Source organism: Lathyrus oleraceus, chromosome 4 (assembly GCF_024323335.1).
Source record: "Lathyrus oleraceus cultivar Zhongwan6 chromosome 4, CAAS_Psat_ZW6_1.0, whole genome shotgun sequence".
NCBI classification, from domain to species: Eukaryota; Viridiplantae; Streptophyta; class Magnoliopsida; order Fabales; family Fabaceae; genus Lathyrus; species Lathyrus oleraceus.
Window position 1 is genome coordinate 58,998,787 of NC_066582.1, and position 72,089 is coordinate 59,070,875.

The following is a 72,089-nucleotide window of genomic DNA, read 5'->3' on the forward strand; positions in this document are numbered from 1 at the left end:
AATGTTGGTGTGGAAGAAGTGTTGAAGGAGTGGATGTATTTATAGGCAAATGGAAGAGAGCATGAAAATTTGTGTTTGCATGGTGTCTCCATATGAATTGGCGACCATGTACAATCCTAAAGAGGGGTCGCCATTCAAATTGGAGCCTCCATAGGGACATGCATGCAAGGCTAGGTCTGAATGCTTGGTTTCGAAGTCTGAATGCATGGTGTCTCCACTTGAATTGGCGACCATGTACAAGGATTAAGTGGAGGCGCCAATCCATTTGGCAACACCATCTGTATGTCTGACACATGGCTGTCTTGTCTCCTGCATGCTGAACAAGTCACTTGTTGATGGCTTGCATGACTGACACATCATCTCTGACTATCTTACATGTCCGACACGTGGCTGTCTTGTCTCCTGCATGCTGATGACTAACTTCTTGATAGCTTGCATGGTTGACACATCATCTCAGACTGTCTTGCATGACTGACACATCATCTCTGACTATCTTACATGTTCGACACGTGGTTGTCTTGCCTCCTGCATGCTGATGACTAACTTCTTGATAGCTTGCATGGTTGACACATCAACTCAGACTGTCTTGCATGACTGACACATCATCTCAGAACTATCTTACATGTCCGACACGTGGCTATCTTGTCTCCTACATGCTGAAGAGTCACTTCTTGATAGCTTGCATGGTTGACACATCAACTCAGACTGTCTTGCATGACTGATACATCATCTCAGAACTAGCTTACATGTCCGACACATCATCTCAGACTAGCTTGCATGTTCGACACATCATCTCAGAACTAGCTAGCATATGAGACACTGATACCATCTATTTAAGTGTCTTACTATCAACATCCAAGACACTTCACTCACATTCATCTGCAGTAGGAAAATAGTTTTCATCTCCACAATGTCATCTTCATCATTATACAGTGTCAATGTTCACTGCAACGGTGAAACTTTTGAGTCTGAGCGTCATGGTTTTTGTTTTTGAAACACTGATACCATTAGAATCACGATCAAGATAAATGCAACCTTTTTGCATTTGAAAAAAAGAATACAATCCTTTATAGGATCGGGTATTGTGTCAAAGATTACATATCAAAATCCAATATTTTTTGAGAATGGTCAATGCAAGTTTTTCCCCCTTAAGGTACGAGACGATGAAGATGTTGAATACATGTTTGTTAGTCATGAACATTCAGGCAACAATTGTATCGAGTTGTACATTACTCTACAACCATGTATACCATCTCAACAGTCTCAACTAACCGATCAGGATGAAGATGATGCAGATGATGCACAATGGTCAAATGAACTCAACCCAAAAGCAGAAGTAGAAGTCGACGTTGTTGATGAAGAAGAAGAGGAGACCGAGATACAGGTTGATCACATGCTGAACAACGACGATGAAGATGATGATCAACCACCACCAATACCTCCTAGTCATGTCTACAATCCGCCTCAACATATGACAAATATGGATCTTCACGACGATGAAACATCCGACAGTGTCTTCTATAATCCGTATCCGAGACCAGTAGGCGAATTAAAGGTGGGAGACATGTTTCGTACCAAAGAAGAATGTGTTTTGGCGATCAAAAAATTCCACATGAACAACTTTGCTGACTTTACAGTGAAACGCACTGATTCTAGAAGGTATGTTATCGAATGTCGTAACATGCTTTGTAAGTTTCGTTTGGCTGCGTCTTACAAGAAGAAAAATGACTCTTGGGAGATCGCTTCAATAGACCCACCGCACAGTTGCGTTGCAACTAACGTTGAACAAGATCACCGTAAACTGAGTACAGCTTTGATATGTCAAGACATTCTGCCATTGGTAAATAAAGACCCATCAGTGAAGGTGAGTATAATTATATCCCATATCCGAACAACATATAATTATACTCCATCTTACAAGAAAGCATGGATTGCGAGGACAAAGGCTGTTGAACAGGTTTTCGGCAACTGGGAGGATTCATTCAAGGAATTGCCACAGTTTCTATGGGCACTAAAAACATATGTCCCAGGAACTGTGGCAATTATGGAGACAGTGCCAACAATGATGCCAGACGGAACCTGTGCTACAGGTAATAGAATATTTCACCGTCCCATTTGGGCATTTGACCCGTGCATCAAAGGTTTCGCTTTCTGCAAACCTATTATTCAAATTGATGGCACTTGGTTATACGGAAAATACAAGGGTACTTTGCTCATGGCGGTTGCACAAGACGATAACAACAATGTCTTTCCCATTGCCTTTGCTCTTGTTGAAGGTGAAACGGCTGGTGGATGGGGTTTCTTTCTTCGACATCTCAGAACGCATGTGGCTCCACAAGCCAATCTATGTTTGATTTCTGATAGACATGATGCCATTGAGAGTGCCTACAACAACCATGACAACGGATGGCATGATCCTCCTTCTACACATGTCTACTGTATCAGACACATTGCACAAAACTTCATGCGTGCTATAAAAGATAAGAATCTTCGCAAGAAGGTGGTGAATGTTGGGTATGCTTTAACTCAACCGTCATTTCAATATTATCGTGATGAAATTAGACTGTCTAATGAAGACGCAGGGAGATGGATAAATAACATACCAGTAGAGCAGTGGACAAGAGCATTTGACGGTGGTTGTCGATGGGGCCACATGACAACAAACATTGTGGAATGCATGAACGGGGTTTTCAAAGGAATTCGAAATCTGCCAATAACCGCCTTGGTAAGATCAACCTATTATACGTTGGCTTCTATGTTCGCAACCAGAGGTGAAAGATGGAGTGCAGTGTTAATGTCCGGGCAAGTATTCAGTGAGTGTTGCATGAAGGTCATGAAAGAGGAGAGCATCAAAGCTACGACACACGCTGTAACAGTCTTTGACCGTCATAGACAAAATTTCAGCGTCCAGGAAACAATGGGCAACAACGAGGGGAGACCAAATTTAGCCTACGATGTTAGACTACACAGAAGTTGGTGCGATTGTGGAAAATTCCAGGCCTTCCGCATACCTTGCTTCCATGTCATTGCAGCATGCGCTTATACTCGTCAAGACGCTTACAACCATTTATCTGATGTGTACAAGGCCAACACCATCATGAATGTATATACTCAAAGCTTCTCAGTACTACCAATGGAGGATTACTGGCCTCCATATGAAGGAGATATTGTTTGGCACAATGAAGAGATCCGTAGAAAGAAGAAAGGAAGGCTAAACAGCACACGTATCAGAACAGAGATGGATTCCACAGATAAAATGATAAGATTATGTAGTATCTGTCGTTAACCAGGACACAACAAAAACAATTGTCCCAATTAAGGAGCATCATCTAGATCTTAAGCTTTTTGTAACATTGTATTTCTGTAACAATCAATCATTATATATCATTAAGTTCTTGTTACAACGAGTTTCATAGCAAACATCAGTACAAAACATCTGAAAACATAAATAATTCTAACTGATTACAACAATCAAATTAATGTCGTCTCGACCGAACATCATTTCCCTAGCATCCTTATCAGTCTTCATTCGCACCCAACCTAAGATACTGTCAAGTCTCTCAATACTTATGATTTTTCCCCTTCTGGTATTTTCCCATCTAACCATCGAACCAGCTCCCTCTTCAGTTGATCGAACGTGGTGATGTTCCAAAATAGCATCAACATTTGAGGTTTGTCTCTCGCATAAATCACCTTACCGTATCGGCGACGAACACCAAACATGATAGCCAAATGATTATATGAGCTGTGAAACAATTGGTCACACAACGCATCTATTTATAAGACAAAAAAGGCATTTTATGAGGGAGTCGCCAATTGAATTGGCGACTCCTCTTAAAACCTACACATAGGCGCCAATTGGATTGGCTAGGGCACCTGCCCTAGCCAATCCAATTGGCGCCTCCATTCAAGTTTTAAGAAGAGTCTCCATATGAACAACTTTCATGTTCATCAAAAATCCATTTGAAACTTGGAAGCTCATCATTCATTTCAAAACATTATAGGTCATTTTGACAGAAACCCTAATTTTAGGTCAACTTCGCAAGGACCTAACTCACTCATTTTTAATTATTTTGAGGTGGGACCAAGTGCATTGGAAACTTTAAGATGTCTACTTCAATTGTTATGTTGGACAAAATTTCATAATTCTAAAAGAAACACATGCGATAATACAAAACATTATAGGTCAGATAATAGTTGAAAAAATCAGAAGTCCAACTTCAACTGCCCATAACTTTCTCATAAAAAATCCAAATGATGCAAACTTTATGTCCAAATTCATTGTCTTAAAAATATCTACAACTTTCATGTTGGAGGGTTTGTCATTTGAGGCTTTTTTAAGGGTGTCACCAATTGAATTGGCGCCTCCATTCAATTTTTAAGAGGAGTCGCCAATTCATTTGGCGACACCTCCTAAAAGTGGGGTACTTTGGGAATTTTTCTGAAACCTAGGGTATTTTGGGAATTTTTTTGAAAAACTGGGTTATCTCGGTAGAAAAACCAATACATTAATTCTTTAAATTTGATCAGTGGAAAAAATATTAAATACTTTATTGTAGTAATATATATATATATATATATATATTTTAAAAAAATATTTTATTGTTTCATTTTTTATTTTTGGTTTTGTTTGGATTAGAAAATTCAATCTTTCTACGTATCTTAGAAATATTAAAGGTGAACATGTGGTAAATTATTAATAATTAATAATTTTGAGTGTTTTCTAAAATGAAGGTAAAATATTGAAGTGAAGATTAATTTTTGAATTTAGAAATAGACAACACTTGTGAAGTGTTGTAGTATCTTTGAATTTGAAAATAGGCAACACTTCATGAAGTGTTGCAGAATACAAAACGGTACAAGTTTTAAAAGCTCTTGTTGTAGGCGAAACAATAAAACATTTGGTAAAAGTGTTGATGTAGGCGAAACAACGCAACATTTGATAAAAATGTTGTTGTAGGCGAAACGGTGCAACGTTTGAAAAGTGTTGTTGTAGGCGAAACAATGCAACACTTAGCAAAAGTGTTGCTAAAAGTGTGTGTTTCATCAAGGGTCGCAGCCTTATATAACAACATTAGTTTGGCCTCTAAATTGAGCATTTCTGATTCAGAAAAGCATATATTCTTCCCACAAAATTCGGGATTTCATCTCCCCTACATTCGAGTTTTCATCGGTCTTGTGCAAACTCGAGTATATGTTGAATTATCTTAGGTATTCATGTGTTCCAACTCTAAGATATTTGAGAGTGCTTGAAATACTTATAAGGAAAGTGGTTCGTTCACGATTCTAGCCTCGGTCCATTCGATTCAAATGAATTTTCTAACAATCTTATAAGTATAACAAATAATGACAAACGAGACTTTCGTTTCAAGTATCAAAGTGACAAATCAAGAATACTAGGAGAAAGAGTACAAGGAAAAATCGTCATTATCGATCTGAGTACCATTTATTATTTTTTTATTAAAAATTAAATTAAATTAGAGTAATGTGAAAAATTATAATACCAAAATTATAAATGACACTTTCACTAATAATTGATATGAGGGTCAGATTACCTATATTGTTTCCGATTAAAAATAATAATTGATACAAACCTTAATTTAAATTGGACAATGCATCTTTTCTTGTAAGTTTCCGATTGCGAATTTTTTACTCAAATAACCAATTTTTTCAAAAAAATTCTCAACATAAACCACTTTTCAAATTAATTCTCAAACAACCCCACTTTGAAGAACTGGTGTCAGATGAATTGGCGTCTGCTCTCTAAGTTAAAGAGGTGGCGCCAATTGGATTGGCTTATGCACCTAGTGCTGCCAATCCAATTGGCGTCTGTGTGTTAGGTTTAAGAGGATGCTCCAATTGGTCTGACATGTATGTGTGTGTGTTGCGTATTTTTTTGAAAAACAATGTACATTTTATGTAAAAGTTGAAATCGGACCAATTGGTATTAATGTTAATATGTGTTTACATACGAATACCAAAAAGACTAATGTCGTTGACCGGGATGACCTAACCGACCTCCGGTACCATAGCCCCTAGCTACCCGAACGCGTGGCCCTAACCCATGTTGATGATTCACCCCAGATGTTTGAGGATTTGAGGGCCCAGAAACATCACCACCACCTACAGGAGATTCCCTAAGATATTCAAACAAATTCGCGTAGTCGTGCGTATGCAATGAAGCGATATCGCCATAGCTGAGTTTGTGACCCATGCCAGAGTAGTTGGGTTGTGTTTGAGTTATTGGAGGGCGACCAGGACGATTGAAGGGCGACATTGATGTGAATGATGCATCGAGGAAAGCTTGAAATGATTTTTATGGTGTTTGGTAGCCATATGATTATTGCATGTTTGGGTTTTTGATGTTTGGGCTTCTTGGCTATAGTATGAGGAGGGACGGTTGGTGTTAAATGATCGCTGAGTGTTTTGGCTAAGGCGACTATGGTAGGGTGATGTGTTGGGTGCATAGCTATGTTGGGTGTCTTGATGATGATCTACTTGTTGGTGGTGGTACGGGGTATGCTCTTGGTATTATGGTTAGGTGTTTGGCATGTTAAGGCCGTAGGTTGTCTGTTTGTGGACCGAAAATTTTGATGGATAGGGGGTTGTGAGTAACGGTCTGGCAATGTTGTTGGGGGTTAGATGTTGAACCTTCTTGTGCATAAGTTACCTAAAATGGGTTGTATAGGTACATATCATCGGCGAGGAACTCAAATCCAACCGATATGTACCAAGCCATATAATTACGAGTTGGTTTTTCTTCAGTTGGCATTACAACGTCAGTTAAGACATGGTCGGTGCTTCCATTTTTAACACTCAGATCTAGCGAAGCTTTGCCAATGGTTAAAGTTTCATTGGTCGTTAACTTTTCGTTGATGTCATTCTCCGAGGTTTGTCGGGGGATCTGGGATGTGTTGAAGTATACCAAACTGCAATTTAACACGATTATTATGGTGCAACTCCACATTGGTGAATCATATTATCAGTGTGCATGCAGTCCAAACGACTGCATCTTATTCGTTGATTTCATGGTCATGACCCAAGTTTAGATATGGACGCCAAATGAACTGAAATGTGAAAATATATTAGATTATAAAATGGATGATATTAAAAAACAAATTATTACGAATTAATTCGGTTAATGGTAATACATCTGCTGGTTGAAGGTGATCCAAGAGATTGCGATACTGGGTAATATAGTGTCTAGAACATATGTTGTAACTCATACCACGATCCGACCATTTGCACCAAGAAAGTAAATATATTATTTAGAGATAATAATCGATAAAGTAAGTAAATATAGTCCATTATTAAGAACTTACTTTTGTGCGTACGGGAATGTGAATGGGTTGTGGTTGACGGGCGCTAGGGACGGTAGTCTGGACCAACCTCATGCTTGGAGCAAAACAACATATCCAGAAAATGTAGATGTGTCTTTGTGTGCATTTTTACACAAAGAGCTATAAAGATAAATCAAACAAGCAGACCCCTTACTGTAACTTCTTATTCTATCTACATGTCTTAATAAAGGTAAATACATAACATGCATACTAGAACCACTACCTTTGGAAAATCAAAATAAATAAATTAAAATCATAATATAACACCTAGTTTTTATTATTCAAGTGTCTTCGGTAGAATTTTCATCTAACTGTAAGTTATTGTAATATGTCTTAAGGCATGAAAGGAGTATATCTTGACCTCTCGAGTTATCATCTAACAAGTCAGCACCCAAGAGTTCCATGCAAATTGAATTCGCATAGTTGGTTTTCCCATTTACCGTCTTACCCTCGATAGGCAGTCCCAGTAACATGTAGATATCTTCTAATGTCACGGTACATTCACCGGTTTGAAACCAAAATGTGTGTGTCTTGGGACACCATATTTCACATAAAGCTAGAATAAATTTAGTATCAACCGACCAAGGCATGATTTTTCTAACATGTCCAAAACCGGCGAGTTCGACATAAGGTTGAATCAACTCGTCGATGGCAACAAATTCGTGGGCACGAGTTCGAAACCTAGAAACATCCTACAAAATAAACAACAAAATAAGTTACTTCATAAAAAAAATGTTAGAAAAATATGTTTTTACATAATCACTTACATAAGTTGTTATGTTAGCGACTGTTCCTCTATGCGATTCACTCATAGTGAGTAGAGACAGTTTTCCGTAGTGTTGCAGATGAAAAAGAGTTTGTTGTAGATGAAAAAGTGTTTGTTTATGAACAACAGTTTTTCCTTCGTAATTTGAGAGGACCATGTTGTATTGTCAGAGATCTTCGTCACCCTTTCCCATTTTCTTGAACATAGTCTAGGGCATTAGATTGACTGCAGCACCCCCGTCGACAAAAACCTTATTCACCGTCATTCCATCAATCTTAGCTCTGATGAACAACGATTTTATGTTATACATCATCCCAGGACTAGGCCTTTCAAACATCGCTTTTTGTTCTTCCATCACGCCGCTATTCATGACAAAGTAGCATAAAGGTTTTCCTCCGAAACAAAATCTCCCTCTGTTTCAGAAACCTCAGACACCATGTCGTATTTAGCTGGTAGCACCGACACAATTTCACAGTTTACGACGAAATCATCACCATAAATATCATTGTTGTTTTCGTCATACATGTCTTCGTCGAATTCCTCATCTGATTGAGGGGAATATTTAGGTGCTTCTCCCTCTAGTTAGGGGGAATACTCAGGCTCATCCTCCTTCGATTTTACCTCACTTCGTGGCTGCCTCTCGATCTCCGACGAACATTCCACATTCTGACTATCTATCACTGCTTTCTTTCCATTCGAGTCGAAGGTCATGGTCACTGTCTGATTGGCCATCATTCTTCCTGGTCCTCCGGCCATCGGTATTTGTTCCTTTTATCCAGCAGTCTCCGAAGTCTTCGACTGTGGAGTGGTAACGACTTTCCCAGCTTTTTTGTTTCATTGGTGGCGTCTCCATTGTGTCCTAGTCATTGGATTCTTTCCCTTGTAGTTAGAAGAGATTGTGTAGCCTCTTTTCTTCTTTGGAGATGTTGTCTCTTTCTCCAACACCCTCCATTTTGGCTTTTTGCCCCCTTTCTGATTGACGGATTCTGTCCATTTCTCCCATGGAACATCAGTTGGAGGAGTTAAAGTCTTTGATCGGGAACGCTGAAACTTTCTTCTATAATCTTCGTTCCCACGAGGGGCTTCATGCCTGTCGAACACAAATCGTGGGACAGCAGGTTTTTCCTCTTTCACAATCTTGTTGTCGACCTTCAGTCTTTCGATGGTTTTCTCGTCGAACACCGCGCTACATTTTGGGCATAATAGAGCTTTTGACCCATTTCCCTTACACTTCTCCTGGAAGTCTGATAAGCTTTCGCCAAGCTGAGGGTAGGCCGACTAGAGCCTCCTTTCGTCCTCCTTTCTGAAACCTTCAGTAGTTTTGACCATCATTACTTCGAATTATTCAGCTAACGAGGTTGCCTTGGAAACCTCAATGAGACCATCAGCAGTCTCTACCATCATGCACTCAAGAAGATCTGTGTACAAAGCTTCTTCCGCCTTCAGAGGGTCAGAATCCACCTGCATTTTTGTCCTTTCGCCAAACAGGAGTCTTCCTTCTTTCAGAGCTTTCTGCATCAAATCCCTGAAAAGAACACATTGGTAAGTTTTGTGACCAAGGAAATTATGAAATTTACAGAATCCCTTTTTTTTCTTTTTTTCTAGGGGGGGTCTTTTAAACCCTGAGGGACGATAATCTGACCATCTTTTACTAATAGATTAAAGATTTTGTCGCATTTAGACACGTCAAAAGTATAGGTCTTAGCTACATATTTGTCTGTTTTTTCTGGTTCAACCGAGTTTTTTCCATTTGACGGCTTCCACACCTTACACGCATACGGAGGTCTGGGCTTAAGTTCTGCCACATTAACCTCACTTTTGTCGACTATATCTTCGTCATTGGAAGAAACTCCCTCGACCGCAATGTAAGACACTTTTTCTTTCTTATGATATCGACCCGCCTTAGACTTCTCAGCTTTTAGGCGTTCGATACGTCGAGCTCTATCGACCAATTGGGCCATATCTCTCAGATACTGAGTATCCAGCTTTTTCATTATAGAATAATCTAGATCTCCAACTGCCTCTCGACTAGTTCGTGTTCAGGGACTTGAGTAAAGCATCGTGCTTTTAGCAGTCTAAACCTGTTCAAATATTGATCAATTGATTCAACAACCTTTCGCTTAATGCTAGCTAGTTCTTTGAGGTTGATCTTTGATTGTCCCGTGTAAAATTATTCATGGAACAACCTCTCTAACTGTGTCCACGTTTGATCAACTGTAGAGGTAGCGTCGTGAACCTTGTAAACGCGTTTTTTTGTTAAAGAACTTGGGAAGTATCCCACGTGTTCGACGGTGGATTCTTTAGTATCCCCAGTGAACTTAGTAAATTTAGGGACGTTTCATCCCCTTGGTAATTCTGTTTGTAAGACAAAATCTGGTAGAGGCGAAGAGTACGTCGGTCACTAGAGGGAAAGACTTACTCTATTTCGCACTATGATCCACTCGACGATAGCCTCTAGGTTTTGTTCCCCCATGGTTGCATCGTATCGAACTTGTCGAACCACCTGGTCTGGATCCTGGTTACGGTTAACCAGTACCACAGGGGGGCCTTCATGCCACCCTTGGGATGTGTTCGAATTCCTGATACTCCTGTTCGACAATATCATTTGTCATCTCTTCTTGTCGAACCGGTGTTTTTGGTTGAGGAGGAGGCGTGGGATTCCGACGAACTTGAGCCCTTGGAGCTCCCAAAAAATCTCCAATCCTTGTCATTTGGGTTGCCAACTACTGATAACTCTGCGTTGAATCCTGGATCAACGACCTCAATATAGTATATATTTGCTGAGTTAGCATGTGTACCATTTCATGGTTGCTTTCATCCATCTGTTGTCTCATAACGACAATAGAGCTTGACGTAAAAGTTGGAACTGATTCAGACGTCAATCTGAAACCTGGGGGTCGACCAAATGGGGTTGCCAAAGGTCCAAAACCCTGGTAACAAAGGAATGGCGATGACGAGGTATCATTGTAAGTCAAACCGAGGTTATGCATATTTGTCATAAACTCCGTCGGCATTCCCAACGTTCTATGCATGAGAACCGTGTAATTGGGCATATGTTGCCCCATAGTTCCCATGGTTGTTGGTGTCGGCGTTTGTGGCTGACACGGCGCCAGAATTGGTCCTATAAACGTTGTTGAAACCGTCGACGCCACACTAGAGTTGGCGGCCTGGGGGGTCGTTGTGTCTCCCGCCGAAGACGTTTCTTCGCGGGGTCTAGGAGACGTCATTTTTCCACTGCGCAATCGCATACAACTTAACATTGTTGAGGTCCCACAGGGTGTGCCAATTTGTTGTTTGCTCAACAATCTCTAGCCTTCCTATAAGAGAGTTACTTGCAGGACCAACTACAAAGTCTTGGACTTGGTGTTTGGGTGTATGATTCTTTGGTAAATAATGTTCTTGAAAGGTTTAAAAAGTGTAGATGCAACTCTTGATGAGTTAGAAACGTAGTAAAAATTAAGGGTAAAAATAAACGTATAAACGGTAAAGTAAGAAAGACAAAAGGTAAACTTTACAAGATTAAATGACTTGTAAATATAAAGTGGAGGCAAAATACATTTTTGTGAGGAGAGTGACTTTTTTCTCGTAAACGCTTTGATACTTCAAACTTTACCCCTACTGCAAATGTTCAAATTGTCACCTCTAGAATTTCACCTAACATTGGCTTAAATACTTGTTGAAAATAACCATATGGAGATTACAAAACCTTCTCATGATGCACGCGTCGATCCACTTCCCCCATCTTGGCGAGTAACTACCCACGATCTCTTTGAGTGGCCACGTTTTCTTTCACCGCTCAAAACCTTCGACTTCGACCGAGGCTTACAGGTGTCGACCTACGGACTCGTCCATCATCCTATCGAGGAGTCTCCGACAGGTCCCCTAATCGAAATTGACCTTCTCCCTTAATCGAAATTGGTCCGTTAACAATAAATTAGAATTTTTTTTAATTAGGTGACATGTTGGCATCTAGGGGATTTGCGAGAAAGAGAGCCGAAGACATGTCATGCAAACTAGATAAAAATAAATAGGATAATGATAATTTGTGTCCTAGGGACACACGTTAAAAACTAATTGTAGAAATATTTTCTTCGAACTTGTATATGACTTTTACTCCCTCCGTTCCTTTTTAAGTGTCATTTTTTAACTTTTTACACATATCAAAAAATCTAATCATTGTTATTACTTTTCACACAATAATTCTTCTTAATTTTGACAAAAGAGCAATTAATACTACATTGAACTTAATCGGTGACAATTAAAAAGAAACATATTTTTCTCAAGAAAGTGACAATTATAAAGAAACGGAGGGAGTATCAAAATTTTATAATTAATGTTTTCATTACTTTTTCCAATATAAACTTTCTATTTATGAATTACTTAACATGTGACTTTGGGACACAAGTTAGTATTACCCAAATAAATACTCCCTCCGTCCCATATTATAAGCAAATTTCACCTTTCTAGATTCATTAAATAATTAATGTATCTGGTTTATTATATAAATCAGATACATTAATTATTTAATGAATCTAAAAAGGTGAAATTTGCTTATAATATGGGACGGAGGGAGTAAATCTCATTATAGACACTTTTTAAAAAAAGTTCTCAGGACCCACAACAATACTCATTTCACAGGTTTATGTAGATGTCATTATTATATTTACAACACAGCTTCAAACTCAAAATGACTAGAGATCACACAAAATATCCTTCTTTGGAGATGAGCAAATTGCCTCTGTCAGAAAACATATCTTCGAATTTCTTAAAGACTGGAGAAAAACTATTAGGATATGATAATTAATTTATCATATCTTGCATTTTTAATTAAATAAATTATTATGACTTAGTGTAAGAAAATTAATCCTAAGACTTATGCATGTCAAGACATGGTGATGAATATTCTTTTCAGAACAATACGCAGAAACGTGTCTAATGCACTAGGATAAATGAACCCAACATTATTGAGCTAGGGAACCTCTAATTTCGAGCACAAGCACTTTTTACTTCTAAATTCACGTTTCTTTTCATAAAAACGTCATTTTTTTCCGTAAATTCATGTTTCATCGATCAACTGCAAAATGATCTCAAAAACAAATATTATAGAGTTTCTCAAACTGCAAAATGATGAGTAAGTTAATGCTATCTCAACTCACACCAATATGTTGGAACATTAGCCCAGATCCAAATTGAATCAGTCTTTCTGTTGAGTCCATATCTTGACAGTCTTATCATTACCAAGAGCTCCCGAAGCAATCATGTTCTCCGTAGGGTGACATGAGACAGATATGACTGTATCTGTATGACCTTCCATCTTCTGTACAATTTTCCTCGACTGCAGATCCCACAAGTATATACAACTATCTTCTGAACCACTAACAACATACTTCCCATTAGTTGTAGAAAATGAGGACGAAATACTGAATTTTGAATTAACATGACCAGTGTAACATTTCATAAACTTCCCAGTAGAATAGTTCCAAAGCCTCTGCAGGAACAGAAAAATTCCCATGTAAGTCAATCATAACATGGAAAACCAAACTAAGTACTTGTTTGCCAATCCCTTCCAGAGAGACCTTCAGTGCATTTACGAAGTCCAAAAACACATTGAAAGGTGAAGAATAAGAAAAGATATCCCCATAGCCAATAGACTACTCAAATAAACTATACATTATGAGAAGCAAAAATGATTAGTCATATAAAGCCATTTTACCCTGATATAAAACATAATATTGCACAAAGAATAGACTCCACTTAAGAAACCCAACAGCATACAGTTACATAATTCATTCAAGTTTTTCATAGCTATATAGGATTTGGATCTTCTAAAGCCACTAAGTGAAAAGTGAGAAAATTAACAGTTGATATTTTAACACACTTGTAATTTGTTATGATGTAACCTACATATCTATACTTCATTTGTTGATCAACGATTGACGTTACTCGCTATATCCTTTAAAGTATGCCGTTCACTTTGGAGAAGCCCTTTCGATCCATTAGGCTATGTTTGAATATTTCAAAATGAACCGAGCGGAGTGGAGCGGAATGGGTCGAAGTGGAACACAGCGGAGCAGAACAGATATCCCAATTCGGATGGAACAAAAATGAGGGTAAATAATGGAATTGGATGGATTGCATTCCATCATTCCGCTTCATTTCATCCTCTTTTTACCAAATCCAAATCCAAACAATCGAACATAACATTATTTCATTCCATTGCACTTCATCAGTCCAAACACAGACTTATGTAGCCATGGCATCCCACACACACAAATTTTATTTTGATAAAATGTACTAATTTTTTACAAAAAAATTTTAAAGTATAATCAAAAGGGCCTGCAGTGAAGATTGTTGCCTCAGACATCATAGCTTTTTATATCTTACCCCAAAATGCAATTCCAATTGGGGTTAAATCAACAACAACATTTGAATGGAATTCTATATTCAAATGGAATCCTATGAACTATATTTGAATGGAATTCTATATTCAAATGGAATTCTATATTCAAATGGAATTCTATATTCAAATGGAATCCTATGAACTATATTTGAATGCAATTCTCTATTCATTTGGTGGAGTTTGGGTTTGATCCATTTACCGATTCAAATGGAATCATATGAACTATATTTGACTGCAATTCTCCATTCAATTAGACTCATATTGACTACATTTGACTGCAATTATCTATCATTTTATCAATGAAACACAGCACTACCGTAATTTAAAACAAGACTAAATGATAACAAAATCGAAATTGAGTTAATGAGAGAGGAGAGATGTTACCAGATTGTTATCCAAGGTACCAACAAGAATAAACTTAGCATTGGGCGAAAACTTGACATACGAAACAGGAGGATTCTCATCATCAATAAGAGTCTTCATACAGTGACCAGTAGAAGCATCCCAAATCCTGCAAAGACCATCATAGCTACTGGAAACAATAAGAGACCCGTCGCGATTAATATCAACGGAGGTAACAGGATCAGAATGTGCAGGAATAACCTTCAGACACTTCCCTGTCTTAACATCCCAAACCCTAACAGTCTCATCAAACGACCCCGAAACGATGATATTCGACTGAGGATTGAAATTAACACAGAAAACATAGTTAGTATGGCCGTGAAGAGTCTTGATTAGCGCCCCCGTCCGAACGTCCCATAGCCGGATGGTTTTGTCGTCGGAGGCGGAGACGAGGTAACGAGTATCGGAGGAGAAAGCTAAGTCGGAAACGCCTTGTTCGTGGCCTTCGTATTGTTGCATGGGAGATAGGGTTAGGCTGTTGGAATCGGAATCGGAGTTTGTGAAACCGTAGGTGCGGATGGTTTTGTCGGCGGAAGAAGAGGCGAGGAGACGGCCGTTGGAGGAGAATTTAACGGCGGAGATTGCTCGTTTGTGACTGGTTAGGGTTTGGGAGAGTGTGTAGGGTTTGTAGTTTGATGAATCGCAATCCATTGCTTCTGCCGTCGACATTCTGCCGTGGATTACAGTGAATTGAAAACAGCTCCGACTGTTTCTCCACTGTCTTGAAATTGAAATGGAGCGGAGATTATACAATACTTTAAAGCCCGTTGCACGGCTTTGAATTTGAGTATAATATGAGGTTTTAATATTTTTGTTAATAAACAGTAATAAATAATTTATATTTCTTAATAATAAACAAATATATATAAAACTAAAATTAATGATAAATCCTTCGGGTCCATAAGTTTTAGTGGTACCGAGATATTTATGTAAATAAAAATTAGTGTAGAAGTTGCGGCGGAGTGAGACTTTTAACGGAGGAGAGTGAAGGAAGTATTTGTTAGATTAACACCTCAACGCTCAAATCAGTAAAGTTATGTTTGGATATCATAAAATGAACGAAGCGGAATGGAGTGGAGTGGAGTGGGACAGAGCAGAATGTAGCGGAGCGGAACGAATGTCCAATTCCATTGTTTGGAAATTATAAAACGGAATAAGGCAAGTTGTTCATTCCGTCTAAATTGGAGGGGAAGAAATATGGTGTTAAGTGATGGAATGAAATGGAATCTATACCACTCCATTTCGCTACGCTCCATCGAATTTTAAATGATCCAAACAATGGAATATCATTTCACTACATCTCATTCCGCTCTGCTCCGTCTGATTCCATCAATCCAAAAAAAGTCTAAGGTTGTGTTTGGATTGATGGAACATAACGGAGCGGAGCTGAATGGAACATGATGGAGCGGAACGGAGCGGAATGGAATATAGATCACACTTCATTGTTTGACTATTTTATTATAAATGTCTTATTCCATCACATACACCCAAATTGGATGGAACAAAAAATATAGATTTGAATGGAATTGGATGGACTGGATTTCATCATGTTTCATTCCATTCCATCCATTATTTACAAATTCAAACAATGGAATCTCATTAATTACCACTCCACTCCATTCCATTCCATCTCATACCACCAATCCAAACATACCCTAAGAGAAAGAGTATAGAGTATTCAAATTGTGTTTGAAACTTTTTACGTGAAATGGGATCATCCTTATACATAAGGGAGAAGGGTAATGATTTCGCTATCTTTCAGCCATAAAATGTGGAGGACGTTGGATGCGTTTGAGATGAAAATATCCAACGATGAGGTGTAAAGTAGTCTTGCAATGAGGCGAAGATTTCAGAAGCATGACTTTGTGGTCGATCGATAAGTATAAGTCTGGAGCAGTCTATCTCAAGGTGGTCGGTCTGAGGGAGATATAGTCGGCACATAACAATTTCCCTCCAAGCCCTCGTCCTTGGGTATCAAGGCGAGGGTTTGAAGATTTTTGTCTTCAACTACTGGTCACCTTTCTTCATTCTTCTATTGTTTGGAACGTGAAACGTCTATTCGAAAGTGTCATTATGATCATTCTTGGGAACTGAAACACTCGAGTGTTACATGTGAGAAATGTGATTATTGATAGGACACTTTCTTTCCATATTGTCATATTATCACTACATAAGTATATTAGGGGTGGACAAGAAAAAACCACCCGAGAATAACCAACCGAACCGGTTGCAGGATGCTGTTTCGGGTCGGGTTAATTCGGTTTGACGGGTTGGACGGGTGTTGCAAACGGGTTCAGAGGGGTGTGTGTGGTCGGGTTCGGTTTTGATTTTTTGGCCCAACAAAATCTGAGCCCGACCGATATTATATTCAAACATAATCCATTCCATTACTATCAAGGAGAATTTTGGCACCCAGCAGAATTTTGGCCCAACAAAATCAGATTGCTCCTCCAAAGCTTGCGCCGTCTACCCTGAACCCTAAAGCTTACGCCGTCCACCCTGAACCCTAAAGCTTGCGCCATCTACCCTGAACCCTAAAGCTTGCACCGTCCACCCTGAACCCTAAAGCTTGCGCCGTCCACCCCTCCGAAGCTTGCGCCGTCCACCCCTCTGGACCCTAAAGCTTGTGTCGTCCACCTCTCTGAACCCTAAAGCTCCGTCCACCCCTCTGAACCCTAAAGCTTTAGTGCCGTCACCTTGCTTCATCTCCAAAAGTAAAACAAAATCGCTATCTATGTCTCTCCTCCGCCGTCATCACTGTCCTTTCCTCCTTCATCATCACTGAGCAGAGAATCATTTGTATCCTTATCCCTCTTAATCACGTTCTTTTGTGTTCGTATTTGCTTTCTAAACACTAAGTCTTTCTTTGTTCTTGATTTCAGATTTTGTATTTTCAGGTTTTGTAATTTCAAGAGTTCTTTGAGTTAATGGAAGGTTAGATCATTGTTTATGTTTTTAAGAGCTTTAATCTTTTATATACTGTTTTAATAACTCCTTTTGTTTTATTTTTATCGAGATATGTAAGAGGCTGTAGAAATGCAAGGAGCTGGAGAAATACAAGGAGCTGGAAATTTGCATAATAACAGTAAGTTTAGTTTATTTTATGTATGTTTTGTATGCCTATGTCGATATATCATGTTGAATATTTTGCATAATAACAGTAACTCCATTTGTTTTGTATGCCTTATTAAAAGTGTAAGGTAATAGGTCCTTTAAGATTAAGACATATGACTACATAAAAATAAGATTAACAAACTTTGAAACTAAGCCTATAAACACTTAACGAGTTGATGATGTTGGTTGTGTGTTGATTATAATCTTCATTAATTTTCAGTAATGGAGAATGTTACTCAAAACCAACATTCTTCATTAACATCTGGTGTTGGTGCAACTGATGTTGCTGCCAATGAAATTCATGTTGTTGGACTTCCTCCACTTGGAAAGAAGAGAAAACAAAATGCTAATGGTCCTAGGAAATCCTCTCCTGCTTGGGACCATTTTATTAAATTGCCTAATGAAATTGAAGCAGTAGCTGCTTGCAAACACTGTCATAAGAAATATTTGTGTGATCCAAAAACCCATGGGACATCTAACATGCTTGCTCATACAAAAGTATGTACCAAGATGCCACAAAATGATCCTACTCAAACTGCCCTCTCCTTTGCCGGTGGAGAGGGTGGTGGCTTGGTTGCCGCAAGCCAACGATTTAATTTGGCAGCTTGTAGGAAGGCTATTGCTCTCTTTGTGATCCTAGATGAACATGCTTTTAGGGTAGTTGAAGGGGAAGGCTTTAAGTTGTTATGCAAACAATTACAACCCCAATTAACTATTCCATCAAGGAGAACTGTGGCGAGGGATTGTTTTCAACTTTTTGTTGATGAAAAAGCAAGATTGAAAGGTTATTTCAAATCTGATTGCAATAGGGTAGCCTTAACCACTGATTGTTGGACATCCATTCAGAATCTTAGTTATATGACCCTAACTGCACACTTCATTAACAATGATTGGAAGTATGAAAATAGGATTCTAAGTTTTTGTTTAGTTCTTAATCATAAGGGTGAGACAATTGGTAGAAAAGTTGAAGAGATTTTAAGGGAATGGGGAATAAGGAATGTGTCCACAATCACTGTGGACAACGCAACATCTAATGATGTAGTTGTTGCTTATTTGAAGAAGAGGATTGATAATATGGGTGGTTTAATGAGTGATGGATCTTTCTTTCATCTTCGTTGTTGTGCACACATTTTAAATCTGGTGGTTCGTGATGGTTTAAAACAGAATGATTTATCCATTTCTGCCATTAGAAATGCTGTTAGATTTGTTAGGTCATCACCCCAAAGATCTACAAAGTTCAAAGAATGTATTGAGTTTGCTAGAATTAATTGCAAGAAACTTCTCTGTCTAGATGTTCCGACAAGGTGGAACTCATGTTATTTGATGCTAGATGCTGCTGAAAAGTATCAAGCAGCATTTGAGAAAATGGAAGGTGAAGATTTTAGCTATTTGGAATTTTTTGGATTAGTTGGCCCCCCTACTCTTAATGATTGGGAGAATGTTAGGTGTCTAGTAAGTTTTTTCAAAATTTTCTATGATACTACTATGGAATTTTCTTTGTCAAAACAAGTATCCCTTCATAAGTCATTCCACCAACTAGCTTCAATACATTGTGAGCTTAAAAGATCATCCATGAACTTGAACACAATTTTAGCCTCAATGGGATATGAAATGAAGAAGAAGTATGACAAATATTGGGGGGAAATTGAAAACATCAACAAGTTTATTTATTTTGGCGTGATTCTTGACCCTAGATACAAGTTAGGATATGTAGAGTGGTGTTTTAATGATATGTATAATGGCGAGTCGGTGCCTTTTACTAATATGATTAATGTGATAAAAAAGGAGTTGTTTAAACTATTCAATTGGTACAAGGGTATACATGAAAAGCAACATGGACCCTCTACTAGTCCTAATGAGGGTGGTTCATTTGGTGATGGTGTTCCTAATGTTGAAGTTCCATCTCATTTTGCAAGGGTTGAAGCTTTTAAAGAGCACCTTAAACAAAAAGATTCAATAGATAAAAAAAATGATCTTGAGAGGTATCTAGATGATAATTGTGCCGATGATTTTAACTTTGACATCCTTATGTGGTGGAAACAAAACTCTTGTAGATACCCTATTTTATCAAAAATGGTGAAGGATGTTTTAGCTAGTCCAGTATCCACTGTCGCTTCTGAAAGCACGTTTAGTACCGGGGGCAGAGTTCTAGACACATATAGAAGTTCACTAACCCCTGAAATGGCAGAGGCTTTGATTTGTGCACAGGACTGGTTGAAACCTACACTTAGTCAATTCAAGGACTTGAATATAAATGAAGAATTTGAGTTGTCTGCCACTATTGTTTCAGGTATGTAAGTATTTGAGTATGAGTATTTAGTGTATTAATGTATTGGCTTTGGTTTTGATTTAATTATTTGGTTTCTGTTTAATTTTATGCAGAATTTGGTGGTCCCTCTACTAGTGGATCAACATCTGGTGATGGATCTAATGCTGTTGGAAACGGAAATGAACCAGTTGCTGGTTCATCTCAATCACATACTTGATGATGGTTGTGGATTTTGTATTTTTTCATTTGATTTACTTATATCTATGTTTTTTTACATGTATTAATATATTTTTGTGTTTCGTTTCAGTTTGTTTTTTGGAGTCATTTGTGAAAATGACCTTATTTTGGGCTACTGATTATTTTGATGATGGTTGTGGTTTTTGTATTTTTTTCATTTGATTTACTTATATCTATGTTTTTTACATGTATTAATATATTTTTGTGTTTCGTTTCAGTTTGTTTTTTGGAGTCATTTGTGAAAATGACCTTATTTTGGGCTACTGATTATTATGGATAATCAACTTATCTATCAGCTAATATCCTCAACAGTTATTTTTTTTGTGATAATATATCAACCAATAGTCCTGAAGAGGTTTTTGATGCTTTGAAGAATCAGACTGTGGATCTGGTTTTAACTGCTCATCCTACGCAGTCAGTTCGTCGATCTTTGCTGCAAAAGCATGGAAGGTTTGTACTGTTTATGGAATTGTGGATTACTGCATATTATGCTGAAAATGATCACAATGAATTTGAAAACAGGTTATCACAGAAGAGCGCGGCATAGCTCTCAACAAAGTCCGACCTGAAAATGAGTTGTCTAAGATTTTAAAGTTTTCAGGATGGCAACACTTTGGAAAATGAGTTGGAAGTGGTGGAAGGAATGAAGTTAACTAGAGGCTACATATCTCCTTATTTTATTACAGACCAGAAGACCCAGAAATGTGTAAGCACAAACTTATTCTTTTGATCAACACCGCCGTCTCCACTTTTCAAAGACTCGTCAACACTCTCGGAACCCCCAAAGACACGCCAGAACTCCGCGAGAAACTGTGAGAGATCACTGCACCACTCTCTCACTATATGAATCGGAAATTTTGTTTGTTACTTCTATTTTAAGATACTGATTGTATTGATTCCTTCTCTATTTTTGTAACTTACAGACACAAGACTAGACTCCACATTGGACAATTGGTGAAGGATACGTCGGATAAACTTAAACAAGCTAGTGAAATTGATCATCATGTTGATGTTAATGTGAGTTTGAAGTTCTATTATCTATTTCGATTGCATGCGCAAACAAATCAGTTTATTGGTATTTTATGATCTATTTTTAAAAACCACGAGTTTCTTTAAATGAATCTTATGATCGAGTTTTTTATTTACTGTTACAGTAGTGGTTGCATTTGCATTGTAATTCTAGTCTTATGAAAAATTATGGATAAAATATGGCTGAGACTGATGTAATCGCGCTGATTGCCATTGCGGTTTTAAACTGCAATAAAACCAAAACCATGCTTGTATTATGAATGCTTGTTGTATGGTTATCAAATCAAATAGTGAATTGGAGACCTATTGAATCGGAATCAAAATGATGAATAACAGTGGCTCACTATACAAAGTTGAGAAAAAAGAGCTGTGGACTATGCTTAGTTTAGGAAGCAATTCATTATCATAGACCATGATTTATACTAGTGAATCTAATTGATCATGATGAATCGGAATTCAGGAAGAGATTCATGTCCATAATAGATACACACTAGAGCTTTGTATCGATTGGGTAAAGTTTTGTATTGAATTGAGATACGATTTGTATGTATGATAAGATACTAATAACCATGTTTGTTGTAGTTATTTATTGATGTACTAGTGACTTGATCTCAAACTCTTTTTACTTGAAAGTTAAATAAGAAGAGATTTTCAAACTTTTTTTATATCTGCAGGCAACCAAGAAGATAGCAGATGCTAAATTGGCCAAAGATTTTCAGGCAGTGTTGAAAGAATTGATCCAAAAGGCGTGTCTTCTTCTTTGTAAGTTTTCTGGGTGGTGCAAAAGATTTGTGAAATGATCACCGGCGACATTCTTCCATGGGAAATTAAATTGTTGAAAAATTGAACTTGCATCTATATTATCCTAAGGCTACTTTTTCAAATTTAGCCATTTGCATCTTTTTTGTTGCTTAGCTCTTAAATTGTTCATGCTGCAGACAGGAGGTAATATCCTTAGATAATGAGATTTCCTTCAATGAGGCTATCATCGAGGAAAGAGAACAAGGTATTCAAGAAGTCCAGCAGCAGATTGGGGAAGTAAATGAGATCTTCAAAGATCTTGTCGTGCTTGTTCATGAGCAAGGAGCAATGATTGGTAACTAGTTCCCCCCAACCCCCACCCTTCATTTACTTTTGTTATTTATGCATCCTCTATCAAGTTGTTTTATATGTCTAGACTGGTTTATAGTAGTTGATGTTGAGAATTTCCATTTTGCAGATGATATTGGATCCAACATTGAGCATTCCCATTAAGCCACTGCCCAAGCAAAATCAGAACTTGTGAAAGCTTCTAAGACACAACGATCAAGTTCATCTTTGGTATATAGTATAAGTTTTTATTTTATGATTGAATTGTTGATTTTGAAGTGTCCTCTTCGTCCTGTCACTTTAATTTAGATGTGGCAATTTTTGATTAAATATAAATGCTATGGCTTAGTAGATTTAAACCTTCCTCACATTTTATTGTTAACACCAACGAGATTCAAACCTTCCTCACATATTGTACTGAACTTACACAAGGCTACAACCTTACAACATCTTAATTTAATATTATCGTGTCTTCTTCTTTTATCTCTTAAAACATCATGTAACTTTTCTTTGTCAATCTCATATTGTACTAAATTTTTACTCTTACTTTCTTTTGATCTTTAAAAAATTGCCATTAAGCCTAATGATTTTATTCTATGTATGAATTTATCACAGAACTTTGATTTAAATAAAAATATTACCGGTTCTTAAGTTATAACTTTGTGCAGTTAAGGGAAGCAATGGAGAGAAGTTCTGCAACATTTGATAAAGAAAAGGCACAAGAACGGCTATCAAAACTCTCCGGCGGTGTTGCTGTTTTCAAAGTTTGTCATTCATTCTTAAAAACCGGCGGTGTTGCTATTTACAATAGCTGCAAATGCTGGTTTTGATGGTTCTTTAATTTACAGCAAATTGTTGGAACAAGATAATCTTAATTTGGGTTTCGATGCTGCTAAAGGTTAGTAACAGTGAAGGTTGTGATGCTGTATTGTTTATGATACCTTAACATTAAAAATGATTCTGTAGTAAAAAGAAGGTTGTTTAACTATGGTGCTTATTCTGCTAAAACAGGAACTTATGTTGATATGGTGAAGGCTGGGATTATAGATCCTGTTAAAGTTGTTAGAACAACTTTGGTAGATGCTGCCAGGTAAAATCATATATCTTACAATGCAATTTTTTCTCTGCTTATATTTCACACATTACTATATGTTAAACTAGTTTTTGCTCTATTGCAGTGTATCGTTGTTATTGACGATAACCGAGGCATCTATTGTAGAAAATATGAGTGATAAAAACAAACCTCCTCAAATGGTGGCAGATATGGATGATTTGGACTACTAACTTTTCTTAAATATGTTGAGAATATTTTGGCTTATAATGAACTTGTATATCAGGTTATTACTTGAATGATAATGTAATTGTAATATAATGCTAATACTTTATCACTTAGATGATGATGAAAATGTAATATAATGAAAATAGTTTATGGTTTATTAATTCTTTTAATTATATAGAATGAAGTTTAATGAGTATTCATGTGATTAGTGTTATAGGAATGATAGAATTCAGGTTAGAATTTATTGGTCCAAACCGATTCAACCTAACCGAATGAACCGTATAAACTGATAATCCATCAACCGATAAAATCGAACTTAGTTTTGGGTGAAACTGGATTTAACTTTTTCAACCGTGGATTAGCTCGGGTTAGCTATTTCGGGCCCGAACCCACCCATAACCGACCGCCGTCCACCCCTAAGTATATGGAGAACTAGAGTCACTTCCCTTTTAGACCTTTCTTTTCTCTTCATTCTTGAGCAATTATTTCTTTTTCTTTTGAAACTTTGTCTTCTTGCACTTGAGAACATCAACGTGACTTGGCTAAAAAATCGTTGAAGAACGTGAAAGGGAACTTGACGAACCCAACATTACCATGGGAAGGTTCTATATATTGTTTCATTATGTTCGTTTTTACCAAAGAAGGGTAGCCTTGATAAGGTTTTCTTTGAAGTGGAGGAATTTTCACATTGGGGTTCCACCATGGACGGAGCTAGAAAATTTGAGTAGTGAAGATAATATTTACATATAAATTTATGATTATTTAAAATTTTCTTATTTTCAAATTTAAAATAATTTATTAATTAGAATACTATACTTTATATTTAAAAATAGTAAATGGATATGTAAGATTTATCTGCAAAATATTGTACATGTATCTTTTTAAAAAATTAATTAGATAAAAGCAACCAAAAATAAATAAATAACTATATAAATTATATATATATATATATATATATATATATATATATATATAATATATATATATATATATATATATATATATATATATATATATATATATATATATATATATATATATTATATATATATATATATATATATATATATATATAATATATATATATATATTATATATATATAGATATATAGAGAGAGAGAGAGAGAGAGAGAGAGAGAGAGAGAGAGAGAGAGAGAGAGAGAGAGGAGAGAGAGAGAGAGAGAGAGAGAGAGAGAGAGAGAGAGAGAGAGAGAGAGAGAGAGAGAGAGAGAGAGAGAGAGAGAGAGAGAGAGAGAGCGAGTTTAATTGAAATACACTGACAGTGTAAAAGGATTTTACACCGTCAATTAATCATAGACGTCGGATATTAAAAGAAGTTTGACTTTTATTTTAAAAATCTATAAAATAATACAAACGAATGATGGTGATGAGTCGACGGTGTAAAACTTTTTACACTGACAGTGTATAGTAATTAATCTCAGACACACACACACACACACACACACACACATATATATATATATATATATATATATATATATATATATATATATATATATATATATATATGTTTTATCTAAAAGTTAGATGAATAAAAAAACTAGGTTGAGATTTAAATGACTTTAATAGTTATTATAATATTACATTATTATATTGATATTAAAAATGCATGTACATATACTACGTAGGAAGAGAAATTAAAATGAAGTTAGGGCACATGCCTACACTTTTAACAACGTAGCTCTGTCCCTAGGTTCCATCACTCCTTCTAAGGATGATAGGATATGTGGTGAGTATGGTGGTTGCATCATTCCTTTTTTCGAATGTCTCTTCACAACCATGGGTGTTCGCGTACCCTTTATCCCCTTTGAGATATGTGTTTTTAATTAATTGATGGTGGGTCATTCGTAACTTCACCCATTGAGTTAAGCGTACGTAAAGGCTTACCAACACCTATGTGAATATCTGAAGGGGAACCCTTTCATCACCTTATTTTTTCACCTCTTTTGTTGTCACTATGGTACTTGGGCTCGACCAAGAGAATGGGAATTAGTCTCCTTACTGCCGATGATCTAGGTCTTTGAAGGCTTTCATGGGTTGAAGCCTTTTACGGATTGCTTCTTCTTGGTTAATCCCTTTCATCTCTTGCCTCATCTTACAATTTGCGGGTCTAAGTTAGGGGTAAATGGTAAGTGCAAACCTTTGTTTCCCCACTATTGGTCAGTAAAACATTTCTTCATGAAAAATCACACTTATGTTTACAAAGAGGAAGATTTTTCTTTCGAGGATTCGTATAAAAAAATAGGCCGGTAGACTTCGTTAATCACCTGGGTTATCTTGGAGGTGTAGTTCCTTCAATTGAGGTTGATAAAAACATTTGAAGCGTCTGATAGATGTTTCATTGTTGATGGGAGATCGCTTCTGTGAGTAGCGTCAAAATACCTTTGGTAATTTTGAAATTGCCTTTAATCTTTTGTTTTTGGTTTGCCCTTTTTTTTGTGCATATCTGGATAACAGTTGTGTGTTCTATGCATATGTAATACAGGATAAAGTGAGGGCATGGGTTCTGAAGCAGGGAATACAACAACTCAGTGTTGCAGTAGGCTCTTCTCTTTCTCTTGAATCTCCTCAGAATGTTACTCTCTTTTCTTCTCTACCGGGCTTGCGAATGGGTCCCAGAAGTGGTCACGACCCTTCTCGTGAATGCCATGATTCCGTCTTTTAGGGTGATTGGGCGTTCTTTTCCAACCTTGTTGAGCAGAATCTGGCGGAAGAGCTAAATAGTTTGGCGTTATCTGCTAGGCGAGTTTTTGTGGCTCTAACTCTAAGTGGATATGGATGTTGGGAAGCTCTTCAGACGGATCAGACACGTGACGAGAAGCATCACTTGGAGAGGAGTGTCAATAACTTGACTCTTGAACGAGATGCATATTTAAGAGAACCGCATAAGTTTTCTGCCTCTTTGAAGGAAGTAAACAATGTTATAACTTCGTTCAATTTCCCTGGTACTGCGGGTAGTTAGGTGATGCACATGGCTAGAATGATGGAGAGGAAAATCGAGTCTCTTGATTCTGCTCAGAAAGAGTAGGAATTTTTGCATGGTCAAAATGCTTCTCTTACCAAAAAATTGAAAGAATGTGATTCTTCGGGGCTTGGGGCAATTATAAAGTCTTTTGAGAATGAGATGCAATAGATGAAGCATTTTCACCATCCACTGGTTATTTTGAGGGATCAGATCTAGTCGGGTTAGATACTCTGAGATGAGAGAGTTATCTCTATCCTTGAGTAACCTCCCTTGTATTTTTTTCTTTTTTTGTAAGGTTTTATCTAGCTTTAGGCCTTGATTTGTAAATGGTATTCAATTATATTATCACCTTTTGCATGCTTGTGCTTTTGGTTTTGTATCGTGCTCCCTTTAGGCATAATCTTCAACCGACATAGAGCTAAGGATTGTTAGGGTTCGATTTTAACCCCTGCAATTTATAGAGTTTGTTTTCTATACAGAGCGGTAAATAATATTTGCTTAAAGTGTAAATAACCTCAAGTTATTTGTGAGGCCACACTTTGTTGCTTTAATCGTGAGCATGTCGCGTTAAGATATACACGTTTTGTTAATGATATGTTGGTCTGAATAGATGCAACCATTCTTCTGACGTGCAATAGTTCTAACATGAGACCAGCTAGATGTGATCATGCTTTGAACCTATGTTTTCAATAAAAAAAGGGCAAGAAACTGGCTAGATGCAACCATGCTTTGAACTGCGCTCCACGTTGCATTCTTCGACCAAGGGTAGAAGACCCTCATCCCTCTTCTCGAGGTAAATCTTGGATCGAGATGGACGTCTCCAAGCTCCACCACTCACGTCTCTTGGATTGGCTAGATTCGAAGGGGTTGTGCACCAGCCACACAGGACTTCCTAGTTCACCATTTCACCCAAGACTTGAGACAACTAATTTCAGGATTTTTCACCAATGATGATGAAGATGAAGAAGAATAGAGTCACATATATGTTTTAGTCTTTAAGCGTGTTTACTTTCTTGTTTTTGCATCATTTTAATTCATGATTTCCCATGCTTTATGTACTTTAAATTCTAGTATAATTTGAATAAATGAAGTGTGTTTATTTTCCCTTCTAAATGCTTATGTGATTATGTGCTTGAATTTTTAAATCCATGCCTTGCATCTTTTACCCACCTTTTTTATTATGACAATGAGGGATAAGTATACTCTTATGGGGAGTAAAGTATAATCTCTACTCATTTAAGGGGGAGTTTAAACACTCCATTTTATGTACCTATTGTTTTTTTTACAACCTCCCTGAGAGATGTGTTACCATCATCAAAAAATGGGAGAATATGGAACTATGTGCTTGCAGATTTAATCAAGAAGTAATCAAACCTAAGCAAGTCATGCTATAATAGTTTTGATGATGCCAACTCTTACTTAATGACAACTTATTAAGATGTAATATGAACTTAAAGACAAGTAACTATCTCAAGTTGCCAAAGATGCACAAGAAAGTTTGCTCAAGCCCTTCCTCCGAATAAAACCAAAGAGTTAGGGTTTAATAATCACCTTTGGTGATGTCATCCAACCTGGAGATATCTCAAGCCTCATCTCTAATAAGATTCAAGCAAGTGCTTATTTGATTGGTTTATTTAGCAAAGTCTTGAAGCTTCAGGGTGAAAGAGAGTAAGGGTGAAAGCTTGCATAATTGTGTCTGAGTGATTAGAGTTTTGTAAAAATGCAAGGGGATTTTCGTAAAGTATTATGGCCAAATCACACACTCAATAAAACCATTTTAAAAGTAGATATTTCTCAAAGAAGATAACTTTAAAATGTTTTGGAGTCTGGCCAGCTATGGATTGGAAACTGAAAGAATGATTATGACATGTATTTTGAATTGTCCAATCGATTGGAACACATTCCCAATCAATTAGATAAGGGAAATTGTGTCCATAATCAATTATGATAATGTTTTAATGAAAGGTAACATTTCTCTATCAAACATTTTCAAAATGGGCAATTATAATAGATTATTTAGGCATCAATTTGCATAAGGACCCAATTTGGTTAAGAGGATAGTCAATTCAAAACTCTGCATTGGTTCGAGATAAGTCCGTATAAAATTTCGTTTAAGTCCATTGTTCACTATTTAATTGGAAGTAAACTGAAAACTTCATTTTTTCCTTATATAAGGGGATTTGTGAGTTTAACCCACTAAAAGCTCATACACATTATTGGGTAATCTCAATATCAAATATTGGATAGAGAATTAGGTTACGTCATTTAGACCGAACCTCTATAAATCCTAATGACATCTCTTTTCCCTTATCTTTTTTACTTTATGCATACTTTCTGTACTTTGTTTTTTTGATGTTTTATTCCAACATTTTCTTCAAAATGTTTTTGAACTCTGATTTTGAAAAACAATTTTGTTTTAAACTATTGTTTTTCAAACCCCAATAATTCACTCCCTCTTGTATGTGGAGTCACATGTTCAACAATTAATTTCTCATTAATCTAGATAGTCATAGTCTGATTCAGGTCATTTTTCTCCTTCATTTTCTTCAACTTAGATTTCAAAGTTGTTTGCCTTTGTTCCGAGAAGTTTGTGACTTCAATCATCGCTCTTTCTAACTCAATATTTCTCATCAAATATTTCCATAACAATTAGATTATCCTTTGGAGACTCATCTTTTTGGCATTGTTTACATCACCAGAAGTATTCATCGATCATAGAGAAAATCCAACCCATCGAAATTCTTTTCCCAAAAATGGAACTTAGAGGCACCTCCTTATAAAGAATTGTTACCTTTATTGCCTTGGAACGACCATTTTTATGATTTAAGGGAATATGGAGTCCCCCAAAACATTGTGACCTTATTCCATGACCTATCTTCTGCTTCTTGAATGGAAAATATAGCTTCACGCATTGTTAGTTAGGGGTTGCTAAATGTTTGGAGGAACAACCTGAAGGATTTTCCCTTTAGTTATCGTCTTCCTTTTCTTATGATCCCAAACCATCATTACTAGAGGGGTCACTTTTATGGTTTAGAAGACCCATATGATTCCTCTTGGATTTTTCCATGTTCATCATCTATTTCTTCTCTTTAATAGACAAATGGGCCACTCTTTCTGTGAAATAAAAAGGGGGAAACTCATATTAAAAACATATGTTAAATGTAACTTATATGAGTTAACAAAATGCATCACTTACCCAAACAAAAAACATGAGTGAAGGAAAGTCTCCCTTGTACCTCAACAAATCCTTCACACTCAAAGGCCATAATAATTGCTTCAAGAAGTTAACCTCGTCTTTCTCGGCCTCATTAAGCTTATCAAAATTATAATCAATAATGGATAGAGGTGAATTTGTCTAGTAGAGGGGAAACCAATAGATGTTGTCCTCGCTAAAAATAATCTTAATGGAATTTAATAGCACCTTGAACTCTGTTGAAATTATCTCTCTAGTTATCGGGACCAGAAAGATAGTTTGAAGGTAGAACCAACTAAAGGATCAACTCCTTATTCCTCTGGTGGGCTGTTTGGTAGTCACAATTCGAGTTCTTGGGATGATTGGGACCACAAAGATTCTAGGAAGGAAGAACCAACAAAAACTTTGGCTTCCCATAATAATAATGATGTTGGTTGGGCTGGTCAGGATAATGCCAAAGATGATGGATTTGATAACTTATATGAAGGTGCATCAAATAAGAAAATTGTTGGACATAATGGGAAATCATATGACACTTGGATTGAAGGTGTCTTTCTTTAAGGTTTGTAGATCATGCAAAAATCTTCTTTGGTAGGCTTTTTCACATTTTATTTCCGTCTACACCAATAACTATGTATGATAAAATATTATCCTTTACTAAAATAGGTTCCTATAACACATCCGATTCTTATCCGTGGAACTTTATGGATAATAATTGGTTTAGCGTATTATGCTGTACCTCTGATTTAAAAAAAATAACCACTTGTTATACTTCTTGGACCATGTTTGATCCATCCTTATTACCACTCTCAAGATTGTTCCCTTTGATACAAAAAAAATATTGCAGCTTTTGGAGTGATGACATACAGGCAAAAAAGTGGTGCATCTTAAACCATTATGCATATAAAATGACTATCAATTGTAACTTATTAGTGCGTTTTTTAAACTCGGACCTTGGAGCATATGTGTAGAAAAAATGATTTTTGAGGATAGTATATTTTCAACAAGAAATTCTATAGGTTGCTCTTTGTTCACTTGTAATTTTTTTTCTTTTTCGTATACAACATTTTGAGAACCTCGGTTGGAAGATAGTTTTACTTTTAATTAGAAGTGTTGAAAGAAAGGGCTAATTGCCCATCTCAATTATTGAGAGTGGTATTACCTGCAACATACTAAATTTTTTTAGAATTATTTCAAATTTATTGCCTCTTAAGTCGATTGTGTGGTTTTATTGCCTTTATATTGAATACATTGTTCTTCCCTCGTGGTGTTTCTCATATTTTGTGACTATTATTTTCATCAAATGATTGTTGTTGTGGGGGATTGCTTAAGCTTAAATATGGTGTATTATGTATCATTATAAGTAGCATATTACTAAATCATCCTTTTAGTTGGTTATACCTTTAAACTATCTTTCTGGTCTCAATCATCCCAAGAGTTTGAACTGTGAGTTTTGAGTTGTCCTGATAAAAAATAATTAGGTGATATATATTTAACATGTAAACATTATAAATAAAATAAACATTAGCCCAATGATTAAGAATCTCGCCCAGTAAGTTTAGGTACTGAGTTAAAACCTCGTCGGTAGAAAAAATAAAAAAATCTTACGCTCCCTAATATTACATGGGGTGACGTATATTTAACCTAAGAAAAAAAGATACCCATAGTATGGGTAATTTCTATACTTCTATAGAGAATTTCAAAATCACAAACAAAGCCCAAGTATTAGGATGAAATTGAGAAACAACAACATTAATAACCTTCAATACCTCCTTTTTATAGTGAAAGGTACCCCTAACTCCAAAGTCTGTTATCACCCATTATAAAAATAAAAATATTTGGATCCAATCTTTTTTTATTATAGTGAGAATCAATGTTCAAAGTCACTTCATCGTCACTTAATCACAAAAAATGCCACTTCCTAAAATGGTGACCTCCATAAGCAACCTCACTAATCCCTAAAAAATACGCTAAATCGACACTATTATGACTTGAGACATTGTTCAATATCACTATATCAACTCCCATAGCCACCCAACATTTTCGTTTTCACAAACCTTCAATCTACCTTACCATCGCCTCGTGTCAAGCTGTTAAAACATCAAATATACTCACATATCTCAGCATTTGTTTTTGGTTCAACCATTTCTCTCGAAGAATCACACTCCTTAATAAATACCATACATAGGTAAGTAAAAAAGGGAAATACAAGATGATAAAAAGAAAAACACGTGAGTGTAAGAGGAGCAAATGCGATGACAATCATTCTTTCTTCACTAAGTGTATAGGCGGAACATCAATGTAATGAAAAGAAAGAAGAAAGTTTGAAGTACATGATATAATGTTCACAATATTCCAACAGAAGAGTACAACAAGGATTGAAACCAATTAGAAGAAAATGACAAAAACACTTAGTTCCTACATGCCTCGTGCTTGGATAATGTGTATCTATGTCTATATCGATCTCGGTATGTTTGATTTCCTTCAAAGCACTTTGCCACCATATGCCTCGTGTTTGGGAAAATGTGTACAAATATGCCTATACTGACCTTCATATATATGGTTTCCTTATAAGTCAAAGCATTTTACCCCTACACACCTCGTGCTTGGAAAACTGTGTACCAGAATGCCTATACGAACCTCTATATACCCAATTTTTTTATAAGGTAAATCAGTTCGCCCTTACATTCCCTAGTATTTGAGACTATAAATCATAAATAATATATATTTTAACAATACAGATGTCTATCAAGATGAATAGGTTTTTAATGTATTCATGACTAAGAACATTAGGAGAGAATTAAACTCTCTTCAAATGTTTTAAATATAGTAAAAATTTCATTCAATTGATATTTTAAGAACATAAAGAAAATGATGAAATAATGAAATAGATAAAAGTTCTTTCCATTATTTCTTCTCTAGCTTACTAAAGTGGCACTCTTTTTCAAAATTTGAGGTCGCTTCCCGTTTGAACCAGACTCGCCTCCGAACTACTACGGCAATAGCGGCAATTGGCAGAATCTCCGATCTCATGTTTCATTATCACCGTCTCAGAACTCTCCTCTACACCCAAACCCCAAAATGTCACCTTCTTCACAGAACCACCTCTTTCAATCCCTTCTCCACCGCCACTTCAGATTCAACTCAACAATCCTTCACAGTTTCCTATCTCATCAACAGTTTCGGTTTATCTCCACAAGAAGCTCTCAAAGCTTCAAAACGACTTCGTTTCACCACCCCCGAAAAACCCAATTCCGTTATCGCCTTCTTCAAAACCCACGGTTTCTCTAATCCCCAAATCCAATCCATCGTTCTCAAAGCACCCACACTCTTATCATCCAACCCCACCAAAACCATTCTCCCAAAGTTTCAATTTTTAGCCTCCAAAGGTGCTTCTCCCTCTGACATAGCCGCCACCGTCGCCAGAAGCCCCCATTTCCTGGGTTCAAGCCTGAAACGCATTGTCCCTTCTTTTGATTTGGTAAGAAGTTTCTGCCCATCTGATCAAAAAGCTATTACTTCAATCATTGTTTGTCCCTCTTCCATTAGTGATATCCGCATGAAACCAAATCTTCAATTTTTGCTTGATTCCGGTGTCACTCCTTCAAGCATTTACCGTTTGCTTTGTTCTAGACCTTCTGTAATTTGTTCTAGTGATTTGAGAAAGGCTGTGGAGGAGATTAAGGGATTAGGGTTTGATACTTCCAAGTACAATTTTTGTGTGGCATTACTTGCCAAGAGGGCTATCTCTAAATCCCAATGGGATGCTAAAGTTGATGCCTTGAAGAGTTGGGGTTGTTCTGAAGAAGTGATTTTTGAGGCTTTTAAAAGACAGCCTAACTTTATGCTACGGTCGCCGGATAAACTCAACGCGGTGATGCGTTTTTGGGTCGAAGAGCTTGGTTGGGATCCTTCATTGCTATTGGCAGCACCGGATCTTTTCGGATTTAGTATAGAGAAAAGGTTTATTCCTAGGGCTTCTGTTGTTAAGTATCTTCTTTCCAATGGTTTGATGAAGAAGGATGCTAGCTTAGTTACACCATTTTATTTGTCTGACGAGTTGTTCCTGCAAAGGTATGTGAAACGGTTTGAGGATGAAGAAGCATCTAGGCTATTGAAGCTATATCAAGGTTAGGATTCTAGCATCTGGTGCTTTGTAACTGAATAAACCAGCCATATTATGTTTATTCATCTTGTTATACTTGCTCATTAAGTTGGAACCTTTTTGTTGTTGGTCACAGTTTTGACTTATATCCTCATGTATTATGGAATTACGACAATGCTTGAATTTCTGACAAAAAATAAGTGTGGAATTGGAGAGCAAGAAAGTAGAAATATTTTTAGAATGTGTGAGTAAGCATAAATTGCTCTCTATTTTTATTTTTATGATATCAGATAATAGAAGAATTGAAGTCTTTGATTCAGGTTTTTCTTTAGCAGCTCATTCAATTTTGGATGACCGTTTAGCTCACTAGCGTGGGTTGAATTCATCATAATATCAATGGACTCTTGATGATTATAACAAGAGCAGGGGAATGGTGAGCAGTTAGTTGCATACTAATTTGCTAGCCAAAAAAGCTATTAGGGCAAATAACAGCCTTAGGTTCAATAAGCCCCATTGTTGTAACATTTTCAATGATTATTAATCTATGAGGATTTTTTATTCAATTTTTTTTACACCAGATTAGTGTCTGCTTATATGCTATTTGAGTTGATATTCTTCTTTTACCTGTGTTGTAGTTGTCTGGATACTGCTGTTAAGCAGCACTTTTGTCTAATGTGAAATCATACTAATATTTGAAATCTATTACACAGAATATCAATATAGGACCTGGCAACCATTTTCCTTTAGTTCTAGAAGATTAATAGACTTTTGAGTAGAAGTGGTATGCAGCTGCCCTATATGAAGATTTACTTTTATGCATTGTTTCTTTTACCGGAGTTTCACCTTTTAAAAATGAATAAGTAGGATATTACGAATTCGAACCCGTGCCCCTGCAATCTGTGGCTTGACAGGACTGCATTGGTTTTAATGTTAGAGGAAGTCCCTATTTGGCTGTTCTATGACACAACCAACACTTCTTTCCATCTCCGCCATTCATGCCATTCTTTCCTTCTCTTCAAATAATAGCTTTATCAAGTTTACCTTTCACCTTACTAATGATCAAATATGGCTCATATATGCAACCTCGCCTTGTCAAGCTGAGTCAAGAACTTCTGAGATCAGTTCTGAACCGTTTTCTGGCATAATTCAAATAGGTTTGTTGCCAGATTCCGATTCAAAAAACAAGAATGTTCTTGACAGATTCAATTCTTGTTTTTGACAGGTGATGCGATGCTCAGAGAATTATATAGTGTTTAGTATAAGTTTGAGAAGAAAGGTTCAAGTGATTTAATGATGTTAGAACATCCTCTTCATCTTTAGTTTTTTTCTAACAAAGATTCTAATGTTGCTGTTTTGATTGATTTTAAGTATATTAGCATTCTCAAGAGCTTGTTGGTGGTGTTTGTGATTCATGGCCTTTGAAAACTGATCATGTTTCTATAACTTTGCATTCTACTAACAATAGTACCAACGAGTCATTTTGTATTGAGAGCAGATTTTTTGTTTTCCTGTGCTTAGGTAATTAGTATTCTGAATATTCATATTATTAAAAGAAAAAAAAGGTTAAAGTCAAAGATGTTGTAATATGATTTGTTAGAATTGTATAATAAAGCATAAGCTTGGCAGGAAACATGCAGAGTGGAGTTGATAGCTGGAAGAAAAAGTAAAAAAACCGATATAAACAAAAAATTCGGTAGTGTATATAAAAAACCAGGTATATCGGATATTTCAAATATTCGGTATCTGGAGTTACATACCGGTTTATTTTAAAAGTACCCGTATTTACTGGATTTTTTAACAAAGGTGAAAAATTCGGTAGTTTAAATAAAGGTATCGGTTTTTTCAAAATCAACCTTTAGATATCAGATTTTTATGAATTTGTAAAATATTTGATAGTGCTAATTGAAAAGTTGAGATTTTACCGACAATTTTGTACGGTTGTGATTGTAACGACCATTTTGTGTGGTCCAGAATGAATCCAAAGTTATATAAATATGGGTCATACGTTGTTAAGTAAAACATCTTACAATGTCTTAGTTTTTGTGTAAGGCATAAGTGTACTTCAACGGGGTGAAACATCCTATAGAGTTTCGGCTCCCGAAGGGAACCACATGTCTCGCCCTCTTGAGATCCAAGTTGAATAATATGTTGTCCGACGCCGAGAATAGGAAGGTGAATAAGATCGAGTTTTCATGCAGTTTGTATTGATACTGATGGAAAAGTGAAATATAACCTTATTGAGTTGAACACCGATGAAGATTTGAAAGTTATGTGGAGAACATATCACCGTAGGCTAACTAAGGGAGCGATCAAGTTTGATGCGACAATTTCTAGATTTTTCGACGACATAATCAAGTTGTTGAAATATCTAGAATAATCTAGTAATGATCAGGTTTTCTTATTTATTATCGTTTTGTTAAGTTATGTAATCGCTTGTCTAAGTTATGCAATCACTTGCCAAATGTTAAGTTATGTTCATCATGCAGTAATGGAAGTGCCAAAATATTATCTAATAAACAGTGTTGTGCAAATGTCTAAGTAATACCACACGTAATATACAAATAATACAAAAAATGATAATAATGTTCAAATAGGCCCTCCATGGGATAAGTGTGATGCATGCGATGCCAAAGTATAAACTTCACCATATGAGTTCACCAGAGCTATGAAGTTATCCATAATGACTGTTATCATCTGCAAGCGCTGAGCGTCATCCACACCATGTGGAAGCGACAACATGTCATCAGAAGGTCCCCCTACATGAGAAAGTTCAACATCATTTTCATGTTTCCTAGATGGGATGATGTGAGGGTGTGATATAGTAAGGTACCACTTCAAGTACCCATCCACACACACACACCGTAGGGAACTGAACATCCACTGTACAATCTCTAATGGCATGGGCATAAACCAAAACATGACCAACAAACCTTCTATTAATGCCCTCAGATAGAATAGAAGGAACTGGTCGTGGGATGTTCTAGACATATCGAAACTAGTGCAGACACGTCTCAGGTAAGTTTCTAGCCACTAAGGTCTCCTATCGCAGATAACTAGAAAACAATGAAATGTCATCGAACTCTTGAGATGGGAGAGTGCAAGATCTTGGCTAATGAGAGGAGCAGTGAAAAAATTATCTGCCAACGGAAGATGGAACAGATAAGAGACATCATTCAATATAATCGTCATCTTACAAAATGGAAGATGAGAGGAAGATGTCTCCTTGTGCCATCGCTCAACAAATACTGTTAATAGCTGACCTTCAAGTATGGTCAGCGAACAGTTCACCAGTGAAAGGAGGCCGCAATCCTCAACAACTTCCTTGACCTCCTCTGGCATAAGGACACATAAGAACTTCTTGAGCTTCCTTTCGTGGGTGGGCACCTTCAACGACAGTCGGTCCTGTAACAAACAAAGCAAAAAATATAAGTTATTTTCAACGTATGAATAACAAATAAAGTCACATCATCAACATATCACATACATACCACTCTCTGTCATAATCTGAATGTCACATGATTGACATATCCAGTGAGCACAAAGCAGTCATTGGACCCTCTAGGACACCCTTCATATGTGTTTACAGACGGATATGTCAAAGTTGGAGCAGTGACCTCTGTCTCAACCGAAGGAGTAACATATATATCATTCGTAGTAGGTGCCTTAGTAGCCGTTTGCGGAGTAACCTTTATAGTAGTCAGAGCCTTTGTGTCAGAAGGATGAGATACCTCTATCGTCTCAGAAGGATGTGGCATCTCTGACTCCGCCACCATCTGCATGTCATCCTCAATTATTGCTTGGAAATCCTCAGCAACAGACTCATCATCAAGATGTATGGTCCATCCAGCAGCAACTCTAGATCATCTACACCGAGTACTAAGGGGTGCATGAAACTGATCGACCGTCAATCGCCTCTTGTGACAACCAGACGGGGCTACTCTCTCCGTCCAGATATGTGAGTCCTCTACGTCATCTCCCCTCACACGAGCCCCCGATGTAGCAGCTTCAGCTTTATCACGTTGTCGATAAGCAATCATGCCATTTGATCTTCTAGTCCTCACTGGAAAAATTAAACAAAAACATTTAACCTACCAAATGTATTGACAAATTCAATAAAACCCATGACAATTTCCGATTTTTTTGAAAAATTCGATAAAAAAATGGATACATTCACCAGATATTTTGAAAAAATCAGGTAAAAACCATACACTTTCTTCATTTTTTTTAAATTCCGGTTAAAATGCATTCATTTTCATCGGTTATTTCAAAAAAATCGATAAAAATGCATGCAAAACATGTGTTTTTATCGGGTATTTTTAAAATTATGGTAAAAATGCATATTATTTTAACTAAAAATCTGGTACAAACAGAAAAATTTAGTAAAAATTAATACTTACTGGTCATAAGTTAGGTAGTCTCTTTGAAAAGTTCTGTAAACACGAGAGATTTTCAAAAAAATTGAATTCTCCACATGGTTTTGTGAAACAAATCTTAATTTTTGTTCAAGATTAATATGGTAAATACATATGGTGTGTGGGGGTGATAAGTCAATGTATGGGGGTGGCAGGATAAATTCTTAAGGAGAGAGAGAGAGAGAGAGAGAAAGAGAGAGAGAGAGAGAGAGAGAGAGAGAGTTATAAGGGGAAGAAATTGCAGAGAGAGAGAGAGAGACAGGGGATCATGAAAGAATATTTTTGTTTTGTCGAGACAATAGTGCATTCTTTGCATGGAGGTAACATTCTCTCTACATTATCCTCTTTCATCGTCAATAATACCTTACTATCACTTTGCTTTTTTATTTTTTATTTTGCTTGTTATTTTTTTAGATAGAATATTATGGTGAAAGTTGATGCATGTAATCTGTAACACCCCGATAAAATTTGATAATTATTTAATTTAAGTTAATAGTATATTTATTAATTTAATTAAATAATTGGATTATTATTATGGGAATATAAAGTTGGAATCAGTAAAAAGAGTCCCATTTGGTAAAAAGGGTTTTTCACGTGAAAGCAGAGAAGTGACTGAAAGGTGGAAAAAGAGCAAGAGAGCAAGGGTTGAAGAAAGGAAAAGCTTGAAGTTGAAGGATTTGCCGGATTAACTCAGGTAAGGGGGGTTTATCGTCGTTTAATGGGTATTATGGGTTAACATGTAATGGGTAGTAATAAGCCATTGAATCGACTCTGATTGAGATGATGAATGTTGCAAATTGTGAATTTGTGGATGAATGAGATATGGATCTATAATTGAAGAAAATTCGTAGGAATTAGATGTAATAAGGTTAGAAATTGTGAAATTGAATGGGTATGATCTGTGTTAGGTAATATGAACGAATGCTGTGTAAAGATTGGACTGTAGGAGATTGGATCTGAGAAATCTCGTAGCAGAGAAAACCCATAGCAGATCTGGAAAATTCTGGTTTCTGGCCATACGCGTATGACATTAGGCAATACGCGTATGAGATGTGGCCATACGCGTATGACACTAGGCAATACGCGTATGAGATGGCTTGGAGGGGGGAGATTGGCGCTGATACGCGCCATACGCGTGTATTACGCGTAGCCTGTGAGTGGTACGCGTATGGGGTGAGGCCATACGCGTATGGATGAAGAAGATGATGATTCTAACGTAGTTTTGTCTCTGTTAATACGCGTATGGGAGAGGTGGTACGCGTAGGATACGCGTATGAGACAGGCAATACGCGTATGGGTTGGCTAGGAAATGGGTCATACGCGTATGGGCATGAGGCATACGCGTATGGGCAGAAGTGGGATTTTTCTGAGCTGTTGTTGTGCAGTTTTTGGTCGTTTCAGCTGAGTGATGTAAATTAGCTGATGTATGATATAGTAGGGATCATTTCCTGTTGTTTTGAGCAGTATAGGTATTAGTAGAGTGTGCTAATACTGTGATTTATTATTTGGCATGATATGATTCTGTGATAAATATGCTGATGATGTATGATGGTATGCATAATGCTGTGAATGTATCTGTTATGTATGCAGTTGTGAATGGACTGTTTATGGCTTAGAGTGTGAGCATATGTCTATCTTGGATTGTTGTTGATGTTTGCATGCTAGGTGATTTAGCGTGTATAGCATGGCCTTTATGGTGGTAGCTAATTCCCATGGTGAGGAATTAGTGAGTGAGTTGTTGTGGATTGTTGTTGATGTTTACATGCTAGGTGATTTAGCGTGCATAGCATGGCCTTTATGGTGGTAGCTAATTCCCATGGTGAGGAATTAGTGAGTGAGTCACTAGGTCTCAAATGAGTGGGACTAGTGAGCTTGGTAGCCGTATCTGGGTTTGATCGGTGAGGTTGAACTATGTGTTCACGAATAGTCGGTACCGCATGCATGGAGTCTCATTGCATAATGTATGTATGGCGTATAATATGAATGGATGTATTCCAATATTATACGTGTGTTTTGTGGTTGTGTTGAGTATGATTATGAGTTGATGTTGCCGTTGCTGAATGTGTGATATGATTAGGGTGATGAATGTGTTAATTTACTTAACATTACATGATATTTTATAATGCTTATTATATCGATTGAGGAACTCACCCTTACAACTATGTTTCAGGTAACGAGCAGTGATTGAGTAGAAGTTAGTGCTTGGAGTCTAGTGTAGTCCTTTAGTGGGTCATGCTCTGGTATATGTAACATCGGGACGGGATGTTTTACCTTGTTTTCATTGTTGGTTGTTGAACAATCTTACATGTAATGTGTTACATGGTTTGCATGATTGTTAGATTTCTATCCGCTGCGTATTGTGCAATGTTTTATTTTGATTAATAAATGAGCATGACCAGTTATTTTGGTGAATGGTGTGAAGTGTCAAGTGTGACACCCTTTAATTGCATATCTACTCTGATTTATATTTTGTTGTTTTAATTAATTATTGGGGTATTTTAGAAGGGTGTTACATTAGTGGTATCAGAGCATAGTCGGTCGAGTCGAGTCGTAATTATTCTGTTTCCCTGTATGTGATAGGTGTTGTGTAACCCTATCAATACTTATTGTTTTAGCTTGTTGGGCTTTCAGAATAGAGATGGCTGGAAGAGGTAGAGACGATGCTGCGATTGCTGAGGCTCTGGGTATGCTAGCTGGAGTACTTGGAGGAAATCCGAATGTTGTGGGATTGGGAGCTGCTCGTCAACTGAGTGAATTCCAGAAGAACAATCCTCCAATGTTCAAGGGAGCATACGATCCAAATGGCGCTCAGAAGTGGTTGAAGGAGATCGAGAGAATCTTCCGAGTGACTGAGTGTGTCGATAACCAGAAGGTCAGGTTCGGTACGCATATGCTGTCAGAGGAAGCAGATGATTGGTGGGTTGCTGCCCGCACTGAGTTGGAAGCTGCTGGGGGTGCTGAGATCACTTGGGCGGTGTTCAGAGAGAGATTCCTGAGGAAGTACTTTCTAGAGGATGTCAGAGGAAAGAAAGAGATTGAGTTTTTAGAATTGAAGCAGGGCAACCGGTCTGTTACTGAGTATGCTGCTAAGTTCACAGAGCTGTCGAAGTATTACACTCCCTATGATGAGGCTACTGGGGAATTTTCAAAATGTGTGAAGTTTGAGAACGGGTTACGTCCCGAGATCAAGCAGGCTATTGGGTATCAGCGGATTAGAGTGTTTTCTGACTTGGTTGACTGTTGCAGGATTTTTGAACAGGATACCAAGGCCAGAGCGGAGAGCTATCAGCAGAGGGTTGATAGGAAAGGCAAGAATCAGAATGATCGTGGGAAACCGTATGCAGCTGGCAAGGGTTTCCAGAGACAGAGTGGGATGAAGAGACCTAGTGGGGGAGACTCCAGTGCCCCTGCTAAGTGTTACAGATGTGGTCAGGCTGGACATCGTATCCATGAGTGTACCAGTACTGAGAAGAAGTGTTTCAAGTGTGGTAAAGGTGGTCACTTGGCTGCAGAGTGCCGGTTGAAGACTATGACTTGTTTCAACTGTGGAGAGGTGGGTCATATCAGTCCACAGTGTCCTAAGCCGAAGAAAGAGAACCAGTCGGGAGGCAAGGTTTTTGCTTTATCGGGTTCTGAGACTTCTGCAGATGATCGTTTGATCCGAGGTACGTGTTATATTAATGGCTTTCCTCTTGTAGCTATTATTGACACAGGTGCGACTCATTCCTTTATATCTTTGGATTGTGCTGTGAAACTTAAATTAGAGATATCTGAGATGCATGGAAGTATGGTGATTGATACTCCTGCGAAGGGTTCAGTGACTACTACTTCGGTTTGTTTAAATTGTCCTTTGAGTATTTTTGGTAGAGACTTTGGGATGGACCTCGTGTGTCTTCCACTAGTGCAGATTGATGTTATCCTGGGTATGAACTGGTTGGTGTTTAATCGAGTTTATATCAACTGTTTTGATAAGACTGTGATCTTTCCTGAGATTGAGGAAGGAAAGAGTTTGTTTCTATCAGCAAGGCAGGTGAATGAGGCAGTAGCAGATGGGGCAGAGTTGTTTATGCTGTTAGCGACTTTGGAGGCTAAAGATAAACTGGTGATTTGCGATCTAGCCGTGGTGTGTGATTTTCCTGATGTGTTTCCTGAAGAAGTGAATGAATTACCGCCAGAGCGTGAAGTTGAGTTCTCGATTGATTTAGTACCCGGTACTAGGCCGATATCGATGGCTCCGTACCGTATGTCTGCTGTTGAGTTAACTGAATTGAAGAGTCAGTTGGAAGATCTGTTGGATAAGAAATTTATTCGTCCGAGTGTGTCACCGTGGGGTGCACCAGTGTTATTGGTTAAGAAGAAAGAAGGTACTATGAGGTTGTGTGTGGACTACAGGCAACTGAATAAAGTGACGATCAAGAATCGGTATCCTTTGCCGAGGATTGATGATTTGATGGATCAGTTGGTTGGTGCGAGTGTGTTCAGCAAAATAGATTTGAGATCGGGGTATCATCAGATACGTGTGAAAACTGAGGATATTCAGAAGACTGCTTTCAGAACAAGGTATGGACATTATGAGTATTCTGTAATGCCTTTTGGTGTGACTAATGCGCCTGGGGTATTTATGGAGTATATGAATAGGATTTTCCATCCGTACCTAGACAAGTTTGTTGTGGTGTTTATTGACGATATTTTGGTGTACTCGAAATCTGAAGAAGAGCATGCTGAGCATTTGAGAGTGGTTTTAGGAGTTCTACGAGAAAAGAAGTTATTTGCTAAACTGTCCAAGTGTGAATTTTGGTTAGAAGAGGTTAGTTTTCTTGGTCATGTGGTTTCAAGAGGTGGTGTTGCTGTTGATCCTTCTAAGATAGAAGCGGTGTCTAAGTGGGAAGCTCCGAAGTCAGTTTCTGAGATAAGGAGTTTTCTTGGACTTGCAGGTTATTATAGGAAATTCATTGAGGGATTTTCTAAGTTGGCGTTACCGTTGACGATGTTGACTAAAAAGGGGCAAGCGTTTGTTTGGGACTCAAAATGTGAAGAAGGTTTCCAAGAGTTAAAGAGAAGGTTAACTACTGCTCCTATTCTGATATTACCAAGTCCGTCGGAACCATTTGAGGTTTACTGTGATGCTTCATTGTTGGGTTTGGGTGGTGTTTTGATGCAGAATAAGCAGGTTGTAGCTTATGCTTCGAGACAACTGAAGGTTCATGAGAGGAACTATCCAACACACGATTTAGAGTTGGCAGCTGTGGTATTTGTTCTGAAGTTATGGAGGCATTACTTGTACGGGTCAAGATTTGAGGTTTTCAGTGACCATAAAAGTTTAAAGTATTTGTTTGATCAGAAAGAGCTGAATATGAGACAGAGGAGATGGTTAGAGTTTCTGAAGGATTATGACTTTGGTTTGAATTACCATCCGGGTAAAGCAAACGTAGTGGCTGATGCATTGAGTCGGAAATCATTGCATATGTCTATGTTAATGGTTAAGGAATTGGATTTAATTGAGCAGTTTAGAGACTTGAGTTTGGTGTGTGAGAGTACTCACAATAGTGTTAAATTGGGAATGTTGAAGTTAACGAGTGGTATTCTGGATGAGATTAGAGAAGGTCAGAAATCCGATGTGCTTTTGGTTGATAAGTTGACTCTAGTGAATCAAGGTCAAGATGGTGAATTCAGAGTTGATGAGAATGGTGTTTTGAAATTTGGTAATTGGATGTGTATTCCGGATGTTACCGAACTTAAGAAGAGTATTCTTGAGGAAGGACACCGTAGTGGCCTGAGTATTCATCCTGGGGCTACGAAGATGTATCATGATTTGAAAAGGTTATTTTGGTGGCCGGGAATGAAAAGAGAAATTGCGAGTTTTGTTTATTCTTGTTTGACTTGTCAGAAGTCAAAGATTGAGCATCAGAAGCCGTCTGGGCTAATGCAACCGTTGGCTATTCCAGAGTGGAAGTGGGATAGTATCAGTATGGATTTTGTTTCGGGTTTACCGAGGACAATTAAGAATTTTGAAGCCATTTGGGTGATTGTTGACAGATTGACAAAATCGGCTCATTTCATTCCGATCAGAATGGATTATCCGTTAGAGAGATTAGCGGAGTTGTATATTGAGAAAATTGTAAGTTTGCATGGTATTCCGTCGAGTATTGTTTCGGACAGAGATCCTAGATTTACATCGAAGTTCTGGGAAGGTTTGCAGAGGGCTTTGGGAACTAAGCTGAGATTGAGTTCTGCATATCATCCGCAGACTGATGGTCAGACTGAGAGGACGATTCAGTCACTAGAGGATCTTTTGAGGGCTTGTGTTTTGGAAAAGGGAGGTGCTTGGGATCGTTATTTACCTTTGATTGAGTTTACCTACAACAATAGTTTTCATTCGAGCATTGGTATGGCACCGTTTGAAGCTTTGTATGGTAGGAGATGTCGGACACCTTTATGTTGGTATGAGTCCGGTGAGAGTGCTGTGGTTGGACCGGAGATTGTTCAACAAACTACGGAAAAGATTAAGATGATTCAGGAGAAGATGAGGATTTCTTAGAGTCGTCAGAAGAGTTATCACGACAAGAGGAGGAAGTCACTTGAGTTTCAAGAGGGAGATCATGTGTTTCTTCGTGTTACTCCGATAACTGGGGTTGGTCGAGCTTTGAAGTCGAAGAAGTTGACACCTCGATTTATTGGTCCTTATCAGATTTTGGAGAGGATAGGGGAGGTAGCCTATCGTATCGCTTTACCGCCGTCACTTGCGAATTTGCATGAGGTTTTTCATGTGTCTCAGTTGAGGAGGTACATTCCTGATCCGTCGCATGTAGTCCAAGTAGATGATGTACAGGTGAGAGATAACCTGACTGTTGAAACATCACCTATAAGGATCGAGGATCGAGAGTTGAAGCAGTTGCGGGGTAAAGAGATTATTTTGGTAAAGGTAGCTTGGGGAGGACCAGCAGGTGGCAGTGTGACTTGGGAACTTGAGAGTCAGATGAAGGAGTCTTATCCAGAGTTATTCGCTTGAGGTATGTTTTCGAGGACGAAAACTCTTTTAGTGGGGGAGAGTTGTAACACCCCGATAAAATTTGATAATTATTTAATTTAAGTTAATAGTATATTTATTAATTTAATTAAATAATTGGATTATTATTATGGGAATATAAAGTTGGAATCAGTAAAAAGAGTCCCATTTGGTAAAAAGGGTTTTTCACGTGAAAGCAGAGAAGTGACTGAAAGGTGGAAAAAGAGCAAGAGAGCAAGGGTTGAAGAAAGGAAAAGCTTGAAGTTGAAGGATTTGCCGGATTAACTCAGGTAAGGGGGGTTTATCGTCGTTTAATGGGTATTATGGGTTAACATGTAATGGGTAGTAATAAGCCATTGAATCGACTCTGATTGAGATGATGAATGTTGCAAATTGTGAATTTGTGGATGAATGAGATATGGATCTATAATTGAAGAAAATTCGTAGGAATTAGATGTAATAAGGTTAGAAATTGTGAAATTGAATGGGTATGATCTGTGTTAGGTAATATGAACGAATGCTGTGTAAAGATTGGACTGTAGGAGATTGGATCTGAGAAATCTCGTAGCAGAGAAAACCCATAGCAGATCTGGAAAATTCTGGTTTCTGGCCATACGCGTATGACATTAGGCAATACGCGTATGAGATGTGGCCATACGCGTATGACACTAGGCAATACGCGTATGAGATGGCTTGGAGGGGGGAGATTGGCGCTGATACGCGCCATACGCGTGTATTACGCGTAGCCTGTGAGTGGCACGCGTATGGGGTGAGGCCATACGCGTATGGATGAAGAAGATGATGATTCTAACGTAGTTTTGTCTCTGTTAATACGCGTATGGGAGAGGTGGTACGCGTAGGATACGCGTATGAGACAGGCAATACGCGTATGGGTTGGCTAGGAAATGGGCCATACGCGTATGGGCATGAGGCATACGCGTATGGGCAGAAGTGGGATTTTTCTGAGCTGTTGTTGTGCAGTTTTTGGTCGTTTCAGCTGAGTGATGTAAATTAGCTGATGTATGATATAGTAGGGATCATTTCCCGTTGTTTTGAGCAGTATAGGTATTAGTAGAGTGTGCTAATACTGTGATTTATTATTTGGCATGATATGATTCTGTGATAAATATGCTGATGATGTATGATGGTATGCATAATGCTGTGAATGTATCTGTTATGTATGCAGTTGTGAATGGACTGTTTATGGCTTAGAGTGTGAGCATATGTCTATCTTGGATTGTTGTTGATGTTTGCATGCTAGGTGATTTAGCGTGTATAGCATGGCCTTTATGGTGGTAGCTAATTCCCATGGTGAGGAATTAGTGAGTGAGTTGTTGTGGATTGTTGTTGATGTTTGCATGCTAGGTGATTTAGCGTGCATAGCATGGCCTTTATGGTGGTAGCTAATTCCCATGGTGAGGAATTAGTGAGTGAGTCACTAGGTCTCAAATGAGTGGGACTAGTGAGCTTGGTAGCCGTATCTGGGTTTGATCGGTGAGGTTGAACTATGTGTTCACGAATAGTCGGTACCGCATGCATGGAGTCTCATTGCATAATGTATGTATGGCGTATAATATGAATGGATGTATTCCAATATTATACGTGTGTTTTGTGGTTGTGTTGAGTATGATTATGAGTTGATGTTGCCGTTGCTGAATGTGTGATATGATTAGGGTGATGAATGTGTTAATTTACTTAACATTACATGATATTTTATAATGCTTATTATATCAATTGAGGAACTCACCCTTACAACTATGTTTCAGGTAACGAGCAGTGATTGAGTAGAAGCTAGTGCTTGGAGTCTAGTGTAGTCCTTTAGTGGGTCATGCTCTGGTATATGTAACATCGGGACGGGATGTTTTACCTTGTTTTCATTGTTGGTTGTTGAACAATCTTACATGTAATGTGTTACATGGTTTGCATGATTGTTAGATTTCTATCCGCTGCGTATTGTGCAATGTTTTATTTTGATTAATAAATGAGCATGACCAGTTATTTTGGTGAATGGTGTGAAGTGTCAAGTGTGACACCCTTTAATTGCATATCTACTCTGATTTATATTTTGTTGTTTTAATTAATTATTGGGGTATTTTAGAAGGGTGTTACATAATCGATCTCATTTAGTGTGATAAAACTTAGTTTTTGTTGTTTGCTTATATTTTTATGGGTTACTGTAACACCTCAAAATTTGCCCTCCTCTCTTGGGACTAGCTTTGCATTTTTGCATATCATTTTGTAGGTCATTAGGCATTGCATATTGCATATCATATGGCCACAACAAGCAATTCATCCTCATAGGTCTTGATCAGGAGATGAAGAGGTCATGATGCAAGCTAGGGTTTCATTGATTGAGTGGACTGATCATTAACCATCTGAAGGTTGGTGTGTCAAATTAGGATTTTGATTCTCAAGGAGATTGATCTTCATCTTGGTTGAAATGATACATCATCATCATCATGGTTTTGTTATCATCCAGAAGATTCAAGAGATTGATCAGGTACCTTGAGATTAGGGTTTTGACCACTGGTCAACCCTAATCAGTTGCATTGGGCCAATCAGGGTTTTGCAAGGAGATGGGGTCTACCATGGATATGGGGATCATTTCATGATTATTTTGAGCTTATGGAAGCTAGGGTTTCATCATTGAGCCATTTCATCAGAAGATTGGGGCTCAACTTGATCAGTGCATTGCCAAATTCATCTATCAGTTGAAAAAGTCAACTGTGGTCAACTGTGCTTGATTTTATGGATTTGGAGGTGGGAGAGAGTTGGGTACACTTCATTCATGTCTAAACAAGTTTCATTTGACATTTCAAACATCAAGAATGAAGAAAATAAAATCAGGAGAAAAGTTTCCAAAAATGGAAAGTGACTTGTAATGAAAGTTTCCAAAAAGGGAAAGTTTTTCACCACAAAATTACATGTCCAAAAATGTTTCAAATGAAATTTTGTTCAACATGAAAGTTGTAGATCTTGCTCTCACCTTTCCAAAAAGTCCAAGAACTTGAATTTCTCATGTATGGTTGACAAGTTATGGTCCAATCATTTTTCAAAAATGCCTAAATTCGAAGTGGCATAACTTTCACATGGAATGTCCAATTTGGGTGATCTTTCTTTGAGCAAACCCCATTTCACATGTACTTTCATGTTGCATAATCAAAATTCATCAAAAATGGTCAAGGCAAAAAGTCATTTTTTAAGTGACTTCTTTTGAATTTTTGGTGTGAACATGTGAATTTGAGATTTACAAGGCCTATGCATATGAAACCACTTCCAACACACTCCAAATAGCAAATATGACTTGTTGGAACTGTCATGGTACTGTTACATTGCCAATTTGAAAAGGTCATTTTTGGACTTTCACTTAAAACCACATTAACACTAATTCATCCAATTTTGTTAATTATGATTAAGAGATGGATTAAGAAGTTGGTATAAGTTACTAATCATAACAGAAATGCTAATGAGATTGCACATTCCAAGATTTGTAACTGTTTTTCCCTCCAATTCTCTCAAAATTCACAAAAACTTCATCACATTTTTTCAACATTTCTTCATGAAATCTTCATCAATTTGGATGATTCTTGCTTGATCCATGCTCCATATACCTTGAGGAAGAACTGTTTTCATCCAAATCGTGGCAAAGCTTCAAGAATTCCAACTGTCCAAAGCAAGGTCAACAATGGCAACTTCATGATTCAAGCATCTGAAGCATCATCGAGCTAAGCTAGCCTTTCCAATCGCCTTCCTCATCACTAAGCTTCATCTGTTTCACCTTCTTTCACGTGGAAAAGCATAAATCAACCTCTGCCATCTCCAAAAGGTTAGGTTTCGAATTTCTCCATTGCTTGAATTGTTAGATGGCTTTTGTAGGTCTTTGATTGTAGATCATCGTGCTATTCATAGTTTTTGATTTGGTCAAGTGTAGTGAGAGAAATCTGAGTTTGAAGTTTTGATGTGCAAACTTAAATCGTTCGATCCGTGCTGTACAGTTAGAATTAGGTCAAACAAGTTACATATCCATGATGTACATGATTATACGGTTCCAATGATATAGAGTTTGTTCATTTTGGTGAGAAATTGTTCATCGCGATTTTCTGGAAAATTCTGTTTTGGTGTTTGTTGAAGATGATGAGGAATACGTGTTTGATCCGGATTTGTCCATTTCTTTTTCAAATTTCTGTTTGCCGCGCCTCAGAGCCACTCACAGCGCGCCAACACATTAAAATGGAACGACGCCGTTTTGTGCTTGTGTTTAAAAATTACAAAAATGCCATTTCTGAGTTTAATTTGTTTTATTTCTTTTTCTTTTTGCAATTGTATTTCATTTTGATGCATCAACTTAGAAAATTCATAGATCATTCATCCTTAGTCCAAATTTTGTGAGATTTTTTTCATGATTCTCCTTGTAATGTATAGAATTTAATGGTGATTTTTGTGATTTTTGTGCACGTGTAAAAAATTAAAATGCCTAGGGTTTGCTTGGTAGTGTCACATTTGTACATGCTTTGCCATATCACTCATGAAATGATGATGCTTCCAAATAAATTCATGAAATTTTTTGTGCATATTCTGGACTCTTTGATGGTGATTTTGATATGTGGTTTGCACTTTTTGGATCCCTGGTTGATGAGATATGAATTTTTGAATAGAGGTGTGACAATTTGTGTCACACCAAGCTTGATGAATTTCATGATTTTATTTGCCTTGCTTGTGAACATTGTATTGAGCCAATTTTTTGCATGATTGAGAATTGGTATGTTGAGAATACATGTGAGTTTTTCTGGATTTATTGATGGCATTTCCTATTTGATTGGAATTTTTCTCTCTGTTTGGTCATTTGGTGATTTTTTGTGACACATGGTGGCATTTGGCTTGTGAAATTCTGGTGATTGATTGGATGATTATGAAATTTGACATGAGCATTCTAGACACATTATAGGTCATTGTGGTTTTGATCCCATTCATTTATCATGTATTGTCACTGATTTATGATTTTTTGAAGATGGTGATTGTTTTGATGCCTTGTGTTGGCTTGCTTGAACTTGTCTGAACTTAATTAATTTAATTTCCATACTTCCATTGATCCAAATGAGCTGAAAATTGATATGCTACTCATTGAATGTGTCCTGTTTAGGCTGGAATTTTTGTGGAATTTATTGAGCTGTTTTGATATTGATTTGATTGTGATCATTCTGTTTGGTCTTTTGATGTTGCAAATAGCATGCTTTGTGATATTTTGTGCATAAAATGATAATGGTGATTGATATGAGCATGGGACCAATTGGTTTTGCTTTTAAATTGTTTGATTGTGATTTTGATTAATTTTCACTTGCTGTTTTGGATTTTTCATCTCCTTTGGACCCTAGGCTTGGCCTAGTGGTCTTGTTTCTCACTTTTGAATTGTGTTTCAGGAAGAGATGCAAAGGCTTAAAGGAGAATGATGCAAGTTAATTGAGTTTGATTTAGCTAATTGTTGTAAACTAACTTGTGTGTTTTGTAGGATGCTTGTCTCAATTGAGTTGATTGTGCTTTGCACATGGCATTGTCTGTACATATTAACTGTTAACTTTGCTGTTTTGACTTTGTGACTTGAATACTGACTGTGCTTGATTAATTCCAGGTACCATAGTCGCTTTAGTTCTTTAAGAACTTGCTGTGCTGCTGCTTGGTTGTAAAAACCAGTTGAGGTAGACTCTCTTGTCTCCATGTAGTCTGGAAGACCTGGCCTGTTACTTGGCCAGGCAACTGTCTGAAGTCCTCCTTAAGAGGCGATGTTTGTGATTGTTTACTTTTGTCCCCAAGCAGGTAAAGACCTCTATGAGGCAATTGGTGGATCAAAGAGATATGCAATCTATCTCCCACTATTCTGTTGAGTCGTCCCTCTGCTCACACCACTGTGTTGATGCATTGGGACATTAACCCAAGATCTTGTGTTGTTGCACAGTTGTGTCAGAGTCATGAGCGTAGAAGGGTTCCTCCTTTCTGGACCCACGCTCCTTTGTTTGAAGCTCTCCCTGGCCAGGGATAAGAGCTGTGAAGTCTAATCTTCACTCACCTTTCATCAGCTTCACCCTGACTCTCAATGTCAGGGTTAAGAGCTAACACCACCCCTGTACAGTTGACTTGCCTCGGCAGTCTAACCCTTTGTTTGAGCCTCACTTGACTGGATATAGTGTGTGCTATGTGAATGTTTGCTTTGCTTTGTTTATGCTTGCATGCTTGTTTTTCCTGGTTAGGATTAGCTCGTTGTTGTGCAAGTAGATAGAAACCATAACATAGGGCAATGATGCATGATAACACCTAGGCTCGAGTACAGCTCCCTAGTAGTGTGTCTCCCTTTGTATCTGGTTAGAATTTCTTTCCCGTTTAGGGGAACTACGTCGCCCTGATCCTCATACCAGATGAGGTACGTAGGCAGGAGACCGTGCGAGGTCTCTCCGGGCACCTTTTTTTCTTTTTTGTGTGTGTTTGCTTGACAGTTGCTAGGCTCGAGTTCCCGACTCCTTAGTAACTTGTTGCTTGCTTGTTGTTTGTTTGTTCTTCTTGTGTGTCAAGATATGGATGTAAGCCCAGCGATTGGCTGTCCGTATCCTGAGTGTGTTTGTTTGGTTCGGAAGCCGATGTAAGTCCAGCGATTGGCGTTCGGGTTCCAGGTTTGCCTGTGTTTGTGTGTGTCTTGTTTGGCGTGTGTGAGCCGAACTACGGCAGCTCTGATTCTCGTTCCCGACGAGATACGTAGGCATAGGATGCGATGTCCTATCGAGCTCTCTCCTCTTTTCCCCCCACCTGTGTTGTCTTCAGTGTGTGTGTGTGTGATGTTTGTTTAGCAACCTTACCTATCTTTTAGAGCGTGGATCCCGTCGAGTACGACGGACGTGAGGGGTGCTAATACCTTCCCCTTGCGTAACCGACTCCCGTACCCTTTCTCTTTGGTCGCGAGGCCATGCTTTTCCCAGGTTTACTCTGAGCAATTCCTTTCCCTCTTTGGGATAAATAACGCACGGTGGCGGCTCTGTGTTGTTTTGTTTCAGCCCGCCGGTTGTTTTTCGCGGATGCGACAGCTGGCGACTCCACTGGGGACTGAACAAGATGTTGACCTGTGCTGGTCCATCTTCCCTAAGCGAGTCTCTCCTAGCGTTCTAGGATAGGGTTTAGGTTGCTTGTGCCGCTTTATTTATTGCATTTATTATTCTGACTGTGTATATATTTGCATAAATATTTGCATGCATCATACTATCATGTTGCCGTCCTCTGTGCAGGTGTTTCCTTTGTTTTGGGATGGGTGTTCTGAGTGGGGCTAAAACCCAGGCCCGAGTATACACCTAGGATTAGTGTGGTCTCACGTTCCTCATTTGCTTTATCAGCATATTGTTGCAACGTGACATACCACAAGCCAGACGAGGTTCATTTGATAGTGCCCTTCCTTTGTGGAGTATCCACTTTGGTTGTGTCACTTCATCTGAACTATTGACTCTGGTGACCGATCATTTCCCGGATCTTTGGTTTAGACGATCTCAGGAGAGCTACAATGGCACACCCGAAAGGGCAAACCCATTGAGTATCTCTGCCCGATTGTCGAGACCATTATCCGCCTTAGGATGACCTGATTAGAATTTACCTGTGAGGGGAGGGTGATTCTTACAGGTGCATGTTCAGATGAAGACTTTGATGGTGACTATTGGTTCCGTTGATCAGAGTCATATTTATAAGTCGGATTTATGGGCATTTATTGTTGAGACGCCGAAGTGCTGTCCGAGTTATTTATCAGCGGGGATCCGTTTATTTCAGGATTCCCCGGGCCGGTTCAGAGGTTTTCAGGGTATCTGCTCAGAGATTGTCTGGTGATGATGGTGATGTATCTTTCATTTCCATTTATTTCGGAACCTCAAGTCGGACTTATGATTGCTCAGTACCTCAGATGGTTATGATCGGTTCAGAGACCAAGGCTTCAGTACAACAGATGATCAGATGACTTGGAGGATGGTCCAATGCATTGCATCCATACATCTGCATCATTTCGCATTCATCTGCATCTAACTTACGTCTAGCCATATGGGGAGAATTATTGATTGAGAATCTGGTTGAGAGACGTCTTGAATTTCAAAATGTGGATGTCAAAATATTATCTGTCTCGATGAAACCAGGATCAAAGGACAGAAGCTTCCTCATATGGATAGACGTTGCATTCATGCATATTAACCCATTTGCTGTTTTGTAGGTGTCAACCGGTGCGCATAGCTCGTTTGCTCAGATATCCTGCTAGGGGCAACAAATCCAAACTGATGGATCCTCCCAACGCCGACATCCTCGAACTGAAAGAGATGATAAGGGAGTTGTCCAATGTTGTGCGAGGGCTCGCCTTGGGGCAGAAAGCAATCGCCGAGAAGGTGGGGAGGATTGAAGACTGGCTGAAGAAGGGGGAAATACAGGGAAATGCTCCGTCATCTGGAGTAAAGAAGCCATTCGGGAATGACCAGCGCAAGAATGAGGGTGAATCGAGTGCTGTGTATGCCCAGAGAGGACACGGTAGGAATCGTTACTACCAGCACACTGCTGCGGTAACCATCCCTGCTGGTAATCAGTCAGTCCGACAGCAACATCAGCCAACTCCACAGAGGGCACAGGGAGCTGGGAACCAAGTGAGAGGAAAGGGGGTTGATCGTCATTTTGACAAGCCGCCCATGCCGTATGCTCTTCTGTTGAAGAAGTTGAAAGATCTCGGAATGGTACAATTGAGGATGTTGACTCCGTTGAAACCTGATCAGAGGCCACCTAACTATGATGAGAATGTCAGGTGTGAATTCCATTCTGGTGCGCCTGGGCATAACATTGAGGGTTGTAGAGCCTTTAAGCATACTGTTCAAGACCTGATGGATTCCAAGGCCCTCAATTTTACACTGTCCTTGAATGTTAATGCCGATCCCATGTCGGTACATGGTCAGGCGATGGTGAGTGCAATTGCTGAAGATTCGGATCACGCCTGTGCGGTAGGTGAAAGGACTGACAGTGACTGCGAGTTTGATGGCTGGATAAAGCCGTGCGCACCAGGGATGGGAATCCAGAACTGGAAAGCCTGAAAAGATCATCAGGGTCGCTCATTCAGAAGAGTAATGATTTCTGTTTTGATTTTATCTGCATGAAAGCCATACGTGTTGCCCGACACGTAATGGTCCATTGTAAGGGCCACCTCATGTTTAAATTTTGCAACATTTTGCATCATTAATAATGGATGTTTTTCAATTAAAAGCGGTGCTCCCTGTTTTTCATTTATTTTTGCAGTTTTAAAAATAAAAATGGCAATGTTTGTTTTCATTTTCCTTCCTTGTGCTTTGTCTCGTTTCGACTCGGATCTCATTGACAACAATTTGGTTACCCCTCATATGACTTCGACAATCCGATCTATCATGCCGAAGAAGAAGGCGAAGAAGATTGTGATCTACTGGAATTAGCCAGGTTGTTGAGACAAGATGAGAAGGTGATTCAGCTACATGAAGAGCAGGTTGAGACAGTAAATCTGTATACCGCCGAGGTCAGAAAAGAAATGAAAGTTGGGGCCGCTTCAGAGGCGAGTCGAGAGCAGAATGGTAGCCCCACTGAAAGAGCATGTGGGTACCTTCGTCTGGTCATGTCAGGATATGCCAGGGTCGGATACCGGTGTCGTTGTGCACAAGCTGCCATGGAGAAGACTGTCCTCTAGCGAAGCAGAACGCCGGTGCTACTTATCAGAGAGCCCTGGTGACTTTGTTTCATGATATGATTCATCATGAAATCGAATGCAATGTTGATGACATGATAGCAAAGTCCCGAACAGAAGAGGGGCATCTGGTGGATCTGACCAAGTTGGTTAACTGGTTGAGACAATTCAAACTGAGGTTGAATTCAGATAAGTGCACTATCAGAGTGCGGTCCGGTAAGATGTTGGGGTTCATTGTAAGAGGAATCGAGGTTGATCCTGCAAAAAAAAAAAAACAAGAAATGCCTGAACCGAGAATGGAAAGAGAGGTTCGTGGTTTTTTAGGTAGATTGAACTACCTGTCATGGTTCACATCTCACCTAACAGCCACGCGGGAACCCGCTCAAGTTGTTGAAAAAAAAGAGATCAAACGGTCAGGGGAAATAATGATTGCCAAGGGGCATTGGGAAAAAACAGACAAGAATAAGTTGCAGGAGCCTCCGATTCTGTTGCCTCCCTATGGAGAGAGACTGTTAATCTGGTACTTGACAGCCCTCGAGGGGTCTACGAGGTGTGTACTGGGGCAGCATGACGAGTCTGGTCGAAAAGAGCATGCAATTTACCTTAGCAAAAAGTTTACCGACTGTGAAACAATACATTCACTGCTCGAGAAAACTTGATGTACTTTGGCATAGGCTGCTCGCCGACTAAGACAGTATATGCTGGTTCATACCACTTTGTGGATTTCGAGATGGGTCTGATCAGGTAGATTTTTGAAGAGCCAGCAATGACCGGACGGGTTGCGAAAGGGCTAATGATTTTGATTGAATGTGATATCCAGTATATCTCTCAGAAGGCGATAAAGGGGAGTGTATTGTCTGATTACCTCGCCCGGCAACCCATTGGGGGTTATCAACCGATGAAGTTTGAGTTCCCTGATGAGGACATCTCGAGGTGCTCAAATCGAAAGATTGAGAGTAACCGATCCCGGAGGAGGGGCCTGACCCCGAATCCGAACGGATTCTGATGTCTGATGGGGCCATTAACATGAATGGAAGCGGAGTTTACCGAATGCACCAACGATGTGGGCAAGTATGAAGCTGGTATATGGGATATAAGTGGTATTACCGGTTGAGGTTCAAATTCCCTCTTTGAGAGTCCTGATGGACGTGAAATTGCAAGAGGTTGAATGGGTAAGGACCCGGTACGAAGAGTTGAGCCTGATTGAAGAAAAGAGGCTGGCGGCCATCTGTCATGGGCAATTATACCAGCAGCGGATGAAGCGTGCTTTTGACAGAAAGGTACGACCTCGGGTATATCACGTGGGTGATATGGTGCTGAAAAGGATCCTTCCTCCTCAAAACGATCGAAGGGGCAAGTGGACACCCAATTATGAAGGTCCATTCGTGGTCAAGAAGGTTTTCTCTGACAGAGCCTTGTTGTTAACGACCATGGATGACGAGGATTTTCCATCCCCTGTGAATGCGGACGCAGTTAAAAAATACTTCGTATGAAGAGACCCGCTGGACGAAAAGAATAAAATAGTCCAGGCAAAAAAGGGCATCCCGGCGAACCAAAAAACAGAAAGAAAGGTTCGGGCAAAAATTAGGGATAAAAGAAAAAACTGTACACCCGGCAAGTCGAAAACCTGAAAAGGTGACTTGGGCAAAAAAGGGTATCCCGGTGGACTGAAAACCTGAAAGGGCGGTCCAGGCAAAAGAGGGATTAAAACGAACAACTGCGTCTGGCATGATCGTTTACGCTTTGGTTAAGGCATCTTGGATAATACCCGGTAGGGATAAATCAGAATCGTCTTGTTCAGAAGGCAGAAAGCATGGAGAGTCTGAGGACATATGGGGTGTAACTGAGTTGGAACTCGATGAGATCACGGGTTTCACATTGCCATTAGGATAGATTTTTCCTTTTGTGCGCAATTACCTCTTTCCAGGAATTGCTTCCTTTGTATTGCTCGATTTGAGCCACACTTTTTCAGTCAATAAAATACACATTCAGTCAAATAATTTTGTTTTTGTCTTTCATTACCGCTTTGATTGCAAAAACATCCAGATATTTTTGATAAAGAATCTTGCATTTTAAGACATGGAGATCCCTTCCAATGCGTGCATATAAGATTGAAAATTGGAAATCTTATTTGGAAGGTTGAGTGACCCAAGTGTTGAAATCTTGACACGCCTGGGGCACGGTTTTATCTAACGATCTCTTTTGCAGGAACTGTTAGATATTTGCGCTCACTTGCAGGTGGTGATGTGGAAGCTGTTGAAAAACAAATCCCCCTGGAGTCCAATCAGGGGCGAATGAATGGAAGAATGGTGAAAGGACGACGGAAGGGCGTACGACGATCCTTGAGAATTAATCAAGAAGACTCTTCAAAGTCTGAAAATTGAAAAGTCTGTATAAGTCCCAGGGGTTCGCTCTCCGTCGAGTACGAAACGGTTTGGAATACAAGATGATGGAGCAGAAAAGGTCCAGACGAGTCTGGGAGTTCTCAAAATTGGAAAGTTGACATGGGAGTGGGATATGAATACCAAGGTTCGACGAGTCGACGGGTGTTCAGTACCCGGACTTTCCTCATCTTCCCAAGCAGAGTCAGAATGACTAATCCCCCAGCAGATTCAAGGTCTGTGGCCTCCCTAGCAGGGTCCGGATGGTTATCCCCAGCAGGTTTTAGAGCAATGCTTCCCCAGTCGCCAGGCCTGAAGGTTGCGATTTCCCCAGCGGAAGTATCTGTGTGCGGTGATTTCTCAAGCAGGGTCGGGATTGATATCCCCAGCAAGTCAAAGACAGTTGTATCCCCACAGAGTGCATTGGTGGATCTTTCCCCGGTGAAGTCCCCAAACGGATTGGGTGCAGAGGGGATTATTCAGCAAGGGTTGCCTGTTTCCCAGCAGCAGTGCTATTTGTAACACCCTTCTACCCAAACGACATAATTAAATAGATTATCAGAGTACAACATGTAGAAGAGTTTACATTTCTTACAACATAACACTTATCGCATCACAATAATAAAACATATTATTTATTTATTTAAAACTTCGCAGCGGACAACAACACAATATTATCATTCATCATATAACAATTCATAATAATATTCAACATTATCTCAACATATTAGTCATCAAAAACAACATAAATAATAACCAATTATCTATCGAATCCCATAACCCCGGTGTCACATGACCAGAGCATTTGACTCGACTCTGTAGAATAACTCTACACTTATTCTTCAAACCTCAACAATAGCTACTCTTCTTTATCTGCACATTGCTCATCATAGATGAACATAAACACATGCAGAAGGGGTGAGAATTACATTATTAAATAATAATATAACGGCAGAAATATAAACATAAATATATTTCACATATACCCACTCAGCTCATCATAATCATCATAATCAACATACTCATGAACATCAACAAAACAACATATCAAATGCAATGCACACACCCATGCATGACTCAACACGACTCGGTATACCCATTTTGTGACCAACTACAGGATCACCACTCCCAGATTCATCACCATAGAATCCGAGTTCCCCGCAAGGAACCAAGCCTCTCAACAAGCCCGGAGTCAACAACATCATTGGAACTCAGTCCGTTCATCACTAGGCATCGGCCTTTCATGAATGCATGCACACCAAGCATGCATCATAATCAACATAGCAACAACATCATCATATAGTCATGTTATCATCATCATTAACACATTCTATCACAAAAGCCTATCACATCATGCCACATAATCAAACACAGTATTAGCACACTCTACTAATATCTATACCACTCAAAGCAACGGGAAATGATCCCTCGTATACCATGCATCAGCTAAGTTACCTCGCTCAGCCTAAACAACCAAAAACTGCACAACAACAGTCCAGGAAAACCACACGTCTGCCCATACGCGTATTGCCTATGCCCATACGCGTATTGCCCAAACCTGACCAAGCCCATACGCGTACTGCCCACTCTCATACGCGTATTGCGCATTTCCTCGCCCAGCCCATACGCGTATCACCTGTCTCATACGCGTATGCTACGCGTACCACATCCTCATACGCGTACCAACAGAGACGCTTTCACGCTCAAAACATCATCTCTTTCACTCATACGCGTATGGCATACTCCATACGCGTACCACTCCAGGGATACGCGTATCACACGCGTATGGCGCGTACCAGCGCCAGAACCCCCATTTTCAAGCCATCCCATACGCGTATTGCCTAGTGCCATACGCGTACCAGCCATCTCATACGCGTATTGCCTAGTGCCATACGCGTACCAGCCATCTCATACGCGTATTGCCTAGTGCCATACGCGTATGACCAGAAACCAGAATTTCCAGATCTGCAATGGCTTTCTCTGCTACGTGATCCTTCAGATCCAACCTCTCACAGTTCAATTTTCATACACGTTCGTTCGTTTTATCAATTACAACTCAGATACATTCAATTTCTCAAACCGCTAACCTTACTACCTCTAATTCCTACGATTTCATCAATTATCATCCAAATTTTCGTTCATCAATATATTTCACAAATTCATCAGATTATTGTTTAATAAGGTTCAGACCCCTTACCTCTTTGGATTGAAGGAAGTTCTGAGCAATCTTTGGCCTTTTCCTCTTCCTTCTCTTTCTCTTCAGCGTTTCTCCCTTTCTCTGACTCTGAGGCAAAAACACGTGAAAAAAACTCTGAGTTCTCCCTTTTGCCTCTTTTATCCAATTCCACTTTTACCCTTCCACTCTTCATATTCCATTTATTTTATTTATTTAATTATTATTAAAATAAATAACATCTATAATAATAATAATAATAATAATTCCCAATATTATTTAATAATTCCTTTTTCCTTCAAATAATCATATTAAAATAATATTTAAATTATTCTAACAATATTCGGGGTGTTACAACTCTCCCCCACTTTAGAAGTTTTCGTCCTCGAAAACATACCTCAAGCAAACAGAGCCGGATACGACTCCTTCATTTGATCTTCACGCTCCCAAGTCAAGCTCTCACCAGCTGGACCTCCCCAAACAACTTTCACTAGAGCAATTTTCTTACCTCTCAGGGTCTTCTCTTCTTGGTCATCTATCCGAATTGGCAACACCTCAACGGTCAAATTATCCCTCACCTGGATATCATCCAACTGAACAACATGCGAAGGATCCGCAATATATTTTCTCAACTGGGATACATGAAACACATCATGCAGATTAGAAAGCGACGGCGGTAAAGCTATCCGATACGCCACTTCCCCAACCCTCTTCAAAATCTGATACGGACCCACAAACCTCGGAGTAAGCTTTTTAGACTTTAAAGCTCTACCCACACCTGTCGTCGGAGTAACTCTCAAGAACACATGATCTCCCTCTTGGAACTCAAGTGCCTTTCTCCTCTTATCATGATAACTCTTCTGACGACTCTGAGAAATCTTCATTTTCTCCTGAATCATCTTAACCTTTTCAGTCGTCTGCTGCACAATCTCAGGTCCGAGTACAACACTCTCACCTGATTCATACCAACACAATGGAGTTCTACACCTCCTACCATACAATGCTTCATATGGAGCCATACCGATACTAGCATGAAAACTATTATTATAAGTAAACTCCACCAACGACAAATAACTATCCCAAGAACCACTCTGTTCCAACACACAAGCTCTCAACAAATCCTCCAAGGATTGGATAGTTCTTTCAGTCTGACCATCAGTCTGAGGATGATAAGCTGAACTCAACCTCAACTTAGTCCCCAACGCTTTCTGCAGACTTTCCCAAAATCTAGAAGTAAATCTGGGATCTCTATCAGACACAATACTGGATGGAATACCATGCAGCCTCACTATCTCCTCAATATACAACTCTGCCAACTTCTCTAAAGAGTGATTAATCTTCATCGGCAAGAAATGCGCCGACTTAGTCAATCGATCCACAATCACCCAAATAGAATCATTACCTTTCGTCGTCCTCGGCAATCCCGTCACAAAATCCATGGAAATGCTATCCCACTTCCATTCAGGAATCTTCAAAGGTTGCATCATACCTGCCGGTTTCTGATGTTCAATCTTTGACTTCTGACAAGTCAAACAGGCATACACAAACTTAGCAACATCTCTTTTCATACCAACCCACCAAAACAACTTCTTCAAATCTTGATACATTTTAGTTGCACCTGGATGGATACTCAATCCACTCCTATGGCCCTCTTCAAGAATACTCTTTTTCAATTCCGACACCTCAGGAACACAAACTCTACCTTTAAATCGCAGGATGCCATTCTCATCAATCTCAAAATTACCACCATTACCCTGGTTAACCATAGTAATATGATCAACTAGAGCGACATCAACTTGCTGACCATTCCGAATATCTTCCAGAATTCCACTAGTCAACTTCAGCATACCCAACTTTACACTATCAGCGGAAACTTCACAACCCAAACTCATATCACGGAACTGTTCAATTAACTCAAGCTCCCGAACCATCATCATAGACATATGTAGAGCCTTTCTACTCAGCGCATCTGCAACTACATTAGCCTTACCGGGATGATAACTCAATTCGAAGTCAAAATCCTTCAGTAATTCTAACCACCTTCTCTGCCTCATATTTAACTCTTTCTGATCAAACAGATACTTCAGACTCTTGTGATCACTGAACACTTCGAATCTGGAACCATACAGATAATGCCTCCACATTTTCAACACAAATACAACAGCTGCAAGTTCTAGATCATGCGTAGGATAATTCCTCTCATGAACTTTCAACTGTCTTGAAGCATAAGCTACCACTTTACCATTCTGCATCAAAACACCACCAAGACCCCTCAAAGAAGCATCACAATAAACAACGAAGGACTCACCAGGATTAGGCAAGATCAACACTGGAGCACTGGTCAACCGCCTCTTCAACTCAACAAAACTCGCTTCACAAGCTGCATCCCACACATACACTTGACCCTTCTTAATCAACTGCGTCAACGGCAATGCCAACTTAGAGAAGCCCTCAATAAATCTGCGATAATAACCAGCTAACCCCAGAAAACTGCGTATCTCAGTAGCAGACTTCGGAGTCTCCCATTGTAATACAGCATCAACTTTAGCAGGATCAACAGAAATCCCACCACTCGAAATCACATGGCCAAGGAAACTCACTTCCTTCAACCAGAACTCACATTTAGATAACTTTGCATATAATTTCTTTTCTCTTAACACCTGCAAAACAATTCTCAGATGTCCTGCATGCTCTTCTTCTGTCTTAGAATATATCAATATATCATCTATGAACACCACAACAAAATTATCAAGGTACGGATGAAATATACGATTCATATATTCCATAAACACACCTGGAGCATTAGACACTCCGAACGGCATCACAGTGTATTCATAATGACCATACCTCGTACGGAAAGCAGTCTTCGCAATATCCTCTGACTTCACTCGGATCTGATGATAACCCGACCGCAAATCAATCTTACTGAAAACATGAGCTCCAACCAACTGGTCCATCAAATCATCAATCCTCGGCAATGGATATCGATTCTTGATAGTCACCTTATTCAACTGCCGATAATCGACACACAACCTCATCGTACCTTCCTTCTTCTTCACTAACAATACTGGTGCACCCCAAGGAGAAACACTGGGACGCACAAACTTCTTCTCAAGCAATTCTTCAAGTTGCTTCTTCAATTCAACTAATTCAGTTGCCGACATTCTATAAGGAGACATCGACACTGGACTCGTACCTGGTACTAAGTCAATGGCAAATTCGACTTCACGTTCTGGAGGTAAATCACTTACATCCTCCGGAAACACATCCTGAAATTTACAGACAACAGGCAAATCTACACTTACCACTTTCTTATCCGCTTGCAGAGACGCAAATAAAGCGAATACCTGAGCTTCATCTTTCACAAAATCCCCCACCTGCCTAGCAGATAGAAATCTTGCCTCATCATTCTCACCAACTTCAGAAAACCGCACCGTCTTCCTATAGCAGTTGATAAACACGCCATAGAATTCTAGCCAATTCATTCCCAGAATAATATCAATTTGGTGCAAGGGTAAGCACACCAAATCAACCACGAACTCTCTCTCAAAGATCGTCAAATGACAACCTCGACAGACAACAGAAGTCTTCACAGAACCATTAGCAGGAGTATCTATCACCATACTTCCGCCTAGGGACGACATAATCACACCAATCCTGGTCGCACACTCATACGAAATAAACGAATGAGTAGCACCAGTGTCAACAATAGCAAGCAATTCAACATTATTAATCAAGCAAGTACCTTTAATCAGATTATCTTCTTTAGGAGCTTCAGTCCCACTCAGAGCAAACACCCTACCAGTAGTATGAGCTGCAGTAGCCGCCTTCTTCGGTTTCGAACACTGCGAACTGATATGGCCTTTCTCGCCACAATTAAAACATGTCGGACCAGCATCCTTACATTCAGTAACTCTATGACCAGCCTGACCGCATCGGAAACATCTCAGCACTTTCTTGGTACAGCTATCAGCACGGTGGCCTGGCTCGCCACACTTGAAACATTTACCAGCTATGGGAGATCCTCCCCCACTTGGCTTCTTCGCATCTACTACTTTCTGCTTACCTTTACCATTCGGGGATGCATAAGGACTACCACGATCCTTATTCTTCTTCTCACTAAGACTCTTGTAGTGAGCAGTCCTAGCCTTGCTATCTTCATCAAATATCCTGCACTTGTTAACTAGTGTAGGAAACCTACGAATCTCCTGGTAACCAATGCCTTGTTTGATCTCGGGACGCAACCCGTTCTCAAACTTGACACACTTGGATTCCTCAGCATCAGCATCATTATAATGAGGACAATACTGCACCAGCTCCTCAAACTTCGAAGCGTAATCAGCAACAGACATGTTACCCTGCTTCAGTTCTAGAAATTCCATCTCCTTCTTACATCGCACATCAGCAGGAAAATATTTCTCTAGAAAGACCGTCTTGAACATTTCCCAAGTCATCTCAGCACCTGGTACTTCAATTCTCTGGCGAGTGTTATCCCACCAGTTTTCAGCCTCTTCAGATAACATATGCGTACCAAACTGCACCTTCTGTGCTTCAGTACACGTCATCACCCGGAAAATCTTCTCAATATCCTTCAGCCAAATCTGAGCACCATCTGGATCATAGCGTCCTTTGAATGTAGGAGGGTTATTCTTCAGAAACCTTCCCAAATTCCTAAACTCGTCGACCGGCGGATTCTGCTGCGCCTGCATAGCCTGCGCCATAGCAGCCAAAGCCTCAGCAATCGCACGGTCATTTTCTCCAGCCATACTCTGCACAACCCAACCACAACCGTTAAATATCGACAGTGTCATTTACACTAATCGACCAACAGGGAAAACATCACATTATGACTCGACTGGACTGACAATGCTCTGATACCACTAATGTAACACCCTTCTACCCAAACGACATAATTAAATAGATTATCAGAGTACAACATGTAGAAGAGTTTACATTTCTTACAACATAACACTTATCGCATCACAATAATAAAACATATTATTTATTTATTTAAAACTTCGCAGCGGACAACAACACAATATTATCATTCATCATATAACAATTCATAATAATATTCAACATTATCTCAACATATTAGTCATCAAAAACAACATAAATAATAACCAATTATCTATCGAATCCCATAACCCCGGTGTCACATGACCAGAGCATTTGACTCGACTCTGTAGAATAACTCTACACTTATTCTTCAAACCTCAACAATAGCTACTCTTCTTTATCTGCACATTGCTCATCATAGATGAACATAAACACATGCAGAAGGGGTGAGAATTACATTATTAAATAATAATATAACGGCAGAAATATAAACATAAATATATTTCACATATACCCACTCAGCTCATCATAATCATCATAATCAACATACTCATGAACATCAACAAAACAACATATCAAATGCAATGCACACACCCATGCATGACTCAACACGACTCGGTATACCCATTTTGTGACCAACTACAGGATCACCACTCCCAGATTCATCACCATAGAATCCGAGTTCCCCGCAAGGAACCAAGCCTCTCAACAAGCCCGGAGTCAACAACATCATTGGAACTCAGTCCGTTCATCACTAGGCATCGGCCTTTCATGAATGCATGCACACCAAGCATGCATCATAATCAACATAGCAACAACAGCATCATATAGTCATGTTATCATCATCATTAACACATTCTATCACAAAAGCCTATCACATCATGCCACATAATCAAACACAGTATTAGCACACTCTACTAATATCTATACCACTCAAAGCAACGGGAAATGATCCCTCGTATACCATGCATCAGCTAAGTTACCTCGCTCAGCCTAAACAACCAAAACTGCACAACAACAGTCCAGGAAAACCACACGTCTGCCCATACGCGTATTGCCTATGCCCATACGCGTATTGCCCAAACCTGACCAAGCCCATACGCGTACTGCCCACTCTCATACGCGTATTGCGCATTTCCTCGCCCAGCCCATACGCGTATCACCTGTCTCATACGCGTATGCTACGCGTACCACATCCTCATACGCGTACCAACAGAGACGCTTTCACGCTCAAAACATCATCTCTTTCACTCATACGCGTATGACATACTCCATACGCGTACCACTCCAGGGATACGCGTATCACACGCGTATGGCGCGTACCAGCGCCAGAACCCCCATTTTCAAGCCATCCCATACGCGTATTGCCTAGTGCCATACGCGTACCAGCCATCTCATACGCGTATTGCCTAGTGCCATACGCGTATGACCAGAAACCAGAATTTCCAGATCTGCAATGGCTTTCTCTGCTACGTGATCCTTCAGATCCAACCTCTCACAGTTCAATTTTCATACACGTTCGTTCGTTTTATCAATTACAACTCAGATACATTCAATTTCTCAAACCGCTAACCTTACTACCTCTAATTCCTACGATTTCATCAATTATCATCCAAATTTTCGTTCATCAATATATTTCACAAATTCATCAGATTATTGTTTAATAAGGTTCAGACCCCTTACCTCTTTGGATTGAAGGAAGTTCTGAGCAATCTTTGGCCTTTTCCTCTTCCTTCTCTTTCTCTTCAGCGTTTCTCCCTTTCTCTGACTCTGAGGCAAAAACACGTGAAAAAAACTCTGAGTTCTCCCTTTTGCCTCTTTTATCCAATTCCACTTTTACCCTTCCACTCTTCATATTCCATTTATTTTATTTATTTAATTATTATTAAAATAAATAACATCTATAATAATAATAATAATAATAATAATAATTCCCAATATTATTTAATAATTCCTTTTTCCTTCAAATAATCATATTAAAATAATATTTAAATTATTCTAACAATATTCGGGGTGTTACAACTCTCCCCCACTTTAGAAGTTTTCGTCCTCGAAAACATACCTCAAGCAAACAGAGCCGGATACGACTCCTTCATTTGATCTTCACGCTCCCAAGTCAAGCTCTCACCAGCTGGACCTCCCCAAACAACTTTCACTAGAGCAATTTTCTTACCTCTCAGGGTCTTCTCTTCTTGGTCATCTATCCGAATTGGCAACACCTCAACGGTCAAATTATCCCTCACCTGGATATCATCCAACTGAACAACATGCGAAGGATCCGCAATATATTTTCTCAACTGGGATACATGAAACACATCATGCAGATTAGAAAGCGACGACGGTAAAGCTATCCGATACGCCACTTCCCCAACCCCCTTCAAAATCTGATACGGACCCACAAACCTCGGAGTAAGCTTTTTAGACTTTAAAGCTCTACCCACACCTGTCGTCGGAGTAACTCTCAAGAACACATGATCTCCCTCTTGGAACTCAAGTGCCTTTCTCCTCTTATCATGATAACTCTTCTGACGACTCTGAGAAATCTTCATTTTCTCCTGAATCATCTTAACCTTTTCAGTCGTCTGCTGCACAATCTCAGGTCCGAGTACAACACTCTCACCTGATTCATACCAACACAATGGAGTTCTACACCTCCTACCATACAATGCTTCATATGGAGCCATACCGATACTAGCATGAAAACTATTATTATAAGTAAACTCCACCAACGGCAAATAACTATCCCAAGAACCACTCTGTTCCAACACACAAGCTCTCAACAAATCCTCCAAGGATTGGATAGTTCTTTCAGTCTGACCATCAGTCTGAGGATGATAAGCTGAACTCAACCTCAACTTAGTCCCCAACGCTTTCTGCAGACTTTCCCAAAATCTAGAAGTAAATCTGGGATCTCTATCAGACACAATACTGGATGGAATACCATGCAGCCTCACTATCTCCTCAATATACAACTCTGCCAACTTCTCTAAAGAGTGATTAATCTTCATCGGCAAGAAATGCGCCGACTTAGTCAATCGATCCACAATCACCCAAATAGAATCATTACCTTTCGTCGTCCTCGGCAATCCCGTCACAAAATCCATGGAAATGCTATCCCACTTCCATTCAGGAATCTTCAAAGGTTGCATCATACCTGCCGGTTTCTGATGTTCAATCTTTGACTTCTGACAAGTCAAACAGGCATACACAAACTTAGCAACATCTCTTTTCATACCAACCCACCAAAACAACTTCTTCAAATCTTGATACATTTTAGTTGCACCTGGATGGATACTCAATCCACTCCTATGGCCCTCTTCAAGAATACTCTTTTTCAATTCCGACACCTCAGGAACACAAACTCTACCTTTAAATCGCAGGATGCCATTCTCATCAATCTCAAAATTACCACCATTACCCTGGTTAACCATAGTAATATGATCAACTAGAGCGACATCAACTTGCTGACCATTCCGAATATCTTCCAGAATTCCACTAGTCAACTTCAGCATACCCAACTTTACACTATCAGCGGAAACTTCACAACCCAAACTCATATCACGGAACTGTTCAATTAACTCAAGCTCCCGAACCATCATCATAGACATATGTAGAGCCTTTCTACTCAGCGCATCTGCAACTACATTAGCCTTACCGGGATGATAACTCAATTCGAAGTCAAAATCCTTCAGTAATTCTAACCACCTTCTCTGCCTCATATTTAACTCTTTCTGATCAAACAGATACTTCAGACTCTTGTGATCACTGAACACTTCGAATCTGGAACCATACAGATAATGCCTCCACATTTTCAACACAAATACAACAGCTGCAAGTTCTAGATCATGCGTAGGATAATTCCTCTCATGAACTTTCAACTGTCTTGAAGCATAAGCTACCACTTTACCATTCTGCATCAAAACACCACCAAGACCCCTCAAAGAAGCATCACAATAAACAACGAAGGACTCACCAGGATTAGGCAAGATCAACACTGGAGCACTGGTCAACCGCCTCTTCAACTCAACAAAACTCGCTTCACAAGCTGCATCCCACACATACACTTGACCCTTCTTAATCAACTGCGTCAACGGCAATGCCAACTTAGAGAAGCCCTCAATAAATCTGCGATAATAACCAGCTAACCCCAGAAAACTGCGTATCTCAGTAGCAGACTTCGGAGTCTCCCATTGTAATACAGCATCAACTTTAGCAGGATCAACAGAAATCCCACCACTCGAAATCACATGGCCAAGGAAACTCACTTCCTTCAACCAGAACTCACATTTAGATAACTTTGCATATAATTTCTTTTCTCTTAACACCTGCAAAACAATTCTCAGATGTCCTGCATGCTCTTCTTCTGTCTTAGAATATATCAATATATCATCTATGAACACCACAACAAAATTATCAAGGTACGGATGAAATATACGATTCATATATTCCATAAACACACCTGGAGCATTAGACACTCCGAACGGCATCACAGTGTATTCATAATGACCATACCTCGTACGGAAAGCAGTCTTCGCAATATCCTCTGACTTCACTCGGATCTGATGATAACCCGACCGCAAATCAATCTTACTGAAAACATGAGCTCCAACCAACTGGTCCATCAAATCATCAATCCTCGGCAATGGATATCGATTCTTGATAGTCACCTTATTCAACTGCCGATAATCGACACACAACCTCATCGTACCTTCCTTCTTCTTCACTAACAATACTGGTGCACCCCAAGGAGAAACACTGGGACGCACAAACTTCTTCTCAAGCAATTCTTCAAGTTGCTTCTTCAATTCAACTAATTCAGTTGCCGACATTCTATAAGGAGACATCGACACTGGACTCGTACCTGGTACTAAGTCAATGGCAAATTCGACTTCACGTTCTGGAGGTAAATCACTTACATCCTCCGGAAACATCATTGTTTGATGTCCTGTAAAACATCATTGTTCGATGCCTGTAAACATCATTGTTTGATGCCTGTAAACATCATTGTTCGATGTCCTGTAAAACATCATTGTTTGATGCCTGTAAACATCATTGTTTGATGCTTGTAAAACATCATTGTTTGATGCCTGTAAACATCATTGTTTGATGCCTGTAAACATCATTGTTTGATGCCTGTAAACATCATTGTTTGATGCCTGTAAACATCATTGTTTGATGCCTGTAAACATCATTGTTTGATGCCTGTAAACATCATTGTTTGATGCCTGTAAACATCATTGTTTGATGCCTGTAAACATCATTGTTTGATGCCTGTAAACATCATTGTTTGATGCCTGTAAACATCATTGTTCGATGTCCTGTAAACATCATTGTTTGATGCTTGTAAACATCCTTGTTCGATGTCCTGTAAACATCCTTGTTCGATGTCTAGTGAACGTCGAGTTTTCTCCCAGTCTTTGTCTAATGTCTGGTCGAGTTTTCTTTGGTGCCAGTAAACATCATCGTTCGATGTCCAGTGAACGTCGAGTTTCTTCCCAGTCATCAGTCAGTGTCTGGTTGAAGGTGTACCCTCTGGTATGTCGCCATCAGAATGGTGTTTGGTGTTACTTCCGACGTGGCCAGCGGAGTTATCTCAAGAAATGGAGAAAAGGAGACACAAGGTGTTTTCTGGAGAATGGGGTTCATTATTTTTGGCAAACAAGGTATCGGGGTTCAAATGCAGTGATCCGGGATCATTGGCGTGAAGAAAATTTCGGGGTTCAAGAAAATGATAAAAGGAAAGATCATCAGAGAAAATTTCGGGGTTCAAGAAAAGCATTAAAAAGAGATGACAATCCCCAGCGGATGTGTGGTGTTCAGGCCATGGTTATCCCTGTGTTACCATTTATTTTGGTATCCAGGTCGACATTCTGTTTCGGTGATCATGCCGACTTTCTCCGTACCGGACGGATTCTTCTTTCAGAGGTTGTTTCTTCGCCGATCCTGACAGGCGTTGTTAATTATTTCCCATCAGAGTGAAAATTGTTCGTCTGTTCTTGGTATTCAATCACTCTTCATCCTGATCATCTGAAAGCCGAGGCTATTCATATCGACAGGTTCACAGTGGATTGAATAGGGGCAGCTGTAACACCTCAAAATTTGCCCTCCTCTCTTGGGACTAGCTTTGCATTTTTGCATATCATTTTGTAGGTCATTAGGCATTGCATATTGCATATCATATGGCCACAACAAGCAATTCATCCTCATAGGTCTTGATCAGGAGATGAAGAGGTCATGATGCAAGCTAGGGTTTCATTGATTGAGTGGACTGATCATTAACCATCTGAAGGTTGGTGTGTCAAATTAGGATTTTGATTCTCAAGGAGATTGATCTTCATCTTGGTTGAAATGATACATCATCATCATCATGGTTTTGTTATCATCCAGAAGATTCAAGAGATTGATCAGGTACCTTGAGATTAGGATTTTGACCACTGGTCAACCCTAATCAGTTGCATTGGGCCAATCAGGGTTTTGCAAGGAGATGGGGTCTACCATGGATATGGGGATCATTTCATGATTATTTTGAGCTTATGGAAGCTAGGGTTTCATTATTGAGCCATTTCATCAGAAGATTGGGGCTCAACTTGATCAGTGCATTGCCAAATTCATCTATCAGTTGAAAAAGTCAACTGTGGTCAACTGTGCTTGATTTTATGGATTTGGAGGTGGGAGAGAGTTGGGTACACTTCATTCATGTCTAAACAAGTTTCATTTGACATTTCAAACATCAAGAATGAAGAAAATAAAATCAGGAGAAAAGTTTCCAAAAATGGAAAGTGACTTGTAATGAAAGTTTCCAAAAAGGGAAAGTTTTTCACCACAAAATTATATGTCCAAAAATGTTTCAAATGAAATTTTATTCAACATGAAAGTTGTAGATCTTGCTCTCACCTTTCCAAAAAGTCCAAGAACTTGAATTTCTCATGTATGGTTGACAAGTTATGGTCCAATCATTTTTCAAAAATGCCTAAATTCGAAGTGGCATAACTTTCACATGGAATGTCCAATTTGGGTGATCTTTCTTTGAGAAAACCCCATTTCACATGTACTTTCATGTTGCATAATCAAAATTCATCAAAAATGGTCAAGGCAAAAAGTCATTTTTTAAGTGACTTCTTTTGAATTTTTGGTGTGAACATGTGAATTTGAGATTTACAAGGCCTGTGCATATGAAACCACTTCCAACACACTCCAAATAGCAAATATGACTTGTTGGAACTGTCATGGTACTGTTACATTGCCAATTTGAAAAGGTCATTTTTGGACTTTCACTTAAAACCACATTAACACTAATTCATCCAATTTTGTTAATTATGATTAAGAGATGGATTAAGAAGTTGGTATAAGTTACTAATCATAACAGAAA

General features: G+C 38.8%; 2 protein-coding genes and 1 pseudogene across 4 annotated transcripts; 2 read left to right on the forward strand and 1 right to left on the reverse strand.

Moving 5' to 3' along the window:
• Window positions 1-13,188: 13,188 nt before the first annotated feature.
• Window positions 13,189-15,703, reverse strand: LOC127073321 (COMPASS-like H3K4 histone methylase component WDR5A). The gene is made up of 2 exons (XM_051014468.1): window positions 14,891-15,703; window positions 13,189-13,594 (listed from the first exon to the last, which is right to left on the reverse strand). The coding sequence occupies exons 1-2, from the start codon at window positions 15,575-15,577 to the stop codon at window positions 13,301-13,303; spliced, it is 981 nt and encodes a 326-aa protein (XP_050870425.1). The 5' UTR covers window positions 15,578-15,703; the 3' UTR covers window positions 13,189-13,300.
• Window positions 15,704-18,244: 2,541 nt separating this feature from the next.
• LOC127136011 (zinc finger BED domain-containing protein RICESLEEPER 2-like) lies at window positions 18,245-23,048 on the forward strand (annotated as a pseudogene).
• A 9,908-nt stretch (window positions 23,049-32,956) lies between these two features.
• Window positions 32,957-47,567, forward strand: LOC127073322 (uncharacterized). Of its 3 annotated transcripts, none has more exons than XM_051014469.1 (2): window positions 32,957-34,234; window positions 34,346-34,772. In XM_051014469.1, exons 1-2 carry the CDS (start codon window positions 33,136-33,138, stop codon window positions 34,459-34,461), a joined length of 1,215 nt encoding a protein of 404 aa, XP_050870426.1. In that variant the 5' UTR covers window positions 32,957-33,135; the 3' UTR covers window positions 34,462-34,772. The 3 variants fall into 3 exon arrangements, with proteins under 3 accessions (XP_050870426.1, XP_050870427.1, XP_050870428.1); XM_051014470.1 differs by lacking the exon at window positions 34,346-34,772 and adding an exon at window positions 34,920-34,996 and having other exon boundaries at window positions 32,958-34,234; XM_051014471.1 differs by lacking the exon at window positions 34,346-34,772 and adding an exon at window positions 47,394-47,567 and having other exon boundaries at window positions 32,959-34,234.
• Window positions 47,568-72,089: the final 24,522 nt, after the last annotated feature.

Bases quoted from the DNA above. Each gene is read 5' to 3' on its own strand.
- LOC127073321 (XM_051014468.1), bottom strand. From the start codon at position 15,577: ATGTCGACGGCAGAAGCAATGGATTGCGATTCATCAAACTACAAACCC. The intron at 13,595-14,890 runs GTAACATCTCTC...CTGTTCCTGCAG, and splicing joins GTACCTTGGATAACAATCTG to AGGCTTTGGAACTATTCTAC.
- LOC127073322 (XM_051014469.1), top strand. From the start codon at position 33,136: ATGTTTCATTATCACCGTCTCAGAACTCTCCTCTACACCCAAACCCCA. The intron at 34,235-34,345 runs GTTAGGATTCTA...TGTTGGTCACAG, and splicing joins GCTATTGAAGCTATATCAAG to TTTTGACTTATATCCTCATG.